We start from the raw sequence: 52581 nt of genomic DNA on the forward strand, positions 1-52581 counted from the left end.
ACACAGAGATAGATTATAAAATCCCAGCACTGGACGTGCTCATTTCACTTTTATTGTTAAATTCACGGACTAGGAGTGAAAAGCATTAAAAAAACTACGTACAAAGAAAAGGTGTTGTATTTTTGTCAATTGAAACAAACATATATGGAAAAAAATAGCACAGAGAAGTAAGGATCATAAAAAAAAGCTAAAATAGAACAAATGATAATTTCTTTGTTCTTTCTGAGTTACAACTAACTCAAAACCAAAGAGCAATAAAACATATTAATTTCGGTCCTCTCTTTGTCATTTCCTAGCTTTCTCGGGAACCAAACACAGTAAGAGTCATGCAATAACAAATAAAATTAGAAAAGTTAAAAATAATAGCCCAAATACCTGATAAATTCCAAAGTTTTGCCTTTACCTCGCTCTCTGCTTCTGTCGGAGAAAAAATAAACCCCAAAAAAATCAGAGCCGAGAACACAAAATAAACCACAAATGCATTACCATACACTTAGAGAGAGATGAGGCAGGAAATTAAATAAAAAATGAAAGAATAACCCAAAAATCTTTTTCTTTTCTGTTTAATACCCAAAAACAAAAAATCATACAAGGCAAAAAACAAAAACCCAGAAAAATTTCCAGACTTTCGTGCGTATTCCCTCTCTTCTCAGCAACCAAACACCTCAAAACAAAACACAAACAGTAAAAAATTCAAAACTTTCACTCACTTTCCCTCTCCTTCTCAGCTCCCAAGCCCAAAATGCATTAACATAATAAGACCCACAAGAAAATCTTGTCTCCCTCGCTCCACTTTCGACTTCAAAATTGTGACCCGGAACCTAAAATTTAAACTCTTTAAAATGTAAGAAAACAAAATAGGCCAAATGGGTTTTGTACCATGAAGGTCCTGAGTAAAAGAGAAACTTTAAAACGTACTTAAAAGAGGAAACACGAAAATGGGTCTCTCTCTCTCTCTCTCTCTACAGCCCGCTCTCCCTGCCTTTGCTGTACTCTCTCTAAGTGTGAATGTGTTTGACTTGTTTTTGCGCTCTCCCTGCCTTTGCTGTACTCTCTCTAAGTGTGAATTGTTTTGACTTGTTTTTGTTTGGACTCTGCAGAGAGAGAGAGAGAGAGAGAGTTGCATGCAGAGGAATTACTTTGACATAAATACAAATTATTGGGTTTATTTTCTTTATTATGTGAAATAAAATAAAATTTGATTTTGGATTTAGCTTTAACGATTTCAAATTTTGTTAACCTTTTGGGACTTGATAAATAAAATCTCAATCATTCATTCTGATATAGTGTTAAAGTTAAGGATGCTGATTAGATTTTAACATCCTTTGAGGAACCGACCAAAATTTTTTAACAGCAAAAAAAAATATATATATATATATATATATATATATATATATATATATATAATGACATTAAACTGGATAAGAAGACTAATCTTGAAATGTTTTTATTTGATTTTTTTTTAGTATAAATTTTAATTAAATCATATGAATTAATTTTATATAAATCACTTATTTATAGGTTAAAAGGTCACCGCATAACCTGTAAAAGCATCACCATTTATAAAAAAACATAAAATGAAAGCTTTTTTTAAGTGATTAAATCTTTTTTAAGTATTGAAATAATAGTGTATTGGATGACACTTGTCGTCTCGCAGTTCATGAACTTGGTTGGTTCAATAATTTTATTTTTAAAATAATTTTTACTTAATTATATAAAAAAAATAGATACTCATTATCTCAAACATTAATTTTAAAATAAATATTTATTCGAGACCGTGATAATTTTTAAAAAAACATTAAAAAAAACACTTATAAAATTTATGTTTTAACCCGTCCAACGTTGAATAATAAAACAAAAATATATAATTTTAAAAAAATTATTATCAATGTTAATTAGAAAACCAAATTCCCTTAAAATCATAACTAAGCTCTAAAATCAAGCTTTAAGTGTGAAATTAAAAATAAAACAAATAGGCAAAGGTTAAGTGTTGTTTTGCTTCCAAACGTATCCAAGTGGTTTAACTTTTTAAAAAAAACAAGTAAAAAGATTATAATAACTTCTATCATTTAAAAAATGTGTATTATGCTATATCTATCGGTGTTTATAGTAAAATAAAGATAAAGTATTAAGGAGTATTTGATAATAATTGTTTTTAAAAATATTTTTAATTTAAAAATATAATATATATATATATATATATTTTAAAAAAAAATTATTTTTAAAATCATTACGCCAAATCAATAAAAAAACATAAAATTTTATTTTTTTTAAAAAAATCAATTTTTTAAAAACTCCGGTTAAATAGGGATCAATGTTGCTTATTGGTGTTTTTTTAAAGTAATTATAAATAATCAAATTGATAGTTTTTATTATAACTTAAATATTAATGTTCCTCTTTCTTCGAAATATCTCCTAACATATCCTTTTATATTTGAAAAACACGAGAGAAAAAATAATGACGGTGGAGCTCAGCACTCACCCAACTCTAGTTGAAGTTTAACCATGGTTAAAATTTTGATATTCCATAGTCCTTTTCCGTTACTTTCAGAAAAACAACACACTAAGATTATTTATTTCAGTTAGAAGTACCCTGCCAAGTGTATGAACCACGTGGATACAGGGTGGATTAATCTAGTTAGGTAATTAAGTCGAAAATTGGCAGGTTTCAGTGTGCGCTTGTCATGCTTATTTGTTAATTAAATTAAATTAAATTAAAAAAAGTTAAAGGAGCTAGCGATTTTATTTTTAACCATAGTTTTTAAACTCGGTCCGGTTCAAAGCCCAAGTTCTGGATTTTAATCAGGTCATCGAGTCTTAACCGGATCACCAGGTTGGCCGGGTCAATTCCTATTTTTAAAAAAATTCAAAACGGTATCATTTTAGCAAAAAAAACAAAAGTCAACGGGTTGCAACCGGGTTTTGCTGGGTCAACCCGCCGGGTTGGCCGGGTCACACCAGGTCATGACTTTTTCTATTTTTTCATCAACTCGATCCAATTTCAGCCCCAAATTGACCGGATCCCGGCCAAGCCGGGTTTCAAAACAATGATTTTAGCCCAGTAGAGTAGAGAGATCAATTGTAATAGTGTTCTGCAGTGATCTCTCTCTCTCTCTCTCTGTTTCAGTTTTTTTTTTTCTTTTTGGACACTCAGATTTAGTTATGACATGAGCTTTTTAACACTGCGTTTATTTGTATCCGGGCTTAATGATTTATTTTGCATATCTACGCATGAGAATTTCAATATGTTGAGGAAATATTACATTGTTTGGTTAATGCTTGGTCTTATCTAAAATTTGAATTTATTAATTTAAAATAATTAAAGTTTTAGAGACGAAATTTAAAGCTTAGAAAAATATTCAATCGCTTAAGTTTTTTTACCATTAGTGATTGGATTGTATGAGCAAGGAAAATGTCTATTTTTTTTTTACCAACTTTTTTATATCTAATTATTTTATATCGAATTTATTTGAGATTGGACTTAATAATTTGTTTCGGTTGCTTAGATATGAGAATCCCGTAACACCGAGAAAAATTATGGAGCTCGGTTGTAATAGTCCGGCCCGACCTGTTATATATTGTCTGTTTTAGACATTACCGGTCTTCACAGATTTGTTTTTGGTAACTACGCCTGACCCCAAAACGCGTCTGACAAATCAGCAACCAGCATTGCTAACAAGGCCACCTACTTAATCTTCATCCGCCGATGTGAGATATTACAATCTACTCCCCTTAAGGAGCATGATGACCTTGTCAGCACAACCAAACAGCTAGTGAGGTCGGCTCCCCAAAACGCGCCTGACAAGTCAGCAATCAACACTACTAATAAGGCTAGCTATCTAATCCTCACCCGTCGATGTGGGGTATTATGTCGGTTAATGTTTAATTTAGCAAAATAAAAATAGAAATAACATTGATCTAAAACAATTAAGGTTTTAAGGACCGAGTTTGAAACTAAAAAAAATACAGGAGGCTAAAATGAATGGAGATTGGAGAGTGAAAGATTGACCGGCGTGGGAAACTCACCCACGCTCCAGCGTATAAAATGCCTGTTTGAGATTATTGTAACGGTTGCGGTTCAAAGTATTTTTTATTTGGAAATATATTAAAATAATATTTTTTTATTTTTTAAAATTTATTTTTAAAATCAGCATATCAAAACGATATAAAAAATATATAAAAATAATTTAAAAAATAAAATTTTTTAAAAATATGATTTGAATAGCATTTCCAAACAAATTCAAAGTAAGCTGTCGTGGTTTGGTTGAGCATGCAACTTCCTTACATGTTAGAATACCGCCATTGTTGGTGGCATTGAAAGTGGCTCGGTGAGGGCTTTCATGGGAGGCGGAACGTGACAATGTAGCTCAGGTGACTCTTTGTTTTTTTCCTTTCCTTTCTTTTGTCTCTTTTCTCTTTTATTTTCACTGTAATTCTCTCCAAAGGCTGTTATTTTGTTTTTAAAATTTCTGAGCAGCCAAACACGTCAAAACAAAACACAAACAGTAAAAAATTTCGAAACTTTCACTCACTTTCCCTCTCTTTCCCAGAACCTAAAATTTCTGAGCAGCCAAACACCTTAAAACAAAACACAAACTGTAATTCTCTCCAAAGCCTGTTATTTTGTTTTTGACTTGAGAATTGTGACCCAGAACCTAAAATTTAAACCCTTTAAAATGCAAAGAACACACAAATAGGCCGAATGGGTTTTGTGCCGTGAAGGTCCTGGATAAAAGAGATAGCTTTAAAACGTACCTACAAAGAGAAAACACGGAAATGGGCCTCTCTCTCTCTCTCTCTCTGCCCTTGCTGTACTCTCTCTAAGTGTGAATTGTTTTGACCTGTGTTTGTTTGGAGACTGCAGATAGAGAGGGGGAGAGAGTCGCATACAGAGAAATTACTTCGACATAAATACAAATTATTGGGTTTGTTTTCTTTGTAAATAAAATAAATTTTGATTTTGGATTTAGCTTTATGGATTTCAAATTTTGTTAACCTTTTGGGGCCTGGGTAAATTTCAATGATGCATTTTGACTTGTAGAATTTACAGTAATTTTTTTTTCATGACAAGAAATTCAGGCCTGTACGTGAAACTTCAACAATGTATTATTAATAATTATCTAGGTGGTGGCTCAATGGTAAGAGCTTGGAACTAAGAGGTTTGCTCCTTTTATGGTTTCAGGTTCGAACCCTGTGGTTGCTCATATGATGGCCACTGGAGGCTTACATGGTCGTTAACTTCAGGATCCGTGAGATTAGTCGAGGTACGCGCAAGCTAGCCCGGACACCCACATTAAACTACAAAAAAAAACAATGTATTATTGATTCATTTACGGATATTAATTAAATTATAATAAATATAGAATCGATCATCCATCATCTAACACATCAAACACCAAGGCTGGAACTCTAGGCTACCGTGTTTGTTAATTAGGAGTTTTGGTGGAGTTTGACTAAAGTATCCTTATTGTATTGTTGTTCATATCTTGATTGCTAGGAAAAAATATTTAGTATTAAGCTATATTTATAGTATGAGAAATATAGATATTATGGGATGAAAAAAAAATATTTATGAATTAATAAGAAGGGATAAGAATATTTTTTTATTTAAAAAATACTTTTTAAATTTTACAACACAGGAAGGAACGAAGAAATATTTAAATAACAAAAAACACCATAAATACAAGGATATAAATAATTAAAATATTTAATTTTTATTTATTTATATCTACACTTCCCAAGAATTATTACAACTTTTTATATATAAAAAAACTAGAAGACTATGAAAATATTGATTAAAAAAAATAAACTAGAAAAAAATATTCCATTTAAATATAAAAAACTAGAAAAACATCACAATAAAGAATAAAAAAATAAAATAGAAAAATATATGTTTTCCTAAAATAGCTACTACATCATTTCTCTTTTCTTTTAAATATATTGATAATTACAGCCTAAGCATTATTTTTTGGTCCCAGAAGTAAGTATAATTTTAGGATTTGATTCTTTAAATATTGGATATGAATCAACTGATTTAGAAAGTTTGTTTGAAAATGTGATGGAAGTTTATTTTTAAAGTATTTTTTATTTAAAAATATATTAAAATATTTTTTATATTACTGTATAAAAATGATAAAAAAACACAAAAAAATATTAATTTAAAACTAAAAAATTTAATATTTTTAAAAAACATAGATAAACCACAAAGTCAAACAATTTCTTAATGCTTGGTCTAGGTACAGCATTCTCAGAGGTATAGTTCAAAATTAACCATAGTTGAAAACACTGTAATAAATGTTGCTCTTTGATGTTTTATTACAGAAATTATAAATAATCAAATTGATAATTTTTATAACTTAATAATGGAATATTAATGAATCGTAACTTAACTGATATTTATGTAACATCTATGTTCCTCTTTTTGCCTGTCCTTCTATTTTTAAAACTGGAGAAAAATAATAATAGTGATATTGTAGCTAATACAGTGTAATGTGTTTTTTAACAAAATATTTTTTTTGTATCTTTGCAGTAGAGCATTAAAATCATAAAAAAATACCTAAAATAACACTAATTTAAATTCTTTAAACAAAAAATAATTTTAATTTAAAAACAACAAGAACTTTTTTATGCACGAAAGAGAAACAAAATTGAAATGGCATGATGCAAGTTATTTGGTGGAGTGCTCCAGTGATCGATCTGTTGATGGTTAAAAGATTCGTTGCTCCTCCTGACTTTGATGTTTACAAGCTACATTTTGAGCTACATATATGTCCAGGTGATCATGCCTTGTTGGAAGATTCTACATGCTTTGCTGATGAGCTTGATGGAAGCAAGGATTTGGGGAATCTTCAGCCCTGGGTGATAGAAACATTGAGAGGTTTGATCTAGGTGATTGTAAGAGCAATTTCCCCCACTACTTTTGTTGGGTAGTCCTTGATGGTGGCATGTGAGTTCAGTAAGGTGCTTTAGTCTTACAAATCAACATTATCTACCGGTACTCAGTTTTTGATTCGAGACTTTCAGGTGTTCAAGAGAGTGGGGTGGCATACTTCGACATGTGAATAATTCATAAATCAGAAAGCAAACTATTACTGCTTTACTATTAGTTCCATGTTGAACATGGAGAAATGCTGGAAAATGGTGTCGAGGTCGATGTCTTTTCCTTCTACAGCCTTGGATACAGGAGCATTATGCACAAGAAGCATGGTATGTGTATATCGTTGGCTTCCAGATAACCCCTCTTTAGTCTGTTCTTCTCCCGGCTGGTTTGCCTTCGCTGATAGAATGTTTGTCTCCCTTTCCTCCGATGCTACCATGCTAAATATTTTCATGCTTGGGGTATTCTTGAAAGCCTTCCGGTGATACAGAATGCCTTTTCCTCATCCCCACACTTGACAGGGCAATCTTCTTCGTATTATGTTACAGCCACCATGGATTCAGCTGGGGAAGTTTCCTTTCATAAATCTTGGCCAACCTAGTGACCCTGAACCTGGTTCGTACGAATCAACCTGTTACCCGGGCCTTCAACCCCTGGGTTGGGTGAACACCCAAAATTTTATGCTTCTACTAATAGAAGCCTTAGATAAATGAGAACATCTTTCTGCCCAGAAAAGCCACATGGAAGTTATTTTTGAGAAGAAACCCTTCTTTGTACAGGATAAAAGTTACCCAGTGGAGTGATCATGAGATCTTTTGCTGGTGTTTATGACGTTCTTTGCTCTTCATGTTGCTCAAGAATCAAGATGGCATGCTTCTACAGCCGGATGAAGATCGATCGGTTGAATGCCCTTCCTTACAACACTATTGTTGTGTGTGGTCCCGCACCATGTGATGAGGGGACCACCACATTAATCAAGAAGAGAGGCAGCTGGCTGCCTCTTTAATTTAAATGTGTCTGCCACTGTAGAAGGCAGACGAGAGAGAGGGAGAACAAATTTGAACGAGAGAGCAGAGAAAAACCGAGAGAAAGAAAGAAGAGGAGGCAGCAGAGCAGTCTGTCTTCTTTCTACGATTTCCAGTTCGTTCACCGTTGGATCGGGCTGAGATTTGGACAGCAGCTTCTAGACATGTTACTCTTCATTCTGAACGGTTGGATTGAAGATTGGTGGTGTGGAAGCTGGTCGTTTTGACAGAAAACAGGGCTGTCAGTGTTGTGAGCTTTTCTCTAACATTACTCTCTTTAATCTTGTTGTAATCCGAGAATAAGTTGTTCTTGATGATATATTTGTTGTAGCCCTTAGTTGAATCTGAGGAAGAACAATTGTGAACCCATTATTTGTGATAGTGGAAGTTTTTTGGTGGACTCCGGTCCCGTGGTTTTTCCCGCATCGGGTTTTCCACGTAAAAATCTTGGCGTTAATTTGTGTGATTGTTGCATTATATTTGTTCATTGTTTGATTCTGTTTTTACTGCACAAAGAGGAAAAAAGAATTGGGACTTGTGAATTGTGAATTGTATTCCGCTGTATTGATCCGGTTAGTTGTCCCTAGTTTTCCCAACAACTATCTACAAGTTGAATTGCGAGCAACAAACATGGGAACCTGTCAAATGTTAGGTTACCATGCAATGTTTTTGGCTCTTAATGATTCCTTCTCTCTGTTCACTTCTGGCTTCCAGTATCTGAACAGGATTGCTATACACTCTGCTGATGACAATGCGTCAAACTTTGATTGGAAAAACAAATTAATATGGTGAAGGCAAGGACCTCGATCGGTGTTTTCAACTTAGATGATCACAGCATTGAAAGGCTCGATCTTGATTGATGATTGCAAGGGGAAGTTTTCCTTTCCATCTTCTTGAAGAAACTATGATGCTACCACACCTAGTTCATGCTTCACTCTTGATGAAAACGAGCTCAAATAAGTAGTCCTAGCTAGTTTTGTGATAATTGGATTATTCGGACCCATCATTAGGGTTCTTTTTTAATTTGTACTGTAATTTTATTAGTCTACTCTTTCTTATTTAATATAATTTTTCTCCGGTCCTTAAACCTGTATTTATGTTTTAATTCTGTCATGAGTTTGCTAGCATTAAATCTGTTAGCTTTCCAAATTTTTTGATTAATTCATATGGATTTGTTAATTAGCTATAATCAATGGCTTTATATATATATATATATGAAGCATTTGTATAAGGCCAACCATTACATAATAAACCATTTAGACGGTGGATATCAATATCTTTATACCATGATTATTGTAATAATAGTTATTAAAACTGGCGTGATGTTACAGTTCGACTTGGTAATTTATAATTTAAAACTCGATTGAGAATCATTTTAAATTATTTTGGATATTTACAAATGATTGAAATTTTTTTGAGATTTGTTTTTCTTAATTTTTATGATTGAAAAGAAGATTTTAAGGCAAGGGATGATTGGGTAATAAATGTTCAATTTATAGGGACCCAATAGAGAAATAGTTTTGTTTGGGTATCCAATTAACAAATATTTGATAATCCAGGGATAAATATGTTTTTTGATTAGCTTTTCACAGCCGCCCATCGTAAGTTGTAACTGACCACTGTCTTGGCGGGACCTTTTTTTTCTTTTTTATTTCCCTCCGCCTGTGGATTTGTAATCTCTGCAAAGACTCACAGATCATGGAAATTTTTTTGAGTCAACAAAGCAAGGTGTCGCAGCCATTGTCTCAAGCTCATCTTCCATAATGCATGAACCAGGTTCGAATACTGATTTTCTTCTTGAATCCATTTTCATTAGTGGGGTCTGCGGATCGTTGCACTTGGTTTTGTTACTTGCTTTATGTGTCTCGTTTTTGTGTAAGAAACTCAGCAGGTGGGGTGATGGTGAGGGTTCTTCAGAGATGTTAATGATGAAGAGGAGGTTTTTGTGGTATAAACAGACCTTGGTCTGTTGTTTGGGTGTCTCGGTTTTTAATTTCATCTTGTGTTTGTTGAGCTACTTTTATTTGTATGGAAATGTTTTGTCTGATGGTGAAATAATGACCCTTTTGGATTTAGGGCTGAAAACACTCTCGTGGGGTGCACTTGTTGTTTATTTGCATACCCAATTCTTTAACTCAGGTGAAAAAATGTTCCCTTTGTCATTGAGAGTTTGGTGGGGTTTCTATTTGGCTATTTCTTGTTATTGCTTTGTTGTAGATGTTTTCCTTCATCGCAAACACGGGTCTTTGGAGATAGAGTGGTGTTTAGTGTCTGATGTGGTCTCTGTGTTTTCTGGATTGTTTCTTTGTTATGTTGGGTTTTTGAGAAGTGATATTCAAGATGTACTTGGAGAACCCCTTTTGAATGGTGATTCTAGTTCGATTAATAATTTGGAGACGAGTAATTCTAGGGGGGGAGATACGGTGACTCCTTTTGGAAATGCTGGTCTTTTCAGTATTCTCACCTTCTCTTGGATGAATTCTTTGATTGCTGCTGGCAATAAGAAAACTTTAGACCTTGAAGATGTTCCTCAACTTCACGGTGTTGACAGTGTGGTTGGAGCTTTTCCAGTTTTTAAAAATAAGCTTGAGTCAGATTGTGGTAGAGTTACCGGGTTCAAGCTCGCGAAAGCACTGTTCCTGTTAGTCTGGAAAGAAATTTTAAAGACAGCTTTATTGGCGTTGATATGCACGTTATGTTCTTTTGTTGGTCCCTACCTTATCGACGCTTTTGTTCAATGCCTTGAAGGGCGAGGAGAATTCAAGAATCAAGGTTATATTTTAGCTTCCACCTTTGTGGCTGCAAAGCTTGCTGAGTGCCTCGCACACAGGCATTCATCTTTTAGGTTGCAACAAATTGGAACAAGGCTCCGCGCAGTAACAGCCACGATGATTTACAACAAGAGCTTGACCATTTCCTGTCAGTCAAAGCAGGGGCATTCAAGTGGAGAAATGATCAATATTATGACAATTGATGCTGATAGACTTGGCACCTTTAGTCAGTACATACACGATCCATGGTTGGTCATCTTGCAAGTTTGTTTGGCCCTGCTGATACTGTACAGAAATTTGGGACTGGGGTCGGTTGCTGGCTTTGTTGCGACAGGAATTGTCATGTCGTTAAACTATCCTTTCGGAAGATTAGAGGAGAAGTTTCAAGACAAGTTAATGGAATCAAAAGATAAACGAATGAAGGCAACCGTGGAGATTTTGAGAAATATGAGAGTTCTCAAGCTTCAGGGATGGGAAATGAAGTTTTTGTCTAAGATTCTTGACCTCAGGGAAGTAGAGACACGGTGGCTGAAGAAATACTTCTATAATTCAGTAGTGATCACTGTTGTCTTCTGGGCTACTCCCACTGTTGTGGCTGTGGCCACCTTCGGTACTTGCATGCTAATGGGAATCCCTCTTGAATCAGGGAAGGTCTTATCTGCACTCGCAACATTCGAGATTCTTCAATCCCCAATCTATAACCTTCCCGATACAGTTTCTATGCTAATTCAGACAAAGGTTTCTCTCGACAGAATTGCATCTTTTCTTTGTCTTGATGACTTGCAGCCTGATGCTATAGAGAAGCTTCCAGGAGGCAGTTCTGATACAGCAATTGAGATTGTTGATGGAAATTTCTCTTGGGATTTGTCTTCACCCAGCGCAACATTGCAAGATATAAACTTCAAAGTGCTTAATGGTATGAAGGTAGCTGTTTGTGGTACTGTTGGTTCAGGCAAGTCGAGCTTGCTTTCCTCCATTTTGGGAGAGTTACCCAAGATCTCAGGGACACTCAAGTTGTGTGGGACAAAGGCTTATGTTGCTCAGTCACCTTGGATACAGAGTGGTACGATAGAAGAGAACATATTGTTTGGTAAGGTGATGGACAGAGAAAGGTACGATAAGGTACTTGAAGCATGTTCCCTGAAGAAGGACCTGGAAATCCTCTCATTCGGTGATCAAACGGGTATTGGTGAGAGGGGTATCAACTTGAGTGGTGGACAGAAGCAAAGAATACAGATAGCACGTGCTCTCTACCAAGATGCTCAAATCTATCTATTTGATGACCCTTTCAGTGCCGTGGATGCTCATACTGGATCTCATTTGTTTAAAGTAAACTATCCCATCTTCCTTGAAACCATTGCTTGCAGTGGACGCTAACTTTTGCTGTCGATTTCTGTAGAAAAAATTACTAGTCCAGATAAAAGCACCACCCTTTGTTTTAATTTTCCTTTTAGTTGCTTCCTCTTTTATTCTTCTTTTCGTGCCTAATTAAAAAAAAAAAAACAATTGGCATTTCTCTTACAATATACTTGTTCGATTTTGCATGACAGGAAGTTTTGCTTGGTCTTTTAAGTTCAAAAACTGTTATTTATGTTACTCATCAGGTTGAGTTCTTATCCGCTGCTGATCTAATCGTGGTGAGTAATATGCATTTGTTTTCTTCATTGCTTGTGGGATTATCATGTCTCCTATTGTTTCATTTGTTTCAACTGTACCTTCTGGTTAGGTCATGAAAGATGGAAGGATCGCGCAGGCAGGGAAGTATGACGACATTCTCAATGCAGGATCTGATTTTAAGGTACTTGTAGGTGCACTCAAGACAGCTTTATCAGTTCTTGATTCCAGACATGCAGGACCAGTGTCCGAAAATGAAAGTGTCAGAGACAACAATGGAGGCGAGAACAGTACTGATAGGATTGTACATAACGAAGGAAATAAAGATTCACAAATTGGTAAAGCAGATGAGGTAGCCGAGCCACAAGCACAACTCATTCAAGAAGAAGAGAGAGAGAAAGGCAGTGTTGGGTTTCAAATCTATTGGAAATATATCACAATAGCATACGGAGGCGCTCTGGTCCCCTTTATATTACTGGCACAACTTCTCTTTCAGATCCTTCAAATTGGTAGCACTTATTGGATGGCATGGGCAACTCCTGTGTCAAAGGATGTGAAACCTGGTGTTAGTGGATCTAGACTGTTAATCGTCTATGTATCTCTGGTTATTGGAAGTTCTTTTTGCATGCTCGCTCAAGCCATGCTTTTTGTAACAGCAGGGTACAAAACTGCAACTCTACTATTCAACAAATTGCATCTGTGCATTTTTCGTGCTCCCATGTCCTTTTTTGACGCAACCCCTAGCGGGCGAATCATTAACAGAGTATGCAATTTCAATATGTCATAGGTTCTGTATATAAGTGATTAGAATTAATTAGGGGAGGATACCAAGTTCAATACTTTTACTTCATTGATCTATTTCCTCTCGTGTAGGCTTCTACAGATCAAAGTGCATTAGATATGAAAATTCCACATACAGTTGAGGGCCTTGCCTTCGAAGCAATCATGCTTCTGGGAATCATAGCAGTGATGTCTCAAGTGGCATGGCAAGTTTTTATAGTTTCCATCCCCGTAATTGCTGCCTGTATCTGGTATCAGGTACTCCTTGTTTCTTTAAACACTCATTTACTTTTCCGAGCTCTACTTCAGTGCCCAAAATCTAATAATATCATTTGATCTCCTGATGTTTCTTCATTTGTCTCTTAATTTGTGTTTCTTTTTCCCAAGTTTTCTGAATCTTGCATGAAAATTTAAAAAGTGTCGAAGGCATTCAATGAGATGTAGCCGCTGTTTCATCATGACAAGTAATATATCTTGTTATCTATTTGACCCGCACCCGCCCTGGGCCAATTACTTTTTTTTTTCCTACAGATATTTTTGTATATATTGACTTTTTCAACGTATTTTTATACAAAAAAAAATTTATGTAAATCAAAAAGCTCATATATACATACATATAATTAAATAAATCAATAATTATATGTGTTAATAAATAATAAAAAAAATCATTAAACGATAACTAAAAATAAAATTGATAAAATTAAGAAACATATATAAATCAATATACTTAATCTTGTAAGACGAGATATTTATCTAATTGTGGTTGCTGAATTTTTTTATTAAATTTAATTTTCTATTCAGTCAAAAGATAATATAAACAGACACACATTAAATTAATTACATAAAAGAAAAAAAAAGTACAGTTGCACATAGAAATATTATCAAATGATAAATATTTTTTTAATTTTAAAAATAAATTTAATCTATATAAAAGATAAAAAAATTAGATATGGATGATAATAATATTTTCAAAAACTAAATATAGACAACATTATTAAAGCAAAGTCTTGTTTAAAAAATGTTAAATAAGAAAAAAAATCATAAAGGAATAATATTAATTGAAATATAAATTTTAAAATTATTTAAGAAAAAATAAATTAAAAAAGATATCATTTTAAATTAATATTAAAAAAAAATAGCCGGGATGTTGTGGCTTAACTCGTGAAACCTATACTCCAGGTCATGAACTCAACAATGTTCAATAATTTATTTTTCTTAAATTTATATTTAACCTTAAAAAAAAAAGCAAAAAAATAGTTCAGGCTCTCGTGTTCATGGCCAAGCGTGCCCGGGCTAGTGTAGGGAAGAACCCAGACACGTGTGTAGGCCTTTAAGCCCAGGCCCCCACGCCTGGGTTTATATATATATATATATATATATATATATATATATATATATATATTTTGTGAACCCGTGTTTTGGCCACCATGTAATAGCTGAAAATTAGGGCAATATTTTTTTTATAAAAAAATTGAAATTTTAAGTTATTTTAACCCTGAAACACCTCATCAATACCCTTAAAACACGAATCCATTAACTCAAAATATTCAAAAAAGATCCAAAAACATAAAATCAAGCCATGTTAGATTTATCTTCCTCAACTTAGATTTATTTTTTCAGGCAACATTGAGGTTCTAAACAATCACAATTAAGCCCCTCTTATCTCATGGAATCCGTGGAGACCAAAAACATTCATTTTGGTGGTCGTAAATGACTTAAACGATGACCCTCTCATCACTAGAATCCGGTTATCGTTCTCTCTCTTTAATGCAGGACTGAAAAGTAATATAAATAAACTTTTATACCAAAACCGATTTGTTTTTTAAAATTTGAGAATCTACATTTATTTTTTATTAAATTTCTGGAACGCCATCCATGTTTGATGTCCTTTTCATTTTAGCCTATTTTCTTTTAATTCCATTATTGCCTAAGAAACTAGAAGTAATTGGTGTTCAATTATGATTAAGTTGCTCAAAATAAAACTTCCAAGACCAAAATAAATTATTGAAAAATGCAAAGTATCTCTACAGTTTTGTATGTGTGAATAGTGCGACTGAATAGTGAAAGAACCAAGCGTTTTAGAGTTTCTTATATTATATAATGATTTAGCATTTAGAAAGAGTTAAGAGTTTCTTATTATAATGATTTAGCATTTAGAAACAGAGGCGTTCAAACACATTTCTTGATGCATGCAGCAATACTACATTCCCTCAGCAAGAGAGCTTTCACGGTTGATTGGAGTATGCAACGCTCCAGTTATCCAAAATTTTGCAGAAACAATTTCAGGAGCAACAACGATCAGGAGCTTTGATCAAGAATCAAGATTCGAAGAAATAAATATGAAACTAACAGATGCATATTCTCGGCCCAAATTTCATAATTCTGCTGCAATGCAATGGCTTTGCTTCCGAATGGATATGTTCAGTTCTATTACGTTTGCTTTCTGTCTGTTTCTTTTAGTCTCTTTTCCAGAAAGAACTAATCCAGGTTGGCAGTTCTTGTCTTGCACCTCTTCTCTATTTCCCTTCCTATTGTCAACCAATGAGTGAACCTGAAATACACGTTTTTTTTCTTTTCCATAGCCATTGCAGGCTTAGCTGTTATGTATGCGCTTGAGCTACACATGGCACAATTTGGGTTGATATGGTGTTTCTGCGATTGCGAGAACGAACTCATATCAGTAGAGAGAATTCTTCAGTACATTTCTATTCCTGCCGAGCCTCCTCTTGTAATTGAAGCGAACAGGCCTGACCATTCTTGGCCATCACATGGTGAAGTTGACATCGATAATCTGCAGGTAATTTTGTTCTGTTTATTGCTCCAACTGGCAGGCATTATTTTTATGTTACTAATGGCTGGATACGATGCAGGTCCGATATGCCCCACACATGCCACTTGTGCTGCGTGGTCTCTCATGCACTTTCCCAGGAGGGAAGAAAACTGGTATTGTTGGGAGAACAGGCAGTGGTAAATCTACTCTCATACAGGCTCTTTTCCGAACTGTTGAACCTGCAGCTGGTCAGATTATGATTGACAGCATTGATATCTCATTGATTGGCCTGCATGATTTAAGGTCAAGACTGAGCATTATTCCCCAGGATCCAACCATGTTCGAAGGGACTGTTAGAAGTAATCTGGACCCACTTGAAGAGTACACAGATGAACAGATCTGGGAGGTGTGTTGTTTCTATTATGTTAGCTCAATGAGGGGTGTGTTAATGCTGTTATACACGTGCCTGCGTGTTTCTTCTTAGAGTTGATGTTCAGTATTTCAAGGATTGGTGATTGAAACATAGCAAAAATGCTAACTTAAATTTGTTATGATCCCAGGTTCTGGACAAGTGCCAACTTGGAGATGAAGTTAGGAAAAAGGAAAGGAAGCTAGATTCCACAGGTTTGTCTTTCTCACCAATCACCGCTACCCCGTTTTTGTGCAATTCTTTTTAAATGGTCATCCTGGATGGTGGTGCAGTTATCGAGAATGGGGAGAACTGGAGTATGGGCCAGAGGCAGCTAGTCTGTCTTGGGCGTGTGCTACTCAAGAAAAGTAAGGTGTTGGTCCTTGATGAAGCTACTGCCTCAGTTGACACAGCCACTGATAATCTTATTCAGCAAACGCTCAGGAAGCACTTCTCTGACTGTACAGTGATAACCATTGCACATAGAATAACCTCTGTTCTTGACAGTGACATGGTTTTGCTTCTAAGTCAAGGTGAGTATGGAAACTTGATGTAGCATTGCCTGTAAATGATATGCATCCTCGATTTTCTCAAGTATTTGCAATCATGTCTCAGGTCTCATTGAGGAGTATGATTCTCCAACAAGGTTGTTAGAAAACAAGTCATCGTCATTCTCCCAACTTGTAGCAGAGTACACAGTGAGGTCAAATACCAGTTTCGAGAAATCAACTGGATTAAATTTATAGGTATGTTGATGATTATATGTAATTGTATCCTGCAAAATTATATGTAAACTATTATATCAGCAGAGGGTACAATAAGCTGAAATGCTTACTGTCTTTAAGTCAATTCCATTAAGGTTTGGTTGATGTGAAAGAATGTATTACGTTGAAGATTGCGAGATTGTCCAATGAATTGAGCAAATAAGTAAAAACCATGAAGCTAGCTTATCAAAGAATGTCTTATGATGTTAGCTTATTCTCATACCCAATTCTTTATTTCAGGTGAAATCTTTTTATGAGCTCTTCACCTCCCTCCCTCTTGTTTCTTCTTGTTTTTCTTTTTCTTGTTTTATATACATTGATCGTTGCTGGACTAGTTAAGAATCCAATTCAAATGATGTATCTAGTCCTCAATAACAAAGGCCAGTAGATGTTTATCGAACAAATACTGGGATGGAATGTGGTTTGAAAATCCCGGATAATTTTAAATAATTTAGCCTACCTGAAAATGAAACTTCATAATGATATAAATGAGAGAGGAGCAGAAAAGGCTCTGAAATTATCTAAGTATTTTTTCTTTTTTGTTCCATACGTATTATTTTATGCTTCTATCTAGATAAATGAAACCATATTTCTGCCTCCAAAATGCCGGAAAAGCCACATGAGAGTTATTTTTGAGAAAGAAACCCTTGTTTGTACAGGATAAAAGTTACTTTGTGGAGTGATCATGTGATCTTTTGTTGGAGTTTATAACGTTGTTGCTCCTTATGTTGCTCAAGATGGCATGTTTCTACAGCCGGATGGAGATCGGTTGAATTCTCTGATAGTTTAATATACTCGGATGGTTATATGTTTTATTACTGGACTTATATAAATATCTATTTATTATTAATAAAATTTTAATTTATATTTAATATTAATATAATATTAGAATAATAAATTTACAGTAAATATAAAGTTTAAGGAATAAAAATGTTTTGTAAGAAAAATTATAAAGTTGTTATAATTATGAGATTTTTATTGTATCAAAGCATTGTTCCTAAAATATTAATAATCGATATTCTTTTAAATACTGGATATTCACTAGAATCATAAAGACCAATATATTATGCACTTTTCTTTATGAAAAAAACGATTGTTCTCATAAATTGAAGCATAAAGAATACTTACAACTAATATGTAAGTATTTGTCATAAAACATGTACATTGAATTGACCCCCAAGAGAATTCTATATAGAGAGATTACTTATGTCTATGTAAAGATCCATATGACGGTTGTGTAAGTGATCACTAGGTTATTTTATATAGAGATTGTTATGCTTTAATCTTCTTATATATTATCTTAATCGAGATAACAAGAAGAAAAAGATTGAATATAACATAAATTATATGAAAGTACTTGTTCATTATCTTAGATGAATTATAAAAAATATTAATACAATTATTATATTTTAGAAATTAAATATTAAAATATAATTAATACAATGATTATATTTGTAGACCTAGAAAATCATGTAAGAATTTAATTGAGTTAATTTATAAAATTATTCTGAATTAATATATAAATATTATTCAGTAAAAAAAATTAATATTTTATTAATTTATAGGGTTTTTCATATTTCTCTATAAAGAGTAAATTATACCTCTTATTTAGAGGTTGTTGTATTTTATATAGTAAATTATGTAAGTCATAGAATAAAAAGCTATCACTTTAGAGATAACAATTCCTCTATTCCAAATAGAGATTTAAAAGATTTCTCATTATTGGTTTGTCTGGATTACGGTTGGAGGCTGTACAATTACATGACTTATGATTTGCGACAACCTAACCTTTAAAGAATTATTTAAAGTAAAAGAACATCAGATATTCAAGTAATAAATCTCTAAACAATTCTAGATCTATCCAACGAGATCTTATCAATTCCCAGAATTTTTTTTATATATTTCGGCTACATGTATACTATTCGGGAAACCCAACATTAAAAAATTTTGAATTTTTCTTTTAAAATTAATATTTTTTTTTATATTTTTAGATTGTTTTGTGATAATTGGATTATTCGGACCCATCATTAGGGTTTTTTTTACTTTGTACTGTAATTTTATTAGTCTACTCTTTCTTATTTAATATAATTTTTCTCCGGTCTTTAATCCTGTATTTATGTTTTAAGCTGTTAGCTTTCCAAATTTCTGAATCATATGGATTTGGTAGCTATAATCAATGGCATATATATATATATATCAAGCATTTGTATAAGGTTACATAATAAACCATTGACGCGGTGGATATCAATTTCTTCATAATAATAGTTATTAAATCCGCCATGATATTACAATTCGAATTGATAACCTACAATTTAAAAATGATTGAGATTCATTTTAAATTATTTTGGACATTGACTAGGTCAAATCCAATTAAAAAAAATATTGGATCAATTTCATGAATTTCTTTTGAAACTTTGTTTTTCTTAATTTTTATGATTGAAAAGAAGATTTTAAGGCAAGGGATGATTGGGCAATAAATGTTCAATTTATAGGAACCTAATAGAGAAATAGTTTTGTTTGGGTATCCAATTGACAAATATGTGGTAATCGAGGGATACATATGTTTTTTGATTAACTTTTCACAGCCGCCCATTGTAACTGACCCCTGTCTTGGCGGGACCTTTTCTTTCTTTCTTTTTTATTTCCCTCCGTCTGTGGATTTGTAATCCCTGCAAAGACTCACTGATCATGGAAATGTTTTTTGAGTCAACAGAGCAAGGTGTCGCAGCCATTGTCTCAAGCTCATCTTCCATAATGCATGCACCAGGTTCGAATATTGATTTTCTTCTTGAATCCATTTTCATTAGTGGGTTCTGTGGATCGTTGCACTTGGTTTTGTTACTTGCTTTATGTGTCTTGTTTTTGTGTAAGAAACTCAGCAGGTGGGGTGATGGAGAGGGTTCTTCAGAGATGTTAATGATGAAGAGGAGGTTTTTGTGGTATAAACAGACCTTGGTCTGTTGTTTGGGTGTCTCGGTTTTTAATTTCATCTTGTGTTTGTTGAGCTACTTTTATTTGTATGGAAATGTTTTGTCTGATGGTGAAATAATGACCCTTTTGGATTTAGGGCTTAGAACACTCTCTTGGGGTGCACTTGTTGTTTATTTGCATACCCAATTCTTTAACTCAGGTGAAAACATGTTCCCTTTGTTATTGAGAGTTTGGTGGGGTTTCTATTTGGCTATTTCTTGTTATTGCTTTTTTGTAGATGTTTTCCTTCATCACAAACACTTGTCTTTGGAGATAGAGTGCTCTTTAGTGTCTGATGTGGTCTCTGTGTTTACTGGATTGTTTCTTTGTTATGTTGGGTTTTTGAGAAGTGATATTCAAGATGTACTTGAAGAACCCCTTTTGAATGATGATTCTAGCTCGATTAATAATTTGGAGAACAGAGGGGCAGATACGGTGACTCCTTTTGGAAACGCTGGTCTTTTCAGTATTCTAACCTTTTCTTGGATGAATTCTTTAATTGCTGCTGGCAACAAGAAAACTTTAGACCTTGAAGATGTTCCTCAACTTCACGGTGTCGATAGTGTGGTTGGAGCTTTTCCAGTTTTTAAAAATAAGCTTGAGTCGGATTGTGGTAGAGTTACAAGGTTCAAGTTCGCAAAAGCTTTGTTCCTGTTAGTCTGGAAAGAAATTTTATGGACAGCTTTATTGGCGTTGATTGACACGTTAGGTTCTTATGTTGGTCCCTACCTCATCGATGTTTTTGTTCAATGCCTTGACGGGCGAGGAGAATTCAAGAATCAAGGTTACATTTTGGCTTCCGCCTTTGTGGCTGCAAAGCTTGCTGAGTGCCTCGCAGACAGGCATTCATCTTTTAGGTTGCAACAAATTGGAACAAGGCTCCGTGCAGTAACAGCCACGATGATTTACAACAAGAGCTTGACCATTTCCTGTCAGTCAAAGCAGGGGCATTCAAGTGGAGAAATGATCAATATTATGACAATTGATGCTGATAGACTTGGCACCTTTAGTCAGTACATACACGATCCATGGGTGGTCATCTTGCAAGTTTGTTTGGCCTTGCTGATACTGTACAGAAATTTGGGACTCGGGTCAGTTGCTGGCTTTGTTGCGACAGTAATTGTCATGTCGTTAAACTATCCTTTTGGAAGATTGGAGGAGAAGTTTCAAGGCAAGTTAATGGAATCAAAAGATAAACGAATGAAGGCAACCACGGAGATTTTGAGAAATATGAGAATTCTCAAGCTTCAGGGATGGGAAATGAAGTTTTTGTCTAAGATTCTTGAACTCAGGGAAGTAGAGACACGGTGGCTGAAGAAATACTTCTATACTTCAGTAGTGATCACTGTTGTCTTCTGGGCTACTCCCACTGTTGTGGCTGTGGCCACCTTCGGTACTTGCATGCTAATGGGAATCCCGCTTGAATCAGGGAAGGTCTTATCTGCACTCGCAACATTCGAGATTCTTCAATACCCAATCTATAACCTTCCCGATACAGTTTCTATGCTAATTCAGACAAAGGTTTCTCTCGACAGAATTGCATCTTTTCTTTGTCTTGATGACTTGCAGCCTGATGCTATAGAGAAGCTTCCAGGAGGCAGTTCTGATACAGCAATTGAGATTGTTGATGGAAATTTCTCTTGGGATTTGTCTTCATCCAGGGCAACATTGAAAGATATAAACTTCAAAGTGCTCAATGGTATGAAGGTAGCTGTTTGTGGTATTGTTGGTTCAGGCAAGTCGAGCTTGCTTTCCTCCATTTTGGGAGAGTTACCCAAGATCTCAGGGACACTCAAGTTGTGTGGGACAAAGGCGTATGCTGCTCAGTCACCTTGGATACAGAGTGGTACGATAGAAGAGAACATATTGTTTGGTAAGGTGATGGACAGAGAAAGGTACGATAAGGTACTTGAAGCATGTTCCCTGAAGAAGGACCTGGAAATCCTCTCATTCGGTGATCAAACGGGTATTGGTGAGAGGGGTATCAACTTGAGTGGTGGACAGAAGCAAAGAATACAGATAGCACGTGCTCTCTACCAAGATGCCCAAATCTATCTATTTGATGACCCTTTCAGTGCCGTGGATGCTCATACTGGATCTCATTTGTTTAAAGTAAACTATCCCATCTTCCTTGAAACCATTGCTTGCAGTGGATGCTAACTTTTGCTTTCGATTTCTGTAGAAAAAATTACTAGTCCAGATAAAAGCACCACCCTTTGTTTTAATTTTCCTTTTAGTTGCTTCCTCTTTTATTCTTCTTTTCATGCCTAAATAAATAATAAAAAAAAAAACAATTGGCATTTCTCTTACAGCATACTTGTTCGATTTTGCATGACAGGAAGTTTTACTTGGTCTTTTAAGTTCAGAAACTGTTATTTATGTTACTCATCAGGTTGAGTTCTTATCCGCTGCTGATCTAATCTTGGTGAGTAATATGCATTTGTTTTCTTCATTGCTTGTGGGATTATCATGTCTCCTATTGTTTCATTTGTTTCAACTGTACCTTCTGGTTAGGTCATGAAAGATGGAAGGATCGCGCAGGCTGGGAAGTATGACGAAATTCTCAATTCAGGATCTGATTTTAAGGTACTTGTAGGTGCACACAAGGCAGCTTTATCAGTTCTTGATTCCAGACAGGCAGGAGCAGTTTCCGAAAATGAAAGTGTCAGAGACAACAATGGAGGCGAGAACAGTACTAATGGGATTGTTCATAACGAAGGAAATAAAGATTCACAAATTGGTAAAGCAGATGAGGTAGCCGAGCCACAAGCACAACTCATTCAAGAAGAAGAGAGAGAGAAAGGCAGTGTTGGGTTTCAAATCTATTGGAAATATTTCACAACAGCATACGGAGGAGCTCTGGTGCCCTTTATATTACTGGCACAACTTCTCTTTCAGATCCTTCAAATTGGTAGCACTTATTGGATGGCATGGGCAACTCCTGTGTCAAAGGATGTGAAACCTGTTGTTAGTGGATCTAGACTGTTAATCGTCTATGTATCTCTGGTTATTGGAAGTTCTTTTTGCATGCTCGCTCAAGCCATGCTTCTTGTAACAGCAGGGTACAAAACTGCAACTCTACTATTCAACAAATTGCATCTGTGCATTTTTCGTGCTTCCATGTCCTTTTTTGAGGCAACCCCTAGCGGACGAATCATTAACAGAGTATGCAATTTCAATATGTCTTAGGTTCTGTATATAAGTGATTAGAATTAATTAGGGGAGGATACCAAGTTCAATACTTTTACTTCATTGATCTATTTCCTCTCGTGTAGGCTTCTACAGATCAAAGTGCATTAGATATGGAAATTCCACATACAGTTGAGGGCCTTGCCTTCGAAGCAATCATGCTTCTGGGAATCATAGCAGTGATGTCTCAAGTGGCATGGCAAGTTTTTATAGTTTCCATCCCCGTAATTGCTGCCTGTATCTGGTATCAGGTACTCCTTGTTTCTTTAAACACTCATTTACTTTTCCGAGCTCTACTTCAGTGCCCAAAATCTAATAATATCATTAGATCTCCTGATGTTTCTTCATTTGTCTCTTAATTGTGTTTCTTTTTCCCAATTTTTCTGAATCTTGCATGAAAATTTGAAATTGTCGAAGGCATTCAATGAGATGTAGCCGCTGTTTCATCATGACAAGTAATATTTCTAATTAGCTATTTGACGTGCACCCCGCCATGGGCCAATTACTTTTTTTTCTAAAAATGTTTTTGTATATATTGATTTTTTCAATGTATTTTTATACATAAAACAAAATTTATGTAAATCAAAAAGCTTATGTATATATATGTAATTAAATAAATAGATAATTACATGTGTTAATAAATGATAAAAAAAATCATTAATAATAACTCAAAATAAAATTAAAAAAATCAAGAAACATGTATAAATTAAGATATTTATCTAATTGTGATTACTGAATTTGTTTATTAAATTTAATTTTCTATTCAGTCAAAAGATAATAGAAACAAATACATATTAAATTAATTAAATAAAAGAAAAGAAAAAAAAAGTATAATTGCACATTAAAATTATTATCAAATGATAAATATTTGTTTATTTTTAAAAATAAATTTAATCTATATAAAAAATAAAAAAATTAGATATGGATGATAATAATATTTTCAAAAACTAAATATAGACAACATTATTAAAGCAAAGTTTTTGTTCTAAAAAGGTTAAATAAGAAAAATATATCAGAAATGAGGGATATTATTTGAAATATAAATTTAAAAATTATTTAAGAAAAAAGACATTAAAAAAGATATCATTTTAAAAAATCAATATTACAAAAAAATAGCTTGGATGTTGTGACTTAACTCGTGAAACTTATATTCCAGGTTATGAACTCAACAAGGTTCAATAATTTTTGTTCTTAAATTTATATTTAACCTTAAAAAAAAAGGGCAAAAAAATAGTTCAGGCTCTCGTGTTCATGGCCAAGCGCGCCCGAGCCAGTGCAGGGAAGAACCTAGGCATGTGTGCAGGCCTTTAAGCCTAGACCCACACGCCTGGGTTTTATATATATATATATTGTGAGCCCATATTTTAGCCACCAAGTAATGGTAAGATAATATTTTTTTTTATAAAAAAACTCAATTTTTAAGTCATTTTAACCCTGAAACACCTCATCAATATTCTTTAAACACGAAACCATTCACCCATTAACTCAAAATATCCAAAAAAAATCCAAAAACATAAAATCAAGCCATGTTAGATTTATCTTTCTCGACTTAGATCTATTTTTTCAGGCAATATTGAGATTCTAAACAATCACCATTAAATCCCTTTTATCTCATGGAACTCGTCGAGATAAAAAAACATCCATTTTGGTGGTCATAAATAACTTAAACGATGACCCTCTTATCACTAGAATTTGATAACCATTCTTTTTCTAATCTGTGACTGAAAAGTACTATAAATAAACTTTCATACCAAAACTGATTTGTTTTTTAAAGTTTGAAAATCTAAGTGTAATTTTTTTAAAAATTTCTGACATGCCACCCATGTTTGATGGCCTTTTCATTTTAGTCCATTTTCTTTTAGTTCCATTATAGCCTAAGAAACTAGAAGTAATTGGTGTTCAATTATAATTAAATTGCTCAAAATAAAAATTCAAGACCAAAATAAATTATTGACAAATGCAAAATATGTCTACAGTTTTGTATTTGTGTGAATAGTGTGACTGAATACCAAAATCGATTTGTTTTTTAAAGTTTGAAAATGTAAGTGTATTTTTTAAAAAATTTCTGGCATGCCAACCATTTTTTATGTCCTTTTCATTTTAGTCCATTTTCTTTTAGTTCCATTATAGCCTAAGAAACTAGAAGTAATTGGTGTTCAATTATGATTAAATTGCTCAAAATAAAACTTTCAAGACCAAAATAAATTATTGAAAAATGCAAAGTATCTCTACAGTTTTGTATTTGTGTGAATAGTGCGACTGAATAGTGAAAGAACCAAGCGTTTTAGAGTTTCTTATATTATATAATGATTTAGCATTTAGAAAGAGTTAAGAGTTTCTTATTATAATGATTTAGCATTTAGAAACAGAGGCGTTCAAACACATTTCTTGATGCATGCAGCAATACTACATTCCCTCAGCAAGAGAGCTTTCACGGTTGATTGGAGTATGCAACGCTCCAGTTATCCAAAATTTTGCAGAAACAATTTCAGGAGCAACAACGATCAGGAGCTTTGATCAAGAATCAAGATTCGAAGAAATAAATATGAAACTAACAGATGCATATTCTCGGCCCAAATTTCATAATTCTGCTGCAATGCAATGGCTTTGCTTCCGAATGGATATGTTCAGTTCTATTACGTTTGCTTTCTGTCTGTTTCTTTTAGTCTCTTTTCCAGAAAGAACTAATCCAGGTTGGCAGTTCTTGTCTTGCACCTCTTCTCTATTTCCCTTCCTATTGTCAACCAATGAGTGAACCTGAAATACACGTTTTTTTTTCTTTTCCATAGCCATTGCAGGCTTAGCTGTTACGTATGCGCTTGGCCTACACACGGCACAATCTGTGTTGATATGGTGTTTCTGCAATTGCGAGAACAAACTCATATCAGTAGAGAGAATTCTTCAGTACATCTCTATTCCTTCCGAGCCTCCTCTTGTAATTGAAGCGAACAAGCCTGACCATTCTTGGCCATCACATGGTGAAGTTGACATCGATAATCTGCAGGTAATTTTGTTCTGTTTATTGCTCCAACTGGCATGCATTATTTTTATGTTACTAATGGATGGATACGATGCAGGTCCGATATGCCCCACACATGCCACTTGTGCTGCGTGGTCTCTCATGCACTTTCCCAGGAGGGAAGAAAACTGGTATTGTTGGGAGAACAGGCAGCGGTAAATCTACTCTCATACAGGCTCTTTTCCGAACTGTTGAACCTGCAGCTGGTCAGATTATGATTGACAGCATTGATATCTCATTGATTGGCCTGCATGATTTAAGGTCAAGACTGAGCATTATTCCCCAGGATCCAACCATGTTCGAAGGGACTGTTAGAAGTAATCTGGACCCACTTGAAGAGTACACAGATGAACAGATCTGGGAGGTGTGTTGTCTGTATTATGTTAGCTCAGTGAGGGGTGTGTTGATGCTGTTATACACGTGCCTGCGTGTTTCTTCTTAGAATCGATGTTCAGTATTTCAAGGATTGGTGATTGAAACATAGCACAAATGCTAACTTAAATTTGTTATGATCCCAGGTTCTGGACAAGTGCCAACTTGGAGATGAAGTTAGGAAAAAGGAAAGGAAGCTAGATTCCACAGGTTTGTCTTTCTCACCAATCACCGCTACCCTATTTTTGTGCACATCTTTTTAAATGGTCATCCTGGATGGTGGTGCAGTTATCGAGAATGGGGAGAACTGGAGTATGGGCCAGAGGCAGCTAGTCTGTCTCGGGCGTGTGCTCCTCAAGAAAAGTAAGGTCTTGGTCCTTGATGAAGCTACTGCCTCAGTTGACACAGCCACTGATAATCTTATTCAGCAAACGCTCAGGCAGCACTTCTCTGACTGTACAGTGATAACCATTGCACATAGAATAACCTCTGTTCTTGACAGTGACATGGTTTTGCTTCTAAGTCATGGTGAGTATGGAAACTCGATGTAGCATTGCCTGTAAATGATATGCATCCTCGATTTTCTGAAGTATTTGCAATCATGTCTCAGGTCTCATTGAGGAGTATGATTCTCCAACAAGGTTGTTAGAAAACAAGTCATCATCATTCTCACAACTTGTAGCAGAGTACACAGTGAGGTCAAATACCCGTTTCGAGAAATCAACTGGATTAAATTTATAGGTATGTTGATGATTATATGTAATTGTATTCTGCAAAATTATATGTAAACTATTATATCAGCAGAGGGTACAATAAGCTGAAATGCTTACTGTCTTTAAGTCAATTGCATTAAGGTTTGGTTGATGTGAAAGAATGTCTTATGTTGATGATTGCGAGATTGTCCAATGAATTGAGCAAATAAGTAAAAACCATGAAGCTAGCTTATCAAAGAATGTCTTATGATGTTAGCTTATTCTCATACCCAATTCTTTATTTCAGGTGAAATCTTTTTATGAGCTCTTCTCCTTCCTCCCTCTTATTTCTTATTGTTTTTCATTGTTCTTGTTTTATATACATTGATCGTTGCTGGACTAGTTAAGAATCCAATTCAAATGATGTATCTAGTCCTCAATAACAAAGGGCAGTAGATGTTTCTCGAACAAATACTGGGATGGAATGTGGTTTGAAAATCCCGGATAATTTTAAATAATTTAGCCTACCTGAAAATGAAACTTCATAATGATATAAATGAGAGAGGAGCAGAAAAGGCTCTGAAATTATCTCAGTATTTTTTCTTTTTTGTTCCATTGCTTTAAGATGGTGTGGAAGTCGATGGTTGCTCCACTGTTTGTTATACCTTCTACAACCTTAAATACAGAAGCATTATGCACATGAAGCGTGATATGCAGCGTTGGCTTCCGGAGAACCCTTCTTTAGTCTGTTCTTCTCACGGCTAGTTTGCCTTCGCTGACAGAGATCATGTTTGTCTCCCTTTCCTCCGATGCTACCATGCTAAATATTTTCATGCTTGGGGCATTCTTGAAAGCCTTCCGATGATACAGAAGATGCCTTTTCCTCATCCCCACACGTGACAAGGCAATCTTCTTCTTCGTATTATGCTACAACCATCATTGATTCAGCTGGGGAAGTTTCTTTTCAGAAATTTTGGTCGACCCAGTGATCCCGAGCCTGGTCTGGGTTAGGTTTTACTTCAAACTGTTGTCCTTTTTTTTTTTTTTAATCAAAACAAAGTTGTTTGTTTAATAGGTTTTAAAAAATCACAGTTTGGATTGACCACCGACCTGTGACCCGGGCTTTCAACCCCTGGTTGGGTGAACACGTAAAATTTTATGCTTCTATTTAGATAAATGAAACCATATTTCTGCCTCCAAAATGCCGGAAAAGCCACAAGGAAATTTTTTTTTGAGAAAGAAACCCTTCTTTGTATAGGATCAAAGTTACTTTGTGAAGAATCATCTAGGTGGTGGCCCAATGGTAAGAACTTGGGACTAAGGGGTTTGCTCCCTCTTAGGTCTCAGGTTCGAACCCTGTGGTCGCTCATATGATGGCCACTGGAGGCTTACATGGTCGTTAACTTCAGGGCTCGTGGGATTAGTCAAGGTGCGCGCAAGCTGGCCCGGACACCCACGATAATAATAAAAAAAAAAGTTACTTTGTGGAGTTATCGTGTGATCTTTTGCTGGAGTTTATAACGTTGTTGCTCAAGATGGCATGTTTCTACAGCCGGATGGAGATCGGTTGGATTCTCTTAAATATTGGATATTTGCTAGGATTGTAGAGACTAATATATTATACATTTTTTTTGAAAGAAACAATTGTTCTCATAAATTGAAGTATAAAGAATACTTATAACTAATATGTAGGTATTTTTCATAAAACATGTACATTAAATTGATTCACATGAGAATTTTATATAAAAAGATCACTTATGTTTATGTAAAGATTCATATGATGATTGTGTACGTGATCACTAAGTTATTTTATATAGAGTTTGTTATGCTTTGATCTTCTTACATGCTATCTTAATCGAGATAACAAAAGAGTAGAGATTGAATATAATATGAATTATATGAAAATACTTGATTCATCACCTTAGGTAAATTAGAAAAAATATTAATACAATTATTATATTTTAGAAATTAAAAATTAAAATATAATTAATACAAAAATTATAATTCTAAACCTAAAAAAATCAAGGTAATATTCAACCAATGAAAGTTGAAATTTGAGCAACAAACATGGCAACCTGTCAAATGTTTAGGTGAATATGCAATGTTTTTGTCCCTTAACGACTCATTTTCTTTGTTCCAGTATCTGAACAAGAATGATATATACTTTGGTGATGACAATGAATCAAACTGTGATTGGAAAAATAAACAAATCTGGTGAAGGCAAGGATCTAACTGGTGTATTCAACTTAGATGATCACAACATTGAAAGGCTCGATCTTGATTGATGATTGCAAGGGGAAGTTTTCCTCTCCATCTTCTCGAATAAACTATGATGCTACCACACCTAGTTGATGCTTCCCTCTTGATGAATAATAGTTATTAAATCGGGTGTGATGCTACAAATTGACTTAATAATCTACAATTTAAAATTTAATTAAGATTCATTTAAAATTATTTTGGACATTGACTAGGCCAAATCCAATGAAAAAATATCGGATCAATTCCATGAATTTCTTTTGAAACTTTGTTTTAAGAAATTTGTTTTCTTAATTTTTATGATTGAAAAGAAGATTTTAAGGCAAGGGATGATTGGGTAATAAATGTTCAGTTTATAGGGACTCAATAGAGAAATAGTTTTGTTTGGGTATCCAATTGACAAATATGTGATAATCGAGGGATAGATATGTTTTTGATCAACTTTTCACGGCCGCTAAATCTAATTGTAACTGACCCCTGTTTTAGCGGGAACTTTTTTATTTATTTCCCTCCGACTGTGGATTTGTAATCCCTGCAAAGGCTCACAGATCATGGAATTTTTTTTTTGAGGCAACAGAGCAAGGTGTCGCAGCCATTGTTTCAAGCTCATCTTCCATAATGCATGCTCCAGGTTCAAATATTGATTTTCTTCTTCAATCCAATTTCATTAGTGGGTTCTGTGGATCGTTGCACTTGGTTTTGTTACTTGCTTTATGTGTCTCGTTTTTGTGTAAGAAACTCAGCAGGTGGGGTGATGGAGAGGGTTCTTCAGAGATGTTAATGATGAAGAGGAGGTTTTTGTGGTATAAACAGACCTTGGTCTGTTGTTTGGGTGTCACGGTTTTTAATTTCATCTTGTGTTTGTTGAGCTACTTTTATTTGTATGGAAATGTTTTGTCTGATGGTGAAATAATGACCCTTTTGGATTTAGGGATTAGAACACTCTCTTGGGGTGCACTTGTTGTTTATTTGCATACCCAATTCTTTAACTCAGGTGAAAACATGTTCCCTTTGTTATTGAGAGTTTGGTGGGGTTCCTATTTGGCTATTTCTTGTTATTGCTTTCTTGTAGATGTTTTCATTCATCACAAACACGGGTCTTTGGAGATAGAGTGGTATTTGGTGTCTGATGCGGTCTCTGTGCTTACTGGATTGTTTCTTTGTTATGTTGGGTTTTTGAGAAGCGATATTCAAGATGTACTTGGAGAACCCCTTTTGAATGGTGATTCTAGTTCGATTAATAATTTGGAGACAAGTAATTCTAGGGGGGGAGATACGGTGACTCCATTTGGAAATGCTGGTCTTTTCAGTATTCTCACCTTCTCTTGGATGAATTCTTTAATTGCTGCTGGCAATAGGAAAATTTTAGACCTTGAAGATGTTCCTCAACTTCACGGTGTTGACAGTGTGGTTGGAGCTTTTCCAGTTTTTAAAAATAAGCTTGAGTCAGATTGTGGTAGAGCTACCAGGTTCAAGCTCGCGAAAGCACTGTTCCTGTTAGTCTGGAAAGAAATTTTAAAGACAGCTTTATTGGCGTTGACACACACGTTATGTTCTTATGCTGGTCCCTACCTTATCGACGCTTTTGTTCAATGCCTTGAAGGGCGAGGAGAATTCAAGAATCAAGGTTATATTTTGGCTTCCACCTTTGTGGCTGCAAAGCTTGCTGAGTGCCTCGCACACAGGCATTTATCTTTTAGGTTGCAACAAATTGGAACAAGGCTCCGTGCAGCAACAGCCACGATGATTTACAACAAGAGCTTGACCATTTCCTGTCAGTCAAAGCAGGGGCATTCAAGTGGAGAAATGATCAATATTATGACAATTGATGCTGATAGACTTGGCATCTTTAGTTGGTACATACACGATCCATGGTTGGTCATCTTGCAAGTTTGTTTGGCCTTGCTGATACTGTACAGAAATTTGGGACTCGGGTCAGTTGCTGGCTTTGTTGCGACAGTAATTGTCATGTCGTTAAACTATCCTTTCGGAAGATTAGAGGAGAAGTTTCAAGACAAGTTAATGGAATCAAAAGATAAACGAATGAAGGCAACCGTGGAGATTTTGAGAAATATGAGAATTCTCAAGCTTCAGGGATGGGAAATGAAGTTTTTGTCTAAGATTCTTGAACTCAGGGAAGTAGAGACACGGTGGCTGAAGAAATACTTCTATAATTCAGTAGTGATCACTGTTGTCTCTTGGGCTACTCCCACTGTTGTGGCTGTGGCCACCTTCGGTACTTGCATGCTAATGGGAATCCCGCTTGAATCAGGGAAGGTCTTATCTGCACTCGCAACATTTGGGATTCTTCAATCCCCAATCTATAACCTTCCCGATACAGTTTCTATGCTAATTCAGACAAAGGTTTCTCTCGACAGAATTGCATCTTTTCTTTGTCTTGATGACTTGCAGCCTGATGCTATAGAGAAGCTTCCAGGAGGCAGTTCTGATACAGCAATTGAGATTGTTGATGGAAATTTCTCTTGGGATTTGTCTTCACCCAGCGCAACATTGAAAGATATAAACTTCAAAGTGCTGAATGGTATGAAGGTAGCTGTTTGTGGTACTGTTGGTTCAGGCAAGTCGAGCTTGCTTTCCTCCATTTTGGGAGAGTTACCCAAGATCTCAGGGACACTCAAGTTGTGTGGGACAAAGGCGTATGTTGCTCAGTCACCTTGGATACAGAGTGGTACGATAGAAGAGAACATATTGTTTGGTAAGGAGATGGACAAAGAAAGGTACGATAAGGTACTTGAAGCATGTTCCCTGAAGAAGGACCTGGAAATCCTCTCATTCGGGGATCAAACAGTTATTGGTGAGAGGGGTATCAACTTGAGTGGTGGACAGAAGCAAAGAATACAGATAGCACGTGCTCTCTACCAGGATGCCCAAATCTATCTATTTGATGACCCTTTCAGTGCCGTGGATGCTCATACTGGATCTCATTTGTTTAAAGTAAACTATCCCATCTTCCTTGAAACCATTGCTTGCAGTGGACGCTAACTTTTGCTTTCGATTTCTGTAGAAAAAATTACTAGTCCAGATAAAAGCATCACCCTTTGTTTTAATTTTCCTTTTAGTTGCTTCCTCTTTTATTCTTCTTTTCGTGCCTAATTAAAAAAAAATAAAAATTGGCATTTCTCTTACAATATACTTGTTCGATTTTGCATGACAGGAAGTTTTGCTTGGTCTTTTAAGTTCAAAAACTGTTATTTATGTTACTCATCAGGTTGAGTTCTTATCCGCTGCTGATCTAATCTTGGTGAGTAATATGCATTTGTTTTCTTCATTGCTTGTGGGATTATCATGTCTCCTATTGTTTCATTTGTTTCAACTGTACCTTCTGGTTAGGTCATGAAAGATGGAAGGATCGCGCAGGCTGGGAAGTATGACGAAATTCTCAATTCAGGATCTGATTTTAAGGTACTTGTAGGTGCACATAAGGCAGCTTTATCAGTTCTGGATTCCAGACAGGCAGGAGCAGTTTCCGAAAATGAAAGTGTCAGAGACAACAATGGAGGGGAGAACAGTACTGATAGGATTGTACATGACGAAGGAAATAAAGATTCACAAATTGGTAAAGCAGATGACGTAGCCGAGCCACAAGCACAACTCATTCAAGAAGAAGAGAGAGAGAAAGGCAGTGTTGGGTTTCAAATCTATTGGAAATATATCACAACAGCATACGGAGGAGCTCTGGTGCCCTTTATATTACTGGCACAACTTCTCTTTCAGATCCTTCAAATTGGTAGCACTTATTGGATGGCATGGGCAACTCCTGCGACAAAGGATGTGAAACCTGGTGTTAGTGGATCTAGACTGTTAATCGTCTATGTATCTCTGGTTATTGGAAGTTCTTTTTGCATCCTGGCTCGAGCCATGCTTCTTGTAACAGCAGGGTACAAAACTGCAACTCTACTATTCAACAAATTGCATCAGTGCATTTTTCGTGCTCCCATGTCCTTTTTTGACGCAACCCCTAGTGGACGAATCATTAACAGAGTAAGCAATTTCTGTGTGTCTTGTGCTCTTTATATAAGTGATTATAATTAATTAGGGGAGAGTACCATGTTCAGTATTTTTACCTCATTGATCTATTTCCTCTCATTTAGGCTTCTAAAGATCAAAGTGCACTAGAAATGCAAATTCCAGATCTAGTTGGGGGTCTTGCCTTCGAAGCAATCATGCTTCTGGGAATCATAGCAGTGATGTCTCAAGTGGCATGGCAAGTTTTTATAGTTTCCATCCCCGTAATTGCTGCCTGTATCTGGTATCAGGTACTCCTTGTTTCTTTAAACACTCATTTACTTTTCCGAGCTCTACTTCAGTGCCCAAAATCTAATAATATCATTTGATCTCCTGATGTTTCTTCATTTGTCTCTTAATTTGTGTTTCTTTTTCCCAAGTTTTCTGAATCTTGCATGAAAATTTAAAAAATAGTGTCGAGGACATGCAATGAGATGTAGTCCCTGTTTCATCGTGACAGTAATATATCTTTTATAAAAAATATATATTTTGAAGTCATTTTAACCCAGAAGCACATCACCAATATCCTTGAAATACCCTAAACGAATCCATTAACTCAAAATATCCAAAAAAGATCCAAAAACATGAAATCAAGCCATGTTAGATTTATCTTCCTTGGCTTAGATTTATTTTTTCAAGCAACATTGAGGCTCTAAACAATCACCATTATGCCCTTCTCATCTCATGGAATCCGTGGAGACCAAAAACATCTATTTTGGTGGTCGTAAATGACTTGATCAGTGACCTTCTCTCTTATCACTGAAATCCGGTGACCATTCTCTTTTTAATCAGGGACTGAAAAATACTATAAATAAATTTTTATACCAAAACTGATTTTTTTTTAAATCTAAAGGGACATAAATTGTCTAATTTGTTTTGTTTTTAAAGTTTGAGAATCTAAGTATATTTTTAAAAAGAATTTCTGGCACACCACCCATCTTTGACGCCGTCTTCATTTTAGTTCATTTTCTTTTAATTCCACTATTGCCTAAGAAACTGGAAGTAATTGGTGTTCAATTATGATTAAATTGCTCAAAATAAAACTTCGAGGATAAAAATAAATTATTGAAAAATGCAAAGTATGTCTACAATGTTTTGTGTTTGTGTGAATTGTGCGACTGAACAATGAAAGAACACGCATTTTAGAGTTTCTTATTATAATGATTTAGCATTTAGAAAGAGAAGAGTTCTAACACATTTCTTGATGCATGCAGCAATATTACATACCTGCAGCAAGAGAGCTTTCACGGTTGATTGGAGTATGCAATGCTCCAGTTATCCAAAATTTTGCAGAAACAATTTCAGGAGCAACAACGATCAGGAGCTTTGATCAAGAATCAAGATTCCAAGAAATAAATATGAAACTAACAGATGCATATTCTCGGCCCAAATTTCATAATTCTGCTGCAATGCAATGGCTTTGCTTCCGCATGGATATGTTCAGTTCTGTTACGTTTGCTTTCTGTCTGTTTCTTTTAGTCTCTTTTCCAGAAAGAACTAATCCAGGTAGGCAGTTCTTGTCTTGTATCTGTTCTTTATTTCCATTCCTATTGTCAACCAATGATTGAACCTGAAATACACGTTTTTTCTTTTCTTTTTCATAGCCATTGCAGGCTTAGCTGTTACATATGCGCTTGAGCTACACATGGCACAATTTGGGTTGATATGGAATTTCTGCATTTGTGAGAACAAACTCATATCAGTAGAGAGAATTCTTCAGTACATGTCTATTCCTGCTGAGCCTCCTCTTGTAATTGAATCAAAGAGGCCTGACCATTCTTGGCCATCACATGGTAAAATTGATATCGATAATCTACAGGTAATTTTGTTATGTTTATTGCTCCAATTGGCAGGCATTATTTTTATGTTACTAATGGCCGGATACGGTGCAGGTCCGATATGCCCCACACATGCCACTGGTGCTGCGTGGTCTCTCATGCACTTTCCCAGGAGGGAAGAAAACTGGTATTGTTGGGAGAACAGGCAGCGGTAAATCTACTCTCATACAGGCTCTTTTCCGAACCGTTGAACCTGCAGCTGGTCAGATTATGATTGACAGCATTGATATCTCATTGATTGGCCTGCATGATTTAAGGTCAAGACTGAGCATTATTCCCCAGGATCCAACCATGTTCGAAGGGACTGTGAGAAGTAATCTGGACCCACTTGAAGAGTACACAGATGAACAGATCTGGGAGGTGTGTTGTCTCTATTATGTTAGCTAAATGAGGGGTGTGTTGATGCTGTTATACACGTGCTTGCGTGTTTCTTCTTAGAATTGATGTTCAGTGTTTCAAGGATTGGTGATTGAAACATAGCACAAGTGCTAACTTAAATTTGTTATGATCCCAGGTTCTGGACAAGTGCCAACTTGGAGATGAAGTTAGGAAAAAGGAAAGGAAGCTAGATTCCACAGGTTTGTCTTTCTCACCAATCACCGCTACCCCATTTTTGTGCACATCTTTTTAAATGGTCATCCTGGATGGCGGTGCAGTTATCGAGAATGGGGAGAACTGGAGTATGGGCCAGAGGCAGCTAGTCTGTCTTGGGCGTGTGCTCCTCAAGAAAAGTAAGGTCTTGGTCCTTGATGAAGCTACTGCCTCAGTTGACACAGCCACTGATAATCTTATTCAGCAAACGCTCAGGCAGAACTTCTCTGACTGTACAGTGATAACCATTGCACATAGAATAACCTCTGTTCTTGACAGTGACATGGTTTTGCTTCTAAGTCAAGGTGAGTATGGATACTTGATGTAGCATTGCCTGTAAATGATATGCATCCTCGATTTTCTGAAGTATTTGCAATCATGTCTCAGGTCTCATTGAGGAATATAATTCGCCAACAAGGTTGTTAGAAAACAAGTCATCGTCATTCTCCCAACTTGTAGCAGAGTACACAGTGAGGTCAAATACCCGTTTCGAGAAATCAACTGGATTAAATTTATAGGTATGTTGATGATTATATGCAATTGTATTCTGCAAAATTATATGTAAACTATTATATCAGCAGAGGGTACAATAAGCTGAAATGTTTACTGTCTTTAAGTCAATTGCATTAAGGTTTGGTTGATGTGAAAGAATGTATTATGTTGATGATTGCGAGATTGTCCAGTGAATTGAGCAAATAAGTAAACACTATGAAGCTAGCTATCAAAGAATGTCTTATGATGTTAGCTTATTCTCATACCCAAATCTTTATTTCAGGTGAAATTTTTTTATGAGTTCTTCTCCTTCCTCCCTCTTGTTTCTTATTGTTTTTCTTTGTTGTTGTTTTATATACATTGATCATTGCTGGATTAGTTAAGAATCCAATTCAAATGATGTATCTAGTCCTCAATAACAAAGGGCAGTAGATGTTTCTCGAACAAATACTGGGATGGAATGTGGTTTGAAAAATTCCGGATAATTTTAAATAATTTAGCCTACCTGAAAATGAAATCTCAAAATGATATAAATGGGAGTGGAGTAGAAAAGGCTCTGAAATTATCTCCGTAGCTTTAAAATGGTGTCGAAGTCGATGGTTGCTCCCCTGTTTGCTGTACCTTCGACAACCTTAGATACTGGAGCATTATGCACAAGAAGCATGGTATGTGTATATCGTTGGCTTCCGGATAACCCTTCTTTAGTCTGTTCTTCTCACGGCTGGTTTGCCTTTGCTGATAGAGATCATGTTTATCTCCCTTTCCTCCGATGCTACCATGCTAAATATTTTCATGCTTGGGGTATTCTTGAAAGCCTTCCGGTGAAACAGAATGCCTTTTCCTCATCCCCACACTTGACAAGGCAATCTTCTTCGTATTATGTTACAGCCATCATGGATTCAGCTGGGGAAGTTTCATTTCATAAATTTTAGTCAACCCAGTGACCCTGAGCCTGGTTTGGGTTAGGTTTTACTTCAAACTGTTTTTTTTTTTTACTAAAACGAAGTTGTTTGAGAGATTTTAAAAAATCATAGTTTGGATTGACAGCAGATTTCCGACCTGTGACCTGGGATTTCAACCCCTGGGTTGGGTGAACACCTAAAATTTTATGCTTCTATTTAGATAAATGAAACCATATTTCTACCTCCAAAATGCCGGAAAAGCCACAAAGGAGTTATTTCTGAGAAAGAAACCCTTCTTTGTAGAGGATAAAAGTTACTTAGTGGAGTGATCGTGTGATCTTTTGCTGGAGTTTATAACATTGTCGCTACTCTTGTTGCTCAAGATGGCGTTTTTCTACAGCCGTGTGAATATATGTTGGTTGGTTATATGTGATATTGTTATATTCATATAAATATATATTTATTATTAATAAAAATTTAATTTATTTTTAAAATTATATAATATTTAATTTATAAATTTATAATAAAAATAAAGTCTATTAAATAAAAATACTTTGCATAAAAAACTACGAAGTTATTATAATTATGAGATTTTAATTACCTCAAAGTATTGTTTTTAAAATATTTTTAATCGATGCTTTTTTAAATACTAGATGTTAACTAGAACCGTAAAAACTAATATATATTATGTTTTTTTTTATAAAAAAATAATTCTCATGAATCGAGATAATGTTGGATTTCTGTTGGTCCAACAGAAGAGCTAGCAAGTGGATCTGCAAGTAGCCATTCTGCATGTCGTAGCTAAACTCCCTCCTGCTTCATGTTTTGTGCATCATGGGATAGAATCTTCTACAGCTGAGTTGTGAGTGTGTGAAGCCTCTAGCTAGTTCAATCTTCCTAGCTAGCTAGTGCAGTCAGTTCAGAACACATTACTGGGAGACAAGCCACCTGATGACTTGCAGAGTTCTCAGTAACACTCAAGGCCATTTAAAGTAGCCATTCTTGGAGCTTTCCATATCAAAAATAGAATGTTTAATGCAACTTGATGTTGACGAGGAATCCACACCTCCACACTCTCCTCTGAAAAAAAAAGGAGAAATAACAATAAATGAACCTTTTTTTTTTTTTGGATAGTAATCGAGAGAAGATATTAATAAGGTTTACTCGGTTAAACTAATATAATTTTTTATATAATCATTGAATGAAGTTGGTTTTCATGCTCGAAGGTCTAGGTTTAAAAATAAACCTCGACATGTCAAATGATATTTTTTAAAAAAAAACCAGGATAATTTTTTATATAATCGTTGAGTAAAGTTGGTTTTCATATTCAAATTAGATTTAAAAATTGTTGTTTGAGATTTTTTTCTTTATTTTCTAAGTTATTTTTGGATTTTGTTTTTCTAGATAGGTTTTAGAATTTTAATCTGATTTACTTTTAATTATCTACGTTAGTTTAGCCACTATTAAGATGGATGATTCTGAAATTTATTCTTGAATTTATATATAATTCAGAATTTTCTGTATTTTGGACGATAAACTTAGAACCTGAGAAACCCTAACTCTTTATTTTGCTGTACACTAGGAATATCTAGCCTACTTTTCATTAGTTGCAATTGAACCCACCATTTCAAAAAGATGCCACTAACAGTAATTGAAACGAACCGAAAGCTTTCACATCATCATCACATGATGATAGCAGTGATTTTTGCAGGTATTGGTCTGACGCTTGAAGACACCACCCATTCCCAGCAAGAACATGAATCATAAAAGTTCAGACACAATGGTGCTAGCCATCAGCCATGAGCAGATACATCTCCAATAAACGGTAACATCCAGAGCTGATTAGCCATGTGTGCCCCAGTTCTAGCCCAGACCACTAGGCTTGCATTCCTATATATGCTGAAATTCAAAGAAATTGCTGCACCTTGGAAAAGCTCCATCGTAAACTATAATGGAGTCAATTCAAAACACACTAGCTTGTGACAAGCCACCTGATGAGCTGCAGCTTCCTCTGTAGACGGCCCTTCCATCAACAGCGAGACCATTTTCAGCTTGTCCCCTTCCCTTGTATCACGTTGACCCTTCGACATTGATACTAACCAACAACTCGATCGAAATTCATGAATCTTTTCGCTATTCTTTAAGGTGATAATTTAAACTTTCTGATGTTTTTTCCAACTCAAGGAACCTAATTAAAAAATCTCACCAGCTCTTCCACTATCCAACTTCAATTCAATACAAATGAAGCAACAAATAAAACAATAGTACAAGAGCTTTCAGTCCAATCAAAGGCCGCCCATATGATTTGTTTTTGCTTTACAATCTAGTGGTAGTATTGGAGTTTTCAGTCTAATCAAAGTCAAAGCATAGCTGTTATACTTGTTTGTGGGCAAACATTAAAAAAATTATGATTTTAAAAGTATTTTTTAAAAATATATTAAAATTATTTTTTATTTTTATTATTAACACATCAAAATTATAAAAAAAAAATATTAAAAAAAATTAATTTTATATTTTTTCAAGATAAACACACTTTTAAAAAATATCTAAAAATAAAAGCTATTAAACTTTCAAACGAGCTCTTAGACAAAAAGCATAAGATAAATTGTTTTTTATTTTTAATGCTGAGCCAATATGAGTTTGAATTGGGTTGAACGAATTTATTAGATTTTATCAGGTTAATTTTTTTTATTCAACTTGAAACGTAGTCTGGATTAGTTTCTGGATCACGCAAGTTTCTCGTATCAGCAAGTTGGATCAATCGAGTTTAACAAATATGATTTAAAGATATTTATATAAATTTATCTTTATGTTTTATTTCTCACTTTTTTTCCCGTCAAATTTAAATTTTAATAATGATATGAATAACATACCTTCTTGACCATTACACCAACTTAGCTATATATTTCAAAATTGTTATAATGAATAATAATTAATAGGAACAGTTATACGTACCAGCCTTTTGATCAAAACCGTGAGTGCCTGAGGCTCCCACAACTGATGTACAGTAAAGAATAGATTGGAAGAACCAAAGACAGAAATGTCGTGGTGCTACCGTGTGCTCACTGGCTTGCATCCTGAAATAAATATTTTTTTTAGTCATCATGGAAATTGAGTAATTTTGCTCTGTTCTTTTCTTCTTCTTTTCTGTGTGGAAGATTTATGTAATAAATTGACGAAAATTGAAACTCAATCTAAATACCTTATAACCCTTTTACTCTGTGGAATTCAAGTGCGAGTGAGCAGTAAGCAATTGTGTATTCAATAAGTGTTTGGAAACGCGGGTTAACTCGTATTTTTAAAAATTTTAATTTTTTATAATAAATGGACTAAAATTGAAACTCTATCTAAATACCTTATAATCCTTTTAGTTGGTAGAATTCAAGTAGGAGTGATCAATAACGCAATTGTGTATCTAGCCTCATACACTGCACCTATAAGAACTCTCAAAATGACAATTTGGTTCATGTTTGGATTAAATTTGGGTTAAAAAAACCTGAATAGAATAAATTTCAAGAAATTCAGATTTGGTGTAGGTTTTAAAAATTCTCTCTGGTTCACCCTATATATATAAAACCTAATTATGCTTGTATTTTTAACACACTTCGAACTTTGAACATGAAACTTGGAAGATTTTTTTTTAGAATTTGGGTTATTGTCTTGTATTTGTATTCTTATCACACTTCGAACTTCGAGATTGAAACTTGGAATATTTTTCTTTGTTCGATGCAATATGGCTACAAAAAGTGATTTTTAGTTTATGACACTCTTTTAGTAAGTTATCTACCTTTAATTTCAAAGATTAATTGAGGTGAAAATGCAGGAACCGATAGTTTCGAGTTTTTTACGGATAAATTTTGTAGATTAAGGTAACCGAACTCGAACTCGAACTCGAACTGATCCAACCCAAACCAGAATGGCGGATTGCTCACCCCTAAGTTTAAAGTTTGCTGTCATGTCACCAAGCTCACTCCGTTTAGGGTTTTTAAGCCAATTATGACAAGTGAGGCCTGAACTACTGGGAAATTTCTAAGATTGATAAGTGCAAATATATATATATATATATATAAGCAGATTTTCTTTTTATTTTCCTTAATTTAACATTGAATTAACGGATTTCTTAATTGCTTTCACCTAGGACCACATTGATTAAAAGGTTGATGAATTAGTTTTTCCTTATTTATGATGTTTTCTCCAAACGATTTTTAGCATCCTTAAATAGTTATATCTCAATGTATTCTCCAATTGATTTTTTGTCATTTTTTATGCTAAAAATGCTACTCTACATGAATTTTTTTTCTTTGTAAAAAAAATAAGCTTAACAAATAAGAAAATAAGATAGAATTATGTCAAGACATTCAAGTAAGAGCCTTTATGAATGCCATTTATACTTTATAAAATAATAATAATAATAAAAGAAATCTGAAGATCCACAAATCTTAATTATTATATTATTAGGTATAATTAAGCAAGGAAATAGTGAGTATGTGTTCCAAGTTGGAATCAATCAACTGCACCAGGTGATCAGATCAGTTTGATACTCCTTTTTATTTACTTTCAACTTTTCTCTCTTTTTATTTTATTTTTTCCACCAAAATAATTATAAACAGACAAAAGGGTCTATTGAAAATATATTACTAGTATATAGTAATTATGATTTATGACCTTGACTCTAAAATTTAAGGATTGAAAGGGGAAATTGACAAATTCATCAATCAATCCTCCAAGATAGTTTTAGATAATATTATTAAAAACTTAGAACCTAACTTAAGCTAAATTTTAAAAAAAATTCAAATAAAAATTAACTCGACTTGATTAAACCTAAATGACTCAATAATTTAATCTATAATTTGATCAAACTCGAATTAACCCACAGCCTCACTCAAATTAACTATGATAAAGTTTAATAAATTTGGTTTTGGGATAAACTAATTAGTTTTAAATACCGTGAACTATTTTGAAATCACACACTTGTATGGTAAGGAGAAGGAAAGGATAGTTGGGATACAAGTGGTCGATCGATGTGGGATTGGTACGTAGTGATGTATAGTTTTAATAGAGGCTACAAATAAGAATCATGAACAATTTTGAAAACCCTGTTTGTTGATAACTCACATTTCTGAGCTGCTGTTTCGTCTTTTCATGGACCTCGCCTGACCGAGGTCAGGGATGAAACTAGTGGTAGATTGTCAAGACCAACAATTTCCGACTTGACATGGCATTATCAAAATCCATTGCTTAGATCCAAAAAAGGCTTATAGCGACACCGTGTTCTTGACACAGCGTATAGGAAAAACAAAAATAAAAAAAATTCGTAACTGTAACTTCTAGATTTAAATTGACCCTACATAATAATACTAAACACCCTACATAATAATTTTTAAATAAAAAATACTTTTAAAAAACACCCTACATAATAATAATGCTAGACACTTAAATGCAAAGTTTATCAAGCAATTGCTGATTACTTACTGCTCAAAGTCTTGAAGTCAGGTGATAGATTACAACAAACATAACCAGGGAGGGATTTTTGCACTCTCAAACCCCAAGTATGTGGTGGATATTTATTAATTTACACATTTTCGATTCAGTCTTCATTGATTCAGGTGGAGCTAGCTAGCTAGGTTGTCCCAATCACTGTTCTTTGCTCATGGAAGCATTTTAGCTTACACATTTGATATGGTACTTTGTATACCACAAAAACTTAGTGGAATATTGTCAAATCCCTTGGTATTTCTGACAGATGTTGTCGCCATATAGTTCATGAGACGTGCACAGCTCAATGAAAAATCTCTGTGCATATATATATATGCACAGAAAGCTCGTGGCCAATATATATATGTTGTGGTGACAGTGTTATATATGACTAGCTCATGGTAGACGGTACTAAAGGTGATTCATGTATATCTATACATCTTCATTCAACAGCTTCTATTCACATGCATGAACCTTTGATTTGGATCGTCGAATCTTTCGCAGTATCTGTACTATTGTAATTATTATTTTTTATCATATATATATAGTAGTATATATAGTAGTATATACGTACGATCGGTTGCAAATATTTTTAGTAATTAATAAGGATTTAGGGATGGAAATTAAGTTGTTTTTATTTTTAATAAGATTAATTAGAGTTTTTATAATGCTAATATATATATATATATATACACACACGAACCTAATTAATGTATATGATTAAAAAACTGTCTCATGATTATATTTAAATAAGAATAAAAAACTATTCTTGGAATTCTTGATTATTTTATCTTCAAAAGAAAATACGAATTAATTAATGAGAGTGATCAAGAACATTAATTCCATCGTTTTGAAATGTTTTCCCTTCATTTATTAATTAATAATTTCCAAGTCTGATTCCTTCGTATGTGGTAGGGTCAATCTTTTCTGTGCATGTCGCCATATCCCTGTGCGGCGCCAATTAGCCATGATCCTTTACAGAATGATTAATTAATCTTCTTGCAAGTATCAGCTGGTTGCATAAATTCATAGACTATTCGTTATTAGAGTGCTTTTCGATATCCCCAGCATGAATTGTTCGGTGCTGATCCTCGATTTCAAAGCTCATATAATATATATTTTGATTTTTTTTCTGTTTTTAAGTCATGGTATATTGAAAATTGTAAAAAGTTTGACTTGAAGTATAATCTAACCCAAGAATAGAAGCTCATTTTCGTTTTCTTCTAAGCATATCATCATTATATATTATGATATGAGGAAATTAAGTGTCATATGGTAGTTTTGTTGCATATATAATTATTAAACCCCACCGTGCTTGGTAAATTAATCCAAGATTCGAAATTCCTCGCAACTCCTAGACCAAGGGAAAATTTGAAAAAAAAACATTTAAGTTAAAGTTATCGAGGTTAAATAGATGAGTCAACTCATAATTTAATCGATGTTATTAATATTCAGCTTACTTTTTTATTTTAAAAAATTCTTCAAAACAATATCATTTTAATTTTTTTTTAAATAAACAACATATTATTTTAGATTTACATCACAAGCCACATTAGATTTAATAACTTTGATTATAGACCAACAATGAACCCAAAATAACTTCAACTCAACATTTTTCGTTGATATCCTACTGGTTAGCACCTTTTCTTTCCAGCTTTTGATCACAACAATGCATGAAAGATGATTTAATGGCAATCGACTAGGATATCATCAAAGAGAAGAGGCTAGCTAGATCGCTAATTTAGTGATCATGGGATGAGAATTATATAAATATTCATGAGCACCATACGAATTTAAAGCTTAAAAGCTAGATTTTAAAATTACTGATCGAATGTTGGAACAATCATTTGTTTTCCTTGTCATTGATGATGCAGGCGAAGGTATAGTGCAGTCGGTATAGAATTTTTCTTAAAGAGTGCATAGTAAGTCACACTAAAGAAGTGCAATTTTCACTGTAACATCAGTTTGTTTTTACGTTTCAAAAGCGCTTTTAAAAAAAAAATTAAATTAATATATTTTGGGTGTTTTTAGATCATTTTGATACTCTAATATCAAAAATAATTTTTTAAAAATAAAAAAAATACTATTTTAATACATTTACAAGTAAAAAACATTTTAAAAAACAATTATAATCATACTTCTCAACATGCTTTTAAGTGTAAGCACAACCAACCAAGCCCACTAACTGCTAGAGTGTTGATCTTCGAGACTAACTTCCAAGATCCCTTCATTGACTCCTGTGCATACAGAGATAGAGATGACCATTATCGAGTTCATGGGCTCTGTATGAAGTAACTGGAATCTAGATATTAAAATCAGTACTGATCGAATGTTGGGACGATAATTTGCTGATCTTGTCATCGATGATGCAAGGAAAAGTAGTGGAGTCGGTATAGAATAATATTTATTGGGGGTAATCGTCACACTAAAAGGAGTGCATTTTCCACCAATATTGTAGCCCTACGTGAGAGTATACCAACCAATCTAGCTAGCTAGAGTGCTGCATAAGAAGTTCCATTGTTGGTATCCTAGCTAGATAGGGCAAACGAAGACCTAATCTTCAAGTGTTCTTGATGGTGGAGAAACTAGCATAGAACTCAAATATGAATAATTTCTCCAAGACCTGAACAACTATGGAAACAACACAATGAAAAAGGAGAAAAGATAAGCTCAAAAGGGAGGAGTAAAGGGAAATCTTTGATGTGTTTCCAATATCCTTTTTTGACTTGTGCATAGAGACGTATGGAGAGTTACTTGCACGGCTAAGAGAGGACTAAGGTCTCAGTCTTCGTGATGCTTGAAGGATGCCACTCTGACGTAGTTATCAAACTAAAAAGTCAAGCACAAAGATTTCCATACATATCTACTAATCATGAGTTAAACGATATATTTTTTTAATATTAATATTTAAAAATATTTGATTTACCGACATTAAATTGGGTTGACTTGCAAGGAGATAATTCAGAAAAAAAAACTCAATCATAAATATTTAATTTAATATATATATATATAAAAGGATAAAATTAGTAAAAAATAACATTCAATTAATAAAAAAATTAAATGAACTCGACTCGATCAAGTAAATTCGTGATATAAATTTTATATATATATTTATATATATATTATCAGATTTAATAGATTTTTTATCCTATAAATTATTTTTTCATTTAATTATTCGATAATAAAACACATGATTATTTAATTTTTTATTTAAATTTAAAAAAAATAACAAAACACATGTGATTTCACGGAAACACCAACACTAGGATTTGGATTACTTGGAAGTTCTCATTATTGACAGAAGCAAAAAATCAACTCTTTGTGCTCTTAAATCCAACAATAAATATTAAATAATCACAAGAAAGACTAATTCATCAGAAACAAAAACACTTTTACAAAGGACAAAGAACAAAACAATTAACCCAACCAAATAGTTTGCTACTTTGAAATTTTAAAATGTTGATGGAGGGCCTCGAAATATAACCCCCCCTGTTTTGTATCAGTTGATTTGATGGATTGGTTTTAGCTTTTTAAAACGAAACTAATTAAGCTGATGAAATCAAAAAAATTCAAGTAGTTTAGTAAGAGGATTCTCGAGTTGAATAATTAGTTAATCAATTAGTCATAACAATTTTATTTATTTTCTCTAGCCAAGATAATGCTTGAATCAATAGGTGTAACGAATCCAATCCTGCCCGATGAAAAAAATCCTCAGCCTGGATACTTTCAAGAAACCATGCGTCAAGTTATTAGGCTTGGCAACACCTGCCAGATCCAATAGTTGGGTGTGGCAATAAAGGACTGGTGCTACTAGTTCCCAAAATGGGTCTGACGTTGGCCAAACCCAGCTCATTCGAGGTTTGGCACACTATCAAGCCCAACTGTGACTGGGTTTGGTTAGCGCTTGACCCAACACGCCTCTATTAGAGCATGCTTGTGTTCGAGAAAATTATACCCGTGAGTTTTTCTTGATTCGATATTTTTTGGTAAAGGCATATAAAGATATACTAATAAAATCTTGGTTCATCATAAACCCTACCGAGTGATTTTTCTTGTTTTTAAATTGGTTTCTTCAATCTTTTCTCTCGATTCAATATTTTTAGTTAATTTGTTTTTGGTTTTTTTTAGTTTAATTGATTAGTTGGTTTTTTTAAACACCCCTACTTATATATTAAACATTTTTAACACTTTATTTTTCAACTACAATTTAATATTTTTAACCTTAAATCTCTTAATAATGAACCATCAATTTTTAACACTAAACTAAACACAAGTTAAGAAACATTAATATCCAAGCAGATGATGAAAATAGCAGCGAGAGATGGAGCAAATGATTTTTCTTTTCTTACATCTACTTATGCCTTGAAAAATAATTGGTTTTTTAAACTAAAAAAACTGCTTCGATCTTAACAACCCATGGCAAGGCTTCGAGACTTGTTCACGGAGGAGAGCATGGTGAGTGAGTGTGCACGGTGGAGAGAGAGGGAGGCAGAGGAAGTCATTTTACGTTACATAAAGGTCAACATAATAAATATATATAGCCAGCAGAATTCAGGGGAGGATTGAAGAGCCCATAAAACAGCTTGGAGTAGTAATAAATATACATAGCTAATTATTTACCAAATACAAAACACTGTAGGATGGATGCACATGGCTCTCGTCTGAGCTATATACTTTATCGAGCATGATAATCTGGCTGTAACGGGCATGGTCTGGTCATGAACTCAACGAGTAATATAAGCAACTTGCCATTCCTGGTTAAGATACAAATAGCTAATTAGATTTTAAATAAATAATGTTGTGTTTGTTCAGTGTTTTAGAATGAAAAGGAATAAATTAAAAAAATAAAAAAATATATATATTTTTGGTTATAGTGATGGTGCGAGATACATAATTTTTAAGTGATTTTTTTATCTTTTTAAAATAAGAAATAAAATAAAACAAATTTTATTTATCTTTAGTACGTATCTCTATTTCTTTAATTTATCTCAAAACAATAAACAAATATTAATTTGAACGTGTGTGTGTGTGTATATATAATTGAAACTTACGAACATTTTCAGGTGTATAATTAATTAGAGGTTGATATGTCAATGTTTTTAAAGAATCTTGAGTTTAAATCTCTTGACTCTTTAAAAACATCAACCTCTAATTAATTATACACCTGAAAAAAAATGTCGTAAATTTTAATTTTTTATACATACACACATACTCAAGGGAATATAATTTTCTTTAAAAAAAAACTCATATGATCAAATGGTATGGTGGTTTGAGTTTTTCATATAAATGTTATAAATGTGATGAGGTAACATAAAAGTAACGAGTAATTAATTTGAGCAATTAAAACATAATTTTAAAATAAAACCCATTTATAAGTCTCATTAATCTTATATATAATTTAGATGTATTTTTCATAATTGCAATCCTCAAACCAGAAGTATATCATGTTAGTTCGAAACCTGAACTGACTTGAAATCTAAACCGATTCTAGTTAAAAAAATAAAAAATAAAAAAACTTGAATATCCTCAAATATAGATAAATTTGTTAATCTAGTTAATTCGGTTTGATTAATCAAAACTCAAGTCTCAATTTATTAATTTATTTTATTATTAAAATAATTTTTTTATTTGAGTCAGGTCGATAGAAATTAACCCTGTAAATTCATAATCTAGGCCTTAGCATGATAGAGTTTTGCAACTATGGCATTTTTGAAGTTTTTCTTAATAATTACTAATGCTAAAAATTAATTTGGATTGCATGGGGTGTTCTCACCTAACCACGGGAACCAATCTCTTTCCAGCTGTTGAAATGTCACTCTCTTGATATTTTCTGAGATCAAATGGACTGTCCAAGTCTGCCTTCCTGATCATGACGACAATAAATTTTTTCCAAAAAAAAAATCTATAAATACTCAAGAAATTAGCCTTTCAAACCATGTCCAAAAATTCTTACAACCTTCCATGGATATCGTCGTTGCTCCAATCATGACTCGGAATGGCCAGGAAGAGACCAAGGTCGTCTCTGCCCTACGAAAACCCACCAAAGGTGGCTGGAATTCTGCCATCTTCATTATCTGTAAGCTAAAAACTTCATCATCATCCTTTATTTTTCTTTGAACAAAAATTCTTCTTCTTTTAACGTTGTTCTAAAGAGTTGAAACTTTCATTTCATCATGTATGGCTGTAGTTGTTGAGGTGAGTCTGAGGTTTGCCTACTATGGTTTGGCTGGTAACCTCATAACATACCTCACAAATGATCTTCATCAGTCCACTTCCACAGCCATCAAGAATGTCAACACATGGGTTGGTGTATCAGCAATCTTCCCCATCTTCGGAGCAATTGTAGCTGACTCTTTACTTGGCCGCTTCAAGACCATCCTCCTTGCCTCAGCCATTTACTTCCTCGTATGTTCACTGGCTACCATTTTTAACTCCCCTTCCTTCGTAACTTGTTATGGTAATTCTGAAGATATCCTGGTGCCTAACAGCTCCTGCCTAATCTAACTGTTCCTTGCCCAGAAGAACTCAACACCTGGCCATAATGTGTGAAGCACACCCTCTAGCTAACTTGACTGAACTTGTTTTTGAGATTTATTCTTTGTGATGTTCATCTACTTACAGCTACAAAGACTGTGCAGTACTTGACTTTTTGTTGATAATTTTGCTCGAATGAATTTAAATCACAGGGGATGATTCTGTTGACCTTATCGGTCTCGGTAATTCCTATGCGTTACCGTGAGGCTGTGTTCTTTATTGCTCTCTACATACTAGCTGTTGGTGAAGGTGGGCACAAGCCATGTGTGCAGACCTTTGCAGCGGATCAGTTTGATGAGGAGAAGCCAGAGGAGAAGGCGGCCAAGAGTTCATTCTTCAATTGGTGGTACTTAGGTATAGTGGCTGGCGGATCTTCTGCTGTCCTGTTGGTCATTTACATTCAGGTAAACCAGGCTTTGTATTATTTCCCAATTTTCCAATGGAAATGAGAGTAACACTTCACTTCTTATACCACAGCTGTTAAACCCCGCCGGCATGACTAAACAGTTTGATTCAAAACATGGCTCGAGACAAGTTTAAAAAATAAAAAGAGTTGATTTAATATGATATCCTAATCAACTCAACAGGTCAATATACAACCCAGTCAAAACTCAAGTTAATTATTTAAAAAAGAACAACATGGTTTTAACTTGAGAATTGAAAACATTTTTATTTTAATTGACTTAGTTAACCTAACTAACCTATGATCCAATACTTGAGTCGAGTCATGGGTCAAGCCGAGTTTCATTATTATCCATTCATTCTATGAATAGAAGATCAGACTTTTGAACTTGATGCTCAATGCATTAATGTTCCAAAATTATGTGGCATTGATGAACGTGGAATGCAATATTGAAATTGTGATTATGTGATGAACAGGACAATGTGGGATGGACAGCAGGATTTGGAATGCTGACAGGAGCATTAGGGGTGGCATTGTTTATATTCTTAGCAGGAATTAAGAGATACAGGAAACAAGCTCCAGTGAAAAGCCCTTTCACCATGGTGGCACAAGTATTTGTGGCAGCCATGCGGAAGCGGCGCGTGATCGAGACTCACCAAGGTTTGGGCATTTGTTATGAGGCAGTAGGGACTGACGTGGAAGGTCAACCCGGCAACAGTCGAACTTTGGCTGCCACAAATCAATACAGGTATCAGTCAGTTCAAAAGGCAAGCATATAGTGTAAAAGTCTCCTCTTATCTTCGATGGCTATGTTGAAATAAAGAACATGGGGGTTAATGGTTAGTATTGGTCGGGGTCATATCAGTGAACATGGCTACCTCTTAATGGGTTTGCCTAGTGTTAGATTCGTTGGCCTAAAAATGCTCACTCAAGGTGCAGGCATCAATTTTATTTGGATTTTCTGAGAAAAAGTGCAGTTTGGTATGCAAGAAAATGCAACCATGCAAAGCATCTTAGAGATTCGCTGCCTCCACAAAACTCTCCGTTCACACTTCAGACCCTAGAAAAGCATAATACTTTCTTCAAGACTAAGCCTCTGTTATTCAACAACTTGAAGTTTCTGGGGACCAGAATTTTATTTAACAACTTAAATTCAGTAAATCCTCTAGTTTAAGAATCTAAAATTAAGTTTAAAGAAACTTTAAGCTCTGATCTGTTAATTTGCTTTAATGGTGAGGAACGGAGGGTGGCATGGACTCCTGAAACTCTAGCATATCAAGAATAGCTGTAAATTATATCCTCTATACCTATTTTTTCCTGGACGGGACAAGTCCTGTCAAGATCATCAGTGCACTGCTTCCTTTTTCTGTTCAACAGAATCAAGCCATGTTCAATAAAGAATGTTAACTTTCATTTTTAAGGTGGATTAATCAAGTCTTTTTGCTTTGCTTTCTCTTGAATAGAATCAGGTAAGCCATGCTTCAGCCAAAATCATTAACAACTTTTCTTTCTCCGAGGAACAATCTTTTCTTTCTTGAAACAGAATGGAATCCTACCTACTGTCAAATCACTGATAGCTTTCTTGCTTTCAGGTAGCCTCAAGATTTTTCCCCCTACTTTCCAGGTGGCTCCAGGTCATCAATTTCTTTTTTCTTTGCTTTCTCTCAACTCTCGAGTAGAAAAGGCTAACCTCATCCTGAAACCATATCTTCCACATCAGAAAGAGGGGCCTATCTAAAAGTCGTGGGTTTTTCCACTTTGCAAGACTCCACTTCTATCATTTCACGCATTATTGTTAATGGGTTGTGCAAAATTTTTTGTTTTTTTAATTTGATTTCTTTTTTTTTCAGCGATTCTAATTAAAAACTAATTAATTTTAATTTTTTATGAAAAGATAGAATTTAAAAAAAAAAACCAAAATAAAAAAGCATCAAACATAAATGGCCTTTATAAATTTCACAAAATATACACTTTAGTCCTTAAACTCCAGTACCTCAATGTTTTTCTATTTTAATTTTAGTACAAAAGTTCATATTTGTTATTTTTAAGTCCCTAGTTGAGAGAGGAGAGAGAGAGAGGTCGCTAGATTCCAGAGATAGAGAGAAAAATATCATTGACACCGATTTAAGTCACCAAAATGTACTATATTTGTGTTAGATGATTCCATTTGATGAAAATAGTTCATATTAGATGTTTTTGTACCTTTAAATTTCATGAAAAAACATATATGAGCTCGGGTTGATTTTGGTTTTTAGGGCGGTGTTTTGAGCCCATAGATATGTTATTAACGGGTTTTAGGTCAAAATATGTTTAAAAAAAGGGGCTTTTGGGTAAAAATTATTTAAGCCCCGATTTCTCAGCCACAACAGTAGTCGGAATCTAGGCAAGTCTAACGACGCATCGTGTGATTTTTTTTCAAAAAAAATTAGGGTGGATAACATGTTATCCGCCCTAGTTGCGAACAAAAAAAATTAAGGTCCCAATCGTGCGGGCCCTAACAAAATGGGCCAAGCGAGTTAGCCTAGCTTCCTAGGCCTAGCAGCGTTTGGCCCTTGTTTTTTTTTCTAATTCTTTTTTAAAATCAATGATTATTTTTTATGGTTTTTTCTCTAATTTTTTTAATTTATATTTAAATTAGTACCCCTTCTCTCTTTCATTTTGTTTGGGAAGCATTTTTTAAATGACGATTATCTTTTTAGTTATGCATTTAAATTTGAAGATTTTTTCTTATTTATTTATAATTTTATTTTTATCTTTTATATGGATGAATTTTATTTTTAGAAAAAAAAAATATTTTTAGATATTTAACCCA

The 52581-nt window shown here is 34.3% G+C and overlaps 2 protein-coding genes and 3 long non-coding RNA genes across 14 annotated transcripts in view; 4 read left to right on the forward strand and 1 right to left on the reverse strand.

Annotated features, from left to right (window-relative positions):
* Positions 1-4308: 4308 nt before the first annotated feature.
* LOC127904842 (uncharacterized) lies at positions 4309-5372 on the forward strand. Its single transcript, XR_008058276.1, has 2 exons — positions 4309-4371; positions 5183-5372. It is a non-coding gene; the product is annotated as an uncharacterized LOC127904842 (long non-coding RNA).
* Positions 5373-7376: 2004 nt separating this feature from the next.
* Positions 7377-8995, forward strand: LOC127904850 (uncharacterized). Its single transcript, XR_008058284.1, has 2 exons — positions 7377-8152; positions 8617-8995. It is a non-coding gene; the product is annotated as an uncharacterized LOC127904850 (long non-coding RNA).
* A 490-nt stretch (positions 8996-9485) lies between these two features.
* LOC7462791 (ABC transporter C family member 3) lies at positions 9486-36755 on the forward strand. Of its 10 annotated transcripts, none has more exons than XM_052449815.1 (12): positions 9525-9793; positions 19893-21687; positions 32059-32463; positions 32684-32770; positions 32860-33510; positions 33621-33785; positions 34749-35040; positions 35139-35353; positions 35427-35732; positions 35887-35950; positions 36029-36268; positions 36351-36755. In XM_052449815.1, the coding sequence occupies exons 1-12, from the start codon at positions 9666-9668 to the stop codon at positions 36479-36481; spliced, it is 4479 nt and encodes a 1492-aa protein (XP_052305775.1). In that variant the 5' UTR covers positions 9525-9665; the 3' UTR covers positions 36482-36755. The 10 variants fall into 10 exon arrangements, with proteins under 10 accessions (XP_052305773.1, XP_052305772.1, XP_052305774.1 ...); XM_052449816.1 differs by lacking the exons at positions 9525-9793; positions 19893-21687; positions 32059-32463; ... (6 more) ...; positions 35887-35950; positions 36029-36268 and adding exons at positions 9800-12002; positions 12224-12310; positions 12400-13050; ... (6 more) ...; positions 26929-27088; positions 27171-27201 and having other exon boundaries at positions 36382-36755; XM_052449813.1 differs by lacking the exons at positions 19893-21687; positions 32059-32463; positions 32684-32770; ... (6 more) ...; positions 36029-36268; positions 36351-36755 and adding exons at positions 12224-12310; positions 12400-13050; positions 13161-13325; ... (5 more) ...; positions 16862-16992; positions 27302-27539 and having other exon boundaries at positions 9486-12002.
* A 10578-nt stretch (positions 36756-47333) lies between these two features.
* Positions 47334-48696, reverse strand: LOC127904843 (uncharacterized). Its single transcript, XR_008058277.1, has 2 exons — positions 48606-48696; positions 47334-47586 (listed from the first exon to the last, which is right to left on the reverse strand). It is a non-coding gene; the product is annotated as an uncharacterized LOC127904843 (long non-coding RNA).
* The window catches only part of LOC18097184 (protein NRT1/ PTR FAMILY 5.4), a 6764-nt gene continuing 2860 nt past the window's right edge, over positions 48678-52581 (forward strand). Inside the window, exons 1-4 of the mRNA XM_006385928.3 lie at positions 48678-48908; positions 49020-49237; positions 49519-49770; positions 50246-50517. Coding sequence (XP_006385990.3) covers positions 48794-48908; positions 49020-49237; positions 49519-49770; positions 50246-50517 — 857 coding nt within the window. The 5' untranslated portion in view covers positions 48678-48793. The remainder of the gene's footprint in view (positions 48909-49019; positions 49238-49518; positions 49771-50245; positions 50518-52581) is intronic.

Source organism: Populus trichocarpa, unplaced genomic scaffold, assembly GCF_000002775.5.
Source record: "Populus trichocarpa isolate Nisqually-1 unplaced genomic scaffold, P.trichocarpa_v4.1 scaffold_67, whole genome shotgun sequence".
NCBI lineage: Eukaryota > Viridiplantae > Streptophyta > Magnoliopsida > Malpighiales > Salicaceae > Populus > Populus trichocarpa.

Coding starts and splice junctions, on each gene's coding strand:
- LOC7462791 (XM_052449808.1), top strand. CDS start 19,699: ATGGAAATGTTTTTTGAGTCAACAGAGCAAGGTGTCGCAGCCATTGTC. Junction 35,354..35,426: donor TTGATATCGATAATCTACAG/GTAATTTTGTTA, acceptor GATACGGTGCAG/GTCCGATATGCCCCACACAT. Junction 35,951..36,028: donor AAGGAAGCTAGATTCCACAG/GTTTGTCTTTCT, acceptor ATGGCGGTGCAG/TTATCGAGAATGGGGAGAAC.